This window comes from Quercus lobata, chromosome 2 (genome assembly GCF_001633185.2).
Source record: "Quercus lobata isolate SW786 chromosome 2, ValleyOak3.0 Primary Assembly, whole genome shotgun sequence".
In the NCBI taxonomy this organism is placed as follows: Eukaryota; Viridiplantae; Streptophyta; class Magnoliopsida; order Fagales; family Fagaceae; genus Quercus; species Quercus lobata.
The window spans coordinates 102,506,887-102,578,975 of NC_044905.1; the positions used below are offsets into that span (position 1 = coordinate 102,506,887).

General features: G+C 34.1%; 6 protein-coding genes and 1 pseudogene across 10 annotated transcripts in view; 2 read left to right on the forward strand and 5 right to left on the reverse strand.

Annotated features, from left to right (window-relative positions):
• Nucleotides 1-12,950: 12,950 nt before the first annotated feature.
• Nucleotides 12,951-14,333, reverse strand: LOC115974090 (annotated as a pseudogene).
• A 643-nt stretch (nucleotides 14,334-14,976) lies between these two features.
• LOC115974091 lies at nucleotides 14,977-15,633 on the forward strand. Its single transcript, XM_031094308.1, has one exon. The coding sequence runs from the start codon at nucleotides 14,977-14,979 to the stop codon at nucleotides 15,631-15,633; it is 657 nt and encodes a 218-aa protein (XP_030950168.1).
• An 8,953-nt stretch (nucleotides 15,634-24,586) lies between these two features.
• LOC115977614 (G-type lectin S-receptor-like serine/threonine-protein kinase At2g19130) lies at nucleotides 24,587-25,872 on the reverse strand. The gene has a single exon (XM_031099570.1). The coding sequence runs from the start codon at nucleotides 25,768-25,770 to the stop codon at nucleotides 24,811-24,813; it is 960 nt and encodes a 319-aa protein (XP_030955430.1). The 5' UTR covers nucleotides 25,771-25,872; the 3' UTR covers nucleotides 24,587-24,810.
• Nucleotides 25,873-26,332: 460 nt separating this feature from the next.
• Nucleotides 26,333-27,215, reverse strand: LOC115977616 (G-type lectin S-receptor-like serine/threonine-protein kinase At2g19130). Its single transcript, XM_031099571.1, has one exon. It carries the CDS (start codon nucleotides 27,198-27,200, stop codon nucleotides 26,358-26,360), a length of 843 nt encoding a protein of 280 aa, XP_030955431.1. The 5' UTR covers nucleotides 27,201-27,215; the 3' UTR covers nucleotides 26,333-26,357.
• Nucleotides 27,216-34,377: 7,162 nt separating this feature from the next.
• On the reverse strand, nucleotides 34,378-37,144 carry LOC115965001 (G-type lectin S-receptor-like serine/threonine-protein kinase At2g19130). Its single transcript, XM_031084216.1, has 2 exons — nucleotides 35,883-37,144; nucleotides 34,378-34,454 (listed from the first exon to the last, which is right to left on the reverse strand). Exon 1 carries the CDS (start codon nucleotides 36,988-36,990, stop codon nucleotides 35,893-35,895), a length of 1,098 nt encoding a protein of 365 aa, XP_030940076.1. The 5' UTR covers nucleotides 36,991-37,144; the 3' UTR covers nucleotides 34,378-34,454; nucleotides 35,883-35,892.
• A 9,953-nt stretch (nucleotides 37,145-47,097) lies between these two features.
• On the reverse strand, nucleotides 47,098-52,421 carry LOC115977617 (cytochrome c). The gene is made up of 3 exons (XM_031099572.1): nucleotides 52,095-52,421; nucleotides 50,719-50,852; nucleotides 47,098-47,472 (listed from the first exon to the last, which is right to left on the reverse strand). The coding sequence occupies exons 1-3, from the start codon at nucleotides 52,204-52,206 to the stop codon at nucleotides 47,380-47,382; spliced, it is 339 nt and encodes a 112-aa protein (XP_030955432.1). The 5' UTR covers nucleotides 52,207-52,421; the 3' UTR covers nucleotides 47,098-47,379.
• Nucleotides 52,422-60,052: 7,631 nt separating this feature from the next.
• LOC115977618 (non-lysosomal glucosylceramidase-like) overlaps nucleotides 60,053-72,089 on the forward strand; it is a 20,967-nt gene continuing 8,930 nt past the window's right edge. Inside the window, exons 1-8 of one of the 5 annotated variants that reach the window (XM_031099573.1) lie at nucleotides 65,074-65,261; nucleotides 65,866-65,916; nucleotides 66,388-66,439; nucleotides 68,451-68,530; nucleotides 70,357-70,461; nucleotides 70,827-70,883; nucleotides 70,973-71,043; nucleotides 71,499-71,598. In XM_031099573.1, coding sequence (XP_030955433.1) covers nucleotides 66,424-66,439; nucleotides 68,451-68,530; nucleotides 70,357-70,461; nucleotides 70,827-70,883; nucleotides 70,973-71,043; nucleotides 71,499-71,598 — 429 coding nt within the window. In that variant the 5' untranslated portion in view covers nucleotides 65,074-65,261; nucleotides 65,866-65,916; nucleotides 66,388-66,423. Of the gene's footprint in view, nucleotides 60,131-65,073; nucleotides 65,262-65,865; nucleotides 65,917-66,387; nucleotides 66,440-68,450; nucleotides 68,531-70,356; nucleotides 70,462-70,826; nucleotides 70,884-70,972; nucleotides 71,044-71,498; nucleotides 71,599-72,089 lie in introns of those variants that run through there. The other 4 variants (XM_031099574.1, XM_031099576.1, XM_031099575.1 and 1 more) reach the window with 4 other exon arrangements.

The window sequence follows — 72,089 nt, forward strand, 5'->3', positions numbered from 1 at the left end:
ATGTTGATCCAACCTCTGCTTTAAACACGAAACATGGAAGGATGAATGGAGTCTTGATTCAGGGGGTTGCATTGAAAAATACACATGCTTAATTACCCAATATACAACTCATTGGTCTCTTATACAACACCAGAACAACTGTCAATGACCTATCAGTCTCTAACTAACTCTAATTGACTTGCACATTCCTAACCAACTCTAATGTACCACTCTCATGTGGACACTTAGGCACGTATACTACTAACCCACTATTATAGCCTTTACGCTATCTAGACTAGTCATAGACTACTGCTGCATCATAGCCTCTGCATCACAGCACTGCATCATAGCTTATACATCATAGCTTCTGCATCACAGCACTGCATCACAACATTGCATCATAGCCTTTGTGTCACAGAACTGCATCATAGCCTCTGTATCAAATCACTGCATCATAGCCTCTGCATCACAGCCTCTATATCACAGACTACGACCATACAACCCATCATATTATACAACATACAAACTATGCCTAACAATACCCCTCCCCCCCAAATTAAAACATGTTGCCCACATTGTGAGGAAATTTTTCCTGCAGTTGGTACAAATTCTCCCCAGTAGCATTCTCAGTACCTTCCCTTTACCATTGAATTAAGACTTGAGTAACAGTCCTATGCCTTAACTAATGAGACCTCTCTTGCAAAACAGCAACAGATTCTGGTCTGATAATGCCCTCAGAATCCACGGGGGTAAGGAAGGAAGAGGTACCACATGTTGACCCAACCTCTGCTTTAAACATGGAAAATGGAAGGTGGAATGGAGTCTTGATTCAGGAGGTTGCATTGAAAAATACACTTGCTTGATTACCCACTATACAACTTATTGGTTTCTTATACAACACCAAAACAATTATCAAGGACCCATTAGTCTCTAACTAACTCTAACTGACTCGCACAGTCCTAACCAACTCTAATGTACAACTCTCATTTGGACACTTAGGCACATATACTACTAACACACTATCACAGCCTTTACACTATCGAGACTAGTCATAGATTACTGTTGCATCATAGCCTCTGCATCACTACACTACATCATAGCCTATGCATCACAGCATTGCATCTCAACATTGCATCATAGCCTCTGCATCACAGTACTGCATCATAGCCTCTGCATCACAGACTACAGCCATACAACCCATCATATTATACAACACACAAACTCTGCCTAACAATACCCCCCCTAAATAAAAACCCCTTGCCCATAAGGTGAGGAAATTGTTCCTGCAGCTGGTACAAATTCTTTTAAGTATCATTCTCTATACCTTCCCCTTGCCACATAATTGAGACTAGAGTAACAGTCCTATGCCTCATCTTATGAGACCTCACTTGCAAAACAGCAACAGGTTCTGGTCTGATAATGCTCTCAGAATCTATAGAGGGCAAGGAAGGAAGGAAGAGACACCACATGTTGATCCAACCTCTACTTTAAACATGAATTATAGAAGGTGGAATGGAGTCTTGTTTCAGGGGGTATCATTGAAAAATACATATGCTTGATTACCTATTATATAACTCATTGGTCTCTTATACAACACCAAAACAACAGTCAATGACCCATCAATCTCTAACTGACTTGCATAGTCCTAACCAATTCTGATGTACCACTTTCATATGGACACTTAGGCACGTATACTACTAACACACTATCACAGCCTCTACACTGTGCAGACTAGTCATAGACTACTACTGTATCATCGCCTCTACATCACAGCACTGCATCATAGCCTCTACATCACAACACTGCATCACAACCTCTGCATCATAGCACTACAACATAGCCTCTGCATCACAAAACTACATCACAGCATTGCATCACAGCCTCTGCATTACAGCCTCTGCAACACAAATTACTGCCATACAATCCATCATATTATACAACGTATAAACTCTGCATAACAATACCCCCCCCCCCCCAATTAAAACACCTAGACCACAAGGTGAGGAAATTATTGCTGCAACTGGTACAAATTCTCTAGAGTAGCATTCTCAGTACCATCTCTTGCCACTGAATTAAGACTTGAGTAACAGTCCTATGGCTCAAATGATGAGACCTCTCTAGCAAAAAAATAACAGGTTCTGGTCTGATAATGCCCTCAGAATCCACAGGGGGAAGGAAGAAAGAGGCATCGCACGTTGACCTAATCCTTGTTTTAAACATGAAACATGGAAGGTGGAATGAAGTCTTGATTTAATGGGTTGCATTGAAAAATACACTTGCTTGATTACCCACTATACAACTAATTGGTCTCTTATACAACACCAAAACAATTATCAATGACCCATCAGTCTCTAACAAACTCTAATTGACTCGCACAGTCCTAACTAACTTTAATGTACAACTCTCACATGGACACTTAGGGACGTATACTACTTACACACTATCACAGCCTTTACACTATCCAGACTAGTCATAGACTACTGCATCACAGCCTCTACATCATTGCACTGCATCATAGCCTCTACATCACAGCACTGCATCATAGCCAGTTCATCACAGCATTGCATCACAACCTCTGCATCAAAGCCTTTACATCACAAACTACTTTCATACAACCAATCATATTATACAACATACAAACTACACCTAACAATACCCCCCCCCCCAATTAAAACACCTTGCCTACAAGGTGAGGAAATTGTTGCTGCAGCTGGTACAAATTCTCCTAAGTAGCATTCTCAATTCCTTCCCCTTGCCACTGAATTAAGACTTGAGTAACGGTCCTATGCCTTAACTTATGAGACCTCTCTTGCAAAACAGCAACAGGTTCTGGACAGATAATACCCTTAGAGTCCATAAGGGGGTAAGGAAGGAAGAGGCACCACATGTTGACCCAACATCTACTTTAAACATGAAACATGGAAGATGGAATGGAGTAATGATTCAGGGGGTTGCATTGAAAAATACACTTGCTTGATTACCGACTATACAACTCGTTGGTCTCTTATACAACACCAAAACAACTGTCAATGACCCATCAGTATCTAACTAACTCTAACTGACTTGCACAGTCCTAACCAACTCTAATGTACCACTCTCGTTTTGACACTTAGGCACATATACTACTAACACACTATCATAACCTTTACATTATCCAGACTAGTCATAGACTACTACTGCATCGTAGCCTCTACATCACAGCACTGTATCATAGCCTCTGCATCAGAGCACTGCATCACAGCGTCTACATTAGAGCACTGCATCACAGCCTCTTCATCGCAACCTCTGCATCACAGCCTTTGCGTCACAGACTACTGCCATAGAACCCATTATATTATACAACATACAAACTATGCCTAACAATACCCCTCCCCCCCAATTAAAACACCTTACGCACAAGGGGAGGAAATTGTTGCTGTAGCTGGTACAAATTCACAGTACCTTCCCCTACAACTGAATTAGGACTTGTGTAATAGCCCTATGCCTCAACTGATGAGACCTCTCTTGCAAAACAACAATAGGTTTTGGTCTAATAATGCCCTTAGAATCCACGGGGGTAAGGAAGGAAGAGGCACCACATGTTGACCCAACCTCTGCTTTAAACATGAAACATGGAAGGTGGAATGGAGTCTTGATTCTGGGGGTTGCATTGAAAAATACACTTGCTTGATTACCCACTATACAACTCATTGGTCTCTTATACAATTCCAAAACAACTGTCAATGACCCATCAGTCTCTAACTAACTCTAACTGACTTGCACAATCCTAACCAACTCTAATGTACCACTCTCATATGGACACTTAGGCATGTATACTATTAACACACTATCATAGCCTTTACACCATCCAGACTAGTCGTAGACTACTGCTGCATCATAGCCTCTACATCACAGTACTGTAACATAGCATCTGCATCACAGTACTACATCACAACACTGCATCACAGCCTCTGCATCACAGACTACTGCCATACAACCCATCTTATTATACAACCTACAAACTATGCCTTACAATACCCCCCCTTAATTAAAACACCTTGCCGACAAGGTGAGGAAATTGTTGTTGTAGCTGGTACAAATTCTCCCAAGTAGCATTCTCAGTACCTTCCCATTGCCACTGAATTAAGACTTGAGTAACAGTTCTATGCCTCAACTGATAAGACCTCTCTTGCAAAACAACAAGAAGTTCTGGTCTGATAATGCCCTCAGAATCCACAGGGGGTAAGGAAGGAAGAGGCACCACATGTTGACCCAACCTCTACTTTAAACATGAAACATGGAAGGTGGAATGGAGTCTTGATTCAGGGGGTAAATCCAGTTTGTAAGAAACACTAGCAACCTTTTGCAATATCTGAAAAGGACTATAATATCTAGGTGATAACTTCCCCAAACGTTTATGCCTTAATGACATCTATTTGTTTGGCTGCAACTTGGGGTACACCCAATCACCCACTGCAAACTCCCTCATGGTCCTATGCTTATTAGCAACAACCTTCATTTTCTCTTGAGCGGCCACCAAGCTCTGCTTCAATAAGGAAATGAGCTGCTGTCTGGTTCTCAAATGCACCTCCATACTGTCTACCTTAGTAGTGCTAGGAATGTAGTCCAAGCGTCTTGGTGGAGCAAAACCATATAAGGTCTCAAAAGGTGTCATCTTAAGAGAGACATGAAAATTGGTATTGAACCAGAATTCAGCTAAGGGTAACCACTCCACCCAAGATTGTGGTCTGTCTGTAGCAAAAGCCCTTAGGTAATGCTCTAAACTTTTATTGACTACCTCAGTTTGGCCATCTATTTGGGGGTGATAAGCTGAAGACATGGCAAGCTGCACACCTTGTAGCCTCATCAACTCTTGCCGAAAGTGTGATGTAAATACAGGGTCCCTGTCACTCACAATTGTGGTAGGCATGCCATGCAATTTAAAGACATATTGCATATATAGTTGAGCTACTTGGCTACAGAATAAGGGTGTGACAAGGGCACAAAATGAATAAATTTAGTGAATCTGTCTACCACCACTAACACCACATCCTTCAACTGAGATTTATGGAGTCCTTCAACAAAATCCATACTCACATCCATCCAAGGCTTTTCTGGTATTGGTAGAGGTTGCAGGAGACTAGCTGGATTACAAGTTTCATACTTCAATCTTTGATAAGTGTCACACTCTCGGGCCAACTTCCTCACATCTGCCCTTAACCCAGGCCAATAAAAATCTCTTTTAACCCTATGCAAGGTCTTAAGAAATCCTGAGTGACCTCTTAATGGATTGTCATGAACCTGGTGCAGAACAACAGTCTTCCAAGCTTCACAAGTGCCTAGGTAGATCCTCCCTTTATACAATAACAAGCCATTCTGTAGAGAATAACCCTTAGGAGCAGCCTACCTTGAACTTAAGGCTTGTAGAATACCCTGCACCTGCTGATCCGTGGCATAGCTTGTTTTGAGATCAATCAACCAAGCTGGGGAAGGAAAGGAAAGCATACACAAAACTTCCTCTTGAGAGTCTAAATCATCCTTATAAGTAAGATTAGCATATTCAGCCTTACTAGATAGCACAGCAGCAGCCAAATCATCCTCAATTTCAACTTTTCTAGACAATGCATCAGCCACAAGGTTATCCTTACCTTTTTTATATTGAACCACAAATGCATATCCTAATAATTTGGCAAACCACTTCTGTTGAGTAGGAGTACCAATTTTCTGCTCTAATAGGTACTTAAGACTTTGTTGATCAGTTCTAACAATGAAGGGTCTACCAACCAAGTAAGCTCTCCACCTTTTGACAGCAGTAACTAGAGCTAATAACTCCCTTTCATAGGTAGACAGGGCCAAATTCCTACCTTTGAGGGCTTGGCTATGAAAGGCAATAGGCCTGCCTTGTTGCATCAAAACTGCTTCTAGCCCTTTGCCCGAGGCATCACACTCTATGAAAAATGGCTTATCAAAATTTGGAAGAGCTAGCATAGGAGCTTGAACCATGGCAACCTTCAATTTCTGGAAAGCTTGCTTAGCCTCCTCAGACGAAGAAAATGCATCCTTCTTCAATAGTGCAATTAAGGGAGCAGCAATCTGTCCATATCCCTTAACAAATTTTCTATAGTAACCTTTGAGCCCCAAAAACCATGTAGTAGTCTTCTTAGGCTTAGTGTGAACCCTAGCACTAGTGATGACATGCCCTAAGTTCTCCACTTCATTACAAGCAAATTTGCATTTGGACCTTTTAGCATACAATTTATTTAAGGCTAAAACCTCTAAAACAAATCTTAAATGGGTCACATGCTCAAATAAAGAAGTGCTATAAACCAAGATATCATAAAAAAAAAAAAAAAACTAAAACGAATTTTCTGAGATAAGGCTTAAAAACTTGGTTCATCAAGGATTGGAAGGTTGAGGGGGCATTGGTTAAGCCAAATGGCATTACCAAGAACTCATAATGTCCCTCATGTGTTTTGAAGGCTGTTTTAGGCACATCCTCCTCCTTCATCCTGATTTGATGGTATCCTTATCTTAAATCAAGCTTGGAAAAGACAGTTGTTGCATTCAACTCATCTAACAGCTCATCAATGACTGGAATTGGAAACTTATCCTTCATAGTGATGTTGTTCAATGCTCTATAGTCAATGCATATCCTCCAAGACCCATCTGTCTTCCTTACTAACAAGACAGGTGAAGCAAAAGGATTGGTGCTGTTTCTAATTGACCTAACAGACAACAATTCTCTCACAATCTTCTCAATTTCATTCTTTTGATAGAAAGGGTATTTATAGGGTCTCTGGCAAACTGGTTGAGAGCCCTCCATGAGAGTAATCTGGTGTTCATGACCCCTCACAGGTGGTAAACCAGTAGGAGTCTCAAAAACCTCTCCAAATTCCTGCAATAACAACTCCACTTCTACAGGTACACTATCTTCCAACACCACATCAGCTGCAGGAGTAATTTGAAGCAGTAAACCCTTCCTTACTGATCCCTTAAGCAACCGATTACATTCCATGAAGGAAGTGTTTGAAGAGGGACTTAAACCTTGCAACAAGACCTGTTGATCCTTATAGTGGAATTTCATAGTTAACAACTGAAAATTCTAGTGTATTACACCCAAGGTACTTAACCACTGAGTGCCTAACACATCATCACAACCTTCTAATGTCAAAACATGAAATTGAACACAAAATTCTACTCCTTCCACACACACTAGTACACTACTACAAAAACCTTGAGTTCTCACCACAGTACCATTAGCCACCTTAACTTCCAAAATTCTTGAAACATCAACCTTTAACTGTAAACTAGAGACCACTAATGCATCCACAAAATTATGGGTACGACCTGCGTCAACCAGTATCACTAACCCACTGCCATTAATCTTGCCTCTAACCTTCATAGTGCCTGGTGTAGGAGTCCCAGTTAAAGCATACAATGTAATTCCCACATCTTCTTCTTGTTCAATTTGTTTATTAAAATCACTGCCCACTTCCTCATCCACCTCAATAATTTGCACTTCAGATTGCAATCTTGGTATTATATCAATCCCCTCTAAAAGAAACAATTTAACATTTTTACACTTATGCCTAGGCATAGCACAACCCTTTCTTTCTCCTTTCATCCATTTGAGCAGGAGTAATTCTCTTAGCTGATATTTTTGGTTCACTGCATTACTCTTAGGTAAACCAAGAATTGAAGTGTTACCTGATTTTTGATGACTCTTTATGCTCTTCCTACTGCTCCACACATATTCTTCTTGAATCTTGGCTAATCCAAAAGCTTCATTCAAGGACTGAGGATTGAGCATTCTTACAGATAACCTTATTTCATCCCTTAAACCACTCAAGAAGCAGCTAAGCTTATGTAAAGGAGAAAGCCCTTTGACTCTGTTAGACACAGCTTCAAATTCTGCCTTATACAAGGCCACAGTTGAAGTTTGCCTCATCCTGGTCAGCACCTCCATAGGATCATCGTAGGAACTAGTTTCAAATCTCACATGCAAAGCTGGTACAAAGGATTCCCAATCTGAGAACACCCTTGCTTCTTCTGCTTTTTGAAACCAAATCAATGCCTCCAAATCCATGTGAAAGGAAGCTATCAATAGCTTTTCTGCAATTGGGGTTTGGTAATACCCAAAATACTGGTTGGCTTTGTAAACCTAATTAGCAGGATCAACCCTTGAGAATCGTGGAAAATCCAACTTCACAGACCTGGCAAGTGACAAGGTTGAAGAACTTGGAATTGAATTTGATTGCACATTTCTCTGAGGTGAATTCTAATTTTCATCTATGGAATTCAAACTCTGTAAAATCGCACAGATGTTTTGATTCATATCATTCAAGGTTTTGGTATGAATGTCTTGAATCTTTTGTATTTCTTGGATGTCCTTGTTATGGTGATCAGAGGTAGTACGGAGAGAAGCAATGGCTTTATTCACTGTATTCATAGCAACAACTCGTGTCACAGTCATGGTAGCATAGGAATGATGCTCTGATACCAATTGTTAGGATTGAATTTATGGATTTATCATGTAGCTGGATTCGAGGCCAACTAGGCCTCCAAAATTGATAAAAAGGAAAGGATAGAGAAAAGAAAAGGGAAAGGTTGCATTGAAAAATAAACTTGCTTGATTACCCAATATACAACTTATTGGTCTCTTATACAACACCAAAACAGCTGTTAATGACCAATAAGTCTCTAACTAACTCTAACTGACTTGCACAGTCCTAACCAACTTTAATGTACCACTCTCATATGGACACTTAGGCACATATACTACTAACACACCATCACAGCCTTTACACTATCCAGACTAGTCATAGACTACTGCTGCATCATAGTCTCTGCATCACAACACTACATCACATCCTCTGCATCACAGACTACTGCCATACAACCCATCATATTATACAACATACAAACTATGCCTAACAAACGTGCCTACCATGATCAGGGTCAACAATCACCTTTAATGTTCACCGGGTACATAGAGAAAATTCACAATAATTTTAGTACATTTTTAGATTAGCTTATCAATTTATCATTCTTATTATTATTATTTTCATGACTCTTGTGTAAGTTGATAGGTTAATTTAAAAAAGTTGTGAGTGGGTTCCAGTATCTAAGATTTGAATAAAAAATTTGGGATTCAATTCCATCTTACATCGAAAACTGATTGGTGTCTTAGTTTGATGATTATAGGTTGAAACTCTATATATTAAAAAAAAATTGTAAAATTATAATGATATATATGAGCATCATTACACAAAAAAAATTATTAAGTTAAACATTCTTAGCTTCAAAATACATACCTAAAAGATATTAAAAATAGAACAAATGAACACCCACCAAGGCAACAAAATATCAAGCCAAATAGAGCTTAGATTCAGTATTGGAATATATTATAACACTCATCCTACTCTTGTTTCCTTAAGCATGGATTTAGCAAAGAGTTCATTGATTAAGAAATTTAAAGTATGAGTGCAGTTTCTATTTTGTTTTTGTTTTTTATCACGTAGGGATCTACTATTTACCTCATCGATAGCTTTAATCAGTCGAGTTGTTATTTAGAATATTAATAGTATTTAAAGTATGAGCTAGGGCAAAGCGCTCATTCCTTCTTTAAAAGACTTTCTAGAAAATCTCTCATACTGTATCAATTGGTCATGATGTGTGAACTCTCGTCAGTTTAATGAATCAATTTTTTGTTTAGCTTAACTTGTTCCTTGCTTGGTTCTCTTGTGAGGAAGGAGCACAAATAAGCATTATAAAACCAAGATAAACAAATCCTACTTTAAAAGACACCTATGAACAAGTTTTGGAAAACAATGCAAAATTTTGTTTGTGTTTTGTGTTGACCAACTTGACTTTTCTTTTGCCCACATTTTTTAATGCTATCAAACACAGGAAAACTTAGACATCAATCTTCACAATACATTTTCTGCCCAAACAAATGTAATGCTATTTTTAAATCCATAACGGTTTGCTCCATATCTTGCTTATGTGAGCCATTATGGGTGTGGAAATTGTTTTCCCAATCAATTAAAAAAAAAAAAAAAAAAATTTAATTTCAAGTATTATGGTAAGGTTGTTTATGAAGGCTTTGTTGCTGGGGCGATGCACTTGGCTCATTAGTTACTAAGGACAGTGGAGTCTTTCTATCTTAAATTGCATTACATAAAAGGAACAATAACAGCATTAGATAAGGGATGGACAGGCATCATTTTCATTACAAAAGAGTGCACTCAAGATTTTAAGTGTCTGTAGTGTAATAACTAATAAGAATGGATTGATAACTTAATTTAGTCCCCTATTTGTTGTTGAACAAGCAGCAAAAGTATTTGTGTTTGTATCTCTTACAATTAAATTCCTCTTGTTTTTCTTTTCAAAAAAAAAAAAAAATCCTCTTCATTTTGTATTTTTTTTGGTAATATGAACATTCTTTCAATTCTATTGTAATGTTTTGAATATTAATATTAACATTCTGGAGCTAATGATATATCGAAGAGAATAAATTGAGCATGGTTTTGGGTGCCCTCAAAGCTTTAACTGTGTTATGATAAATTCTTTATTTAGTGAAAGTTGGGGTATAACATTGAAAATTTTGGGTTTGACCAAAGAGTTTGGTGAAAGATTGATTGCAAAGACGAGGCAAAATCATTTGCAGATTTCATGTAAAATAGAAGAAAGAATGGTATGTTAGAAATGGTCTAAAAAATCGATAATGAGCTGCTTAGTGATTGTTTGTATATTCTATTTATTTATTTTTATTTTTTTTAAGTTCCTCTTCAACCAGTTGTACTAAAATAACATTCACACGTTTTCTCGTGGTCTTTCAACAAATACACAACAAACAAATTGTCATAGGTAGAGACACTTGCATGCCCTGGGCCACATTTTAATTTTTTAATTTTTTTGGATACCAGATACAAAACAGAAGACAAAAACAGAGTCTCCAATGAAAAATAGCCTCCAAAAGAGAAACAAAGAAGCACACTTTATTGCTTTTGGCACCCATAATGGTCGAAATTACATTTATTTTTATGCACTTGGCTCCTTAGCTTCTAACAATTGTGGAATCCCTTTATTATAACTAGTAAGTTGCTCGTGCGATACACGGATAATATTGTAATGTTTTATGTAAGATAAGTTTGGAAAATGTTGTACATATATTATACCATAATTGTTATAGAACTTTTTGTTAGTAATGAGTTCATTATAAGAAGTAACAAAAGCTAAACAAAATAATGAAGAAAAGATGAAATTTAGAATTTAAAAAAAAAAAAAAACCTTAATGAACCAAATGCTAAAATCCTTGATTCATACATTATTGAAATTCATAGAAAAGAAAGCACACACAACATATAGATCATTATACAATCATCATTAAACCAAAACTCAAAAAAAAAAAAAAAAAAAAAAACCCCAAAACTCAATTTATTGTAGGAAAAAAGTCAATATGTATTTCTTTATTGAAATATCAAGAGACTTACTCGAGAAAGAAGCTTTGGAGTCTAAAGAATGTAGATTGAATAGTTGTGTTGTTTTTCCACTGCAAATTCAATTGCCATTGACTAAATCCCCTCCACCCTACCATTGCACACTCCTAGTGTGATGGTCACTTCATAAGTATTAATGTTTGTAGGGTATGGGAGGTAAGGGCTGAAGTTTAAGTTTCCAATAGAGAGATTTACACATATATATACATTTAAATTTGGCTAGAGTAGAATTTCTATCTTGTAAAAAAAAAAAAAAACCCTCCACCCTAAATGATAACTGCTTGATCCCTATAATCCAATTTATGATTTACAGTAGGTTTAGCTTTTGTTTATTTTGAAAATATCCCAGTATACTCAAGCCATATGCTAAAATTAAACAATCTTGAAAGGACAATGACAATGAGACTTTTGCACTACAATAAACAATTATCGACTTCTCAGTTCTAGATTTCAAGCATCTTTTGAAAATCGATATACACAATAACACAACCTATAAAAGAATTGTATCTTGTATCAAAAAAAAAAAAAAAAAAAAACACAGAATCTCACGATCTTAACCCTACCAATTGTAAGTGAAGAAATGAATTTTTGAAAGTAACAAAAGATAGCTTGAACTCATACGTGTCAAGGCCACTTAATGTGCGATGGATAGCCACTGGCTACAACAAAAGATCACAAAAGCAATAGGTTTCTTCCATTGGCCTGGTGTTTTAAAAAATTGTGAGTATGGAAACAAAATTTGAGAGTAGCAGTAGTTTAGGAAAATTAACTATTAAAGGTTTTTTTTTTTTTTTTTTTGAAGAGAAAGAAAGGGAATGGAGGCATATAGTCAAAGTTGAGAGGGGAAGGCAAAGCGTGAGAGAGAGGTTGGGGAGTTGGAGTCAAAGGTTTAGAAAATCCTACGTTAATCATTATTGCAGAGTTTTGATAATGTACATAATGTGAAAACAAAAAGGCAAAAACCAAAACATCATTTTGGAGGCAAGCTGTGATTAATGCATCTACACAATCATAAAGGCAGAAACTTTTTATATAACTAACGTAAAAACTTGCCGTACCCAAAATAAAAAAATACTAACAGAGGGAGACTTTGTTTATGAGATGTTTGTATGTAAATTCATCACCGTAAAATAATAAGGATTCCCATAGAATAAAATAAAATAATAATGATTATAGTAAATAAAAGATATGGATTTGTGTAATTTAGGCAACAGAAATGCTAGAAGAGTATCTATCCCGATCTCATTAGTTATTAGTATCCCTTTAAAAAAAAAAAAACTGAAACATTTGGTATACTAAAAGACATGAAGAAGAGAGAGAATTGTGGTGTAAACTCAGTCAATTAATGGGCGAATTGGATGATTGTAGAGAAACTTCATAGGAGGTGCCACTTGGCAAAAGCTTAGACCCTCACACAATGAGGTCTTTGCTTTTATATATAATATTGATTGATTTGCAATAGATAAAAGGAATGATAAGCTTTATTTTGACTACAAAAAGTGAACTGATGGTAAAAACAGAGTTGAGATAGTACCTTGTGCCCATCAATATGAACTTGAAGAAGTCTCAGTCTCTTGAGAAACAATTGCTACCATTGGATTTTCTGAAAGGCGTTGGAAATATAGAGGAATTTGAGGCACGTTCATTTGCATCACTCCTTCAAGAATTTGAATTACTTGGCCCATAGTTGGTTTATCCCTTGGATCATCTTGAATGCACCAACAAGCAACTTTACAAGCTCTAATTAGCTCTTCCATGTTGGCATTTCCCTCTAATTTGTGATCTAGTAGTGTCAAAGGGTCTTCCCCTTTGTTTATGGCAATTGCAACACGAGCTGGAAAGTATTACGTATCTCTTCATCATCACCATCTAGCATGTCCATATTTCTCCTACCAGATACTATCTCGAAAATAAGCTTCCCATAACTGAAAACATTAACTTTTGGAGTAACAGCTTCACTTGAAATTCATTTTGGTGCTAGATAGCCCCTAGTTCCCCTCATGGTGGTCAGCACACGACTGAAGTCCCGTCCAATTATTTTTACGAGACCAAAATCAGCCACTTTTGGATTATATTCAGCATCCAACAATATGTTCTCAGGTTTGATGTCAAAATGCATGATACAATCTCTGCAGTTATCATGAAGGTAAGCCAACCCTTTGGCAATCCCAATCGCAATTTGATATCTTGTCTTCCAATCCAAAATCTTGGATGCATTTTGGAACAAATGGGATTCTAGAGAACCTTTTGGCATGTAATCATAGACAAGAAATCTTTTGAAACTTCTACACAAAAACCATGAAGGCGAAGAAGATTGACATGTTGGATTGCTCCGAGTGTGCTAACTTCTGCATGGAATTGCTTCTCACCTTGCTCGAGACTTCTTATCTTCTTCACTGCAATAGTTGTTGAATTCGGCAACACCCCTTTAAAAACAGAACCAAAACTTCCCTCCCCAAGTTTTTGGGAGATTTTTTTTGTTGCTCTTCGTAAATCTTGATACTTGAACAGAATCAAAGAAAAACCTACTTCTTCCAGTACACCAACGTAATGTCCCCTCCAAATAATTGCCAATACAATGCCAATGAGAAGAATGAGCACAGCGAGAACTCCAACAACCCAAGTAGCCTTTTTCGATATCTTGGTTTTACTTCCCACCAGTTCAGATGCAGATATGCGAATATGAAAATCTCCACCTAACGCTTTATTAGAAGAAAGTTGTTGTAGAATTATACATGCTCTTTTGTAAATTAAACACCCATTATTATAAGAGTAAGCAACACAATAACAACTGCTCACATAGATTAATTTGCATTCTTCAACATTTTTGACTGCTGGATGAGATGATGCTTCTGGAAAGCGCATGTTGGGCATTATGAGGAACTTGTCATTTGAGTAATTTAAATGAATTCTTCTCTCACACCCTTCACTGTAGTCATCTAAGTCCCAATTTCTTGGATTTGTTGGTCTAAATCCTTTTGGGCAATCACAGAGACGTACATTCTGCTGACTGCAAATGCTATACTCCCCGCAGAAACCCACAATCTCACAACGTTGTTGAGGTGCCTTCCAAACCAAATTCCATTGGTGTAAATCCTCATCCCATACATAGAGAGTGTATTAAAATTGAAGAAGGTCAACACGGTGGAACAAGCAGAGTCAAGAAGAAAGAAGGAAAGACTAAAGGGGAGTCCACGTGTTAGAGAAACAAGAAGAAGCAAATAGAAGTGACAGATGTCAAATTGTAATTGGATGTATTGATAATTAGTTAGTTAGTTATTTTTGGAGGGAAAATTTGTTAGCCTCTATTAACCCCTGTTTTCGTGTATATAAAGCATAGGTGATAATTATTTTGTAACTGCTTTCATTTTTTCAATCAAAGAGTAAATTCAGTTTTCAATCTCTCTCTTTTACTTTGTTTCTAATATAGTATCAGAGCAAGTTTTCTGAGTCCTTTTTCATTTTTCTCAGTTCCCAAACAGAATTTAGTGTTTGTTTTACCTTTTCTTTCTCATCTATGGCTTCCGATTCCACAACCAACACTCAATCTCAAACTGCGCATTCAGTACTTCCTTCAAGTGCAACGATAGTAGATGAATATGCAAATAATCCTTTCTTTCTTCCTACGAATGAAAATCCAGGTCTCATGCTCATATCGCAACCATTCACTGGTCCAGAAAATTACATGAGTTGGGCGCGATCTGTGTTCTTGGCTCTAAGTTCCAGAAACAAGTTTGGTTTTGTGGATGGATCGATTGCTGAGCCTGATTCATCTTCTTCATTGTATAATTCTTGGAGTAGATGCAATACCACAGTGCTTTCTTGGTTAACGAATTCACTTAGTCTGGATTTGAAGGCTAGTGTTATGTATATCAACAATGCCAGAGATTTGTGGATTGATCTCAAAGATAGGCTATCTAAGGGTAACACTCCATGGTTGTTTGAGCTTGGGAAGGAAATTGCACATCTTGCACAAGGATCACTTTCAATAAGTTCTTACTTTACGAAATTCAAGACCTTGTGGGATGAGTATGCTAATTACCAGCCTTTTACAATCTGTACATGTGCTTGTACTTGTGGTTCTAAGTCTTCTCAACTTGATGCTCATCATAAGGAGCATGTTTTTAGGTTTTTGATGGGATTGAATGATGGTTATGGCCATGTTATAAGATAGATTTTACTGATTGAACCTTTGCCCTCTCTTAGCAAAGTGTGCTCTCTGATCTTGCAAGAAGAGAAGAGGAGAAACATTGGTCAAAGTTTCAACATGATTCAGTTAAGTGATGCTGCTGCTATTTATGTGAATAATAGTAGAGTTTTTCTTGGTCATCAAGGACAAAAGAATGGAGGTAAAGGGGGTAATGGCAAGAAAGATAGGCCTGTATGCACTTATTGTTGCTTCATTGGACACATACCTGATAAATGCTATAAGCTCCATGGTTACCCTCCTGGTTACAAGCCAAAAGGAGGTAACAAGGCCATGGCAAATCAAGTTGCTTCAATGCAAACCACAGGAAGTTGTGGATTTGATCCAAATGTGCATTTTGGTTTACTGTCTAGTGGTGTGCATTCTGGTTTTTTGCCTGGAGTAGCTTTGCAAGGTGCTGGTGTTCAATCAGATTTGGCTTCACAGAACCATGTTGGTCACTTTGGTGGAGGTTCTTTTGTGAAAGTTAGTCCACAGTTATCATTGGCATAGGCTCAATGTAAGCAATTTCTGAATTTTCTGAAGTGTCATATGGCTACTGGATCAGACAATGATGCTTAGACTGGTCACCAAGCTGCTTCTGTTATGACTTCTTACCCTTCCATTCCACATACTTTACCTTCCACATCATCCTCTCCTTCTACTTCATTAAAATTTTCAGGTAATTCCTTCTGGATTCCACCTAATCTTTCCCATTCTATCTTTGCTGCTCAAGTAGTTGATAGGCAAGCATATAAATCCAATACTTGGATCATTGATATAGGAGCAACAGACCACATGGTTCATTCTGTTGCTCAATTGACTTCAATTACCTCAATAGTCCATACTTTTTTCTATTTGCCTAATGGGGAACAAGTCTTAGTTACACACATAGGCACAATGCATATTTCTTTTACTTTAATTTCAACTGATGTCTTGTGTGTGCCCTCTTTTACATTCAACTTGATTTCTATTAGCAAACTCACAAAATCACTTTGCTGTTGCCTCATTTTCCTTGGTGATTGTTGTTTTATTCAGGACCTTGCTCAATGGAGCACGATTGGTCTGGGTAAAGCACACAATGGCCTATTTCTACTGCAAGATTCAGGTTGTAGATCTTTTGCATTTGTACTTGCTGCTGCTGTTACTTCTGGTTCTTCATCAGATTTATGGCATAGTAGATTAGGACACCCTTCTCATTCTAAACTTCAATTGTTGAAGCAACTTGTACATGATGTTAATATCAATAAAACTGCTTCTTGTTGTGATATTTGTCATTTTTCAAAATAGAATAAACTTCCTTTAACAGCTAGCACTCATGTTTCAACTCATCCTTTTGATTTACTTCATTGTGATCTTTGGGGTCCATTTGCTACAAAGACTGTTGATGGTTTTAGATTTTTCTTAACAATTGTGGATGATTTTACTAGATGCACTTGGGTATATTTGCTCAAACATAAGTCTGAAACACAAGTGAATCTTCCACAATTTGTTTCTATGGTGTCTACTCAGTTTAATTGCAAAGTCAAAACTATAAGGAATGATAATGGAACTGAATTCTATCTTAAGGATTTCTTTCAATCAAATGGAATTTTGCATCAGTTGACTTGTGTTGATACCCCTCAACAAAATGCTGTTGTTGAGAGAAAACACCAACACATTCTCAATGTTGCAAGAGCTTTAAGGTTCCAATCACAACTTCCTTTATGTTTTTGGGGAGATTGCATTCTAACTACTGTTTACCTTATTAATAGACTTCCTTCCAAGTCTTTAGGTAACAAAAGTCCTTATGAGCTTCTTTTTAAATCATCACCATCTTATAATCATCTCAAATTTTTTGGTTGCTTATGTTTCATTTCAACTTTACCTCATAATAGAGACAAATTTGCACCTAGAGCTAGGAAGTGTGTGTTTTTAGGCTATCCCCAAGGCATTAAGGGCTATAAGGTACTTGATCTCACTTCCAATTCTGTTCACATATCCAGAAACATTATTTTCTATGAGCATATTTTCCCTAATGCTCTTTCCTCACAACCTTCCCTTTCTTATTTAGATGATTTCATTTTTCCTCATTGTATTTCAGAATCATCTCAATCTGTTGATACTATTCATCTTCCTTCCTCTATTTCAATTGACATTCCTTCGACCACTGATGTGGATCCTAGCACCCTTCTTGTTGCAACATTTGATGCAGCACTTGATGCACCTAGCACCCTACCTGCTGCATCATCTAGTGCAGCAGCTGATTTTGCAGAACCTCTTGTTGGCATTCCTTCATTGACTTCTAATCCTAGTTCCTTCCCTACTGTTTCACCACTTACCTCACCTTCAACTTCCAATCCTACTCTCAGAAGGTCCATTAGATCACATAAACCACCTCCTTACCTATCTTAGTATGCTTGCAAGTCTGTCAGTACTAAGCCCCACTCTGGTCTGCCATATGATGTTTCAGCCTATTTGGACTATTCTCACCTTGGGCCTACCTTTAAGTCTTTTGTTATGGCAGTTAATTCCACTCCTTTAGAACCTGCCTCTTTCCATCAGGTAGTGCAATATCCTGAATGGAGGGCTGCCATGGATAAGGAAATAGAGGCTTTAGAGGTCACTAACACTTGGAGTTTGGTGCCTTTACCTCCTGGTAAGAGCCCTATAGGTTGTAAATGGGTTTATAGGGTTAAATATCTCCCTGATGGCTCTATTGAAAGATATAAGGCTAGGCTGGTTGCTAAGGGTTTCACACAAAATTTTGGCTTGGACTATTCTGCGACTTTTTCACTAGTGGCCAAGTCTGTGTTAGTCAGGATTGTACTCACTTTGGCTGCTGTGAAAGGGTGGTTTCTTCACCAAATGGATGTTAACAATGCATTGTTGCATGGTGATTTGAATGAAGATGTGTACATGTGTCTGCCACCTGGTTTTCATAGCAAGGGGGCCAATGTTGTATGCAAATTAAACAAAAGTCTTTATGGTCTTAAACAGGCTTCAAGACAATGGTTTGACAAATTTTCCAAAACCATTCTTCAAATGGGATTTGTTCAATCCAAATCTGATTACTCACTGTTTACTCACAATTAAGGGACTTCTTTTACAGTGCTTTTGGTGTATGTTGATGACATTTTACTTACTGGAAACAATCCTAATTGTGTCAACAGCTTGAAGAAGTTACTAGATGATAGAATTGGCTTAAAAGACCTTGGTTCTTTGAGGTATTTTTTAGGTCTTGAGGTGGCAAGGACTGATGCAGGCATCAGCTTGACACAAAGAGAGTATGCACTTGAAATTTTGAAGGATACTGTTTTTCTTGGATCAAAGCCAGTTAAATTTCCTATGGAGCAGAATCTAAGGCTTTCTAAATTTGAAGGGAAGTTGTTAGCATACCCTGGAATGTACAGGAGGTTAATTGGGAGACTACTATACTTAACTTTGACACGGCCTGACATTACTTATGCTGTGCATAGGTTGAGTTAGTTTGTCTCAAAACCTAGAGAGCCTCACTTACTTGCTGCTCATAGAATCCTTCAGTATATTAAAGGATCCCCGGGTAAGGGACTTTTCTTCTCAAGCACCTATGATTTACACATTAAGTCCTTTTGCGATGCTAATTGGGCTGGATGCCCTAATACAAGGAGGTCACTGACAGGATATGTAGTGTATTTAGGAGAGTGTTTGATAGCATGGAGATCAAAGAAACAAGGGGTAGTTTCAAGATCATTGGCAGAGGCTGAGAATAGGGCAATGGCCAGTGTAGCATGTGAAATAATCTGGGTACTTCAATTACTTAAGGATTTAAAAATTGAGCACCCCAAACCAACTATGCTCTTCTGTGATAATCAAGCAGCCTTGTATATAGCTGCTAATCCAGTCTTCCATGAGAGGACTAAACATATTGAGGTAGCCCCTGTTTTCGTGTATATAAAGCATAGGTGATAATTATTTTGTAACTGCTTTCATTTTTTCAATCAAAGAGTAAATTCAGTTTTCAATCTCTCTTTTACTCTGTTTCTTATAGAGTGAGATCCCTGATGTTATTCAAAACAATTCTTGCGAATTTATAAGGGGAAACAACATAGTATATAAAATAGCTTCCATTCTTATTGGAAACATATGATACATTTATGTATTGGTTGGCCAATTCTTTCCTAGACAGATACCCACCATATTTAGTATTATAATTAGGACGATATTCCGAATTATATAGTACCAAGTGACCCGTTCCATTTTTTTCTACTTCTAATTCAGCAGAGAACCAGCATTAGATGACCGTAGAAAATTAGTTTATGTTTCATTAGTAAGTGTATTGAAACCAAGCAACAGCTTGGCCCCTGGCAGCCACGTATTAAGTGCTTCCTCAAAAGTCTGCCACAGTACAATATCATCTAATTTATTTCTTAGGATAAAATTTCCGTTGTCAAGAAGCACCCCTATGGTAGAATTAGAATAAGAGTCATAAGGCCCAAGATAATCACTTCTAAATCCTTTTTTTTATTGCCAGTAGTCCATCCTTAGAAAGTTCTAGTGCCATAGAGCCTGGCTCCAAGCCTAAGTATGTTGAATCTTCTTCCCAAACCACTGTAAACTCTGCTATCATTTTATACCATATGCCTAAGTTATAGTGATGAGACTTACCAGGGCTGAAGAAACCCATTTGAAAAATTCCATCTTTGGAAGTAAGGGTCTGATTCCGTGCCAGAGATTGACCTGGGTAAATTGTATCAGATGCATCGGCTAGATGGGCTTTGAGTACTGACGTGATGAGGAAGAGTATAGCAAAATGAGACCACCATGAAAACTTGATTGTGGTACAGATTTCCTGATTTTGGCTTCTTCTTTGCGCCATATTGTTATTGCAGATTATACTATAACGAATATCAAGTGAGATCTTTCTGTTTTCTTCTTCTCTTTAATTTTATTTAAGTCGCTTTTTTTAGTTCTGGACTTTTTAAAGTCCAGAAAATCAAAGTCGTTTTAATGGTCCAAGAACATTGTCAAAGTTGTTGCTTTTTGACCTATGTAATTAGAAGAAAGGGAAAATTGTTAGATATTTTGGAGTGGGTAAATTGTGCTCAATTTTTTCACATTTATTGATAAAGATAATTTTGTAATATTGGAACTTACTCATGACAAGGCGTAGGGCGACGTTCCAAACCAACTCGTCAGTCTTGCATCTATCAACACGTGACAAACATAAGTCTACAAAGCTGACGGAATTAACTTAGGATGGAGCCAATGATGAAGGGATGAGCGAGACTGACGGTTTTGACGTAACCCTAACTTGATCTCCACACATATGTATAAGGAAATTTCTTGTGCCCATGCCCAGTTTGGTCAAAAAGACTCTAGAAAAGGATTCCGAAAAATACACTTATAAGGACTCCTATAAAGAAAAGACTTCTAAACCAAGGAAAAAGATGTCAATCTTTTATTATTATAAAAGCCTCAATACCCTCACTGACCAAGATATGCATAATTCATCTCAGCTCTGATACTCTAGAGTTGTGAGAAGTTTTAACTTGATCTTCAAAGGGTATTTGACCGGTATCACACCGTTGCCCTCTATGAGGTCTTCTCTCTTTGTGTTGTGCAGGTGTTGTTTCGAGCACGTGAGGATTGTGTGGCTTACTGTTGATTCTTCGGCATCATCATTTATTATAAATTTTACTATAAATTTAATAAGTAAACCTGATCATAAATATAAGAGGAAAGAACACTATTTTTCATGATCCAAAAATACCTTTTACTCCGAAGACATGAAGTTTCTATACATGTTTACAATTTCGAAGTTAAATATTATTACACGGTTTACCAAAAAAAAAATATTATTACACGTAATACATATACTCCCAAAAATATTTGTATGGTCATTATTGCTTTTTTTAACATGTACAATTTGTATGGTCATTAGAGAGGCACGTGTCACTCCCGTTGAACCAATTTTACGTCATTTGAATAATCTTTTCTACATTTTCTTTGAAAAAAAAACAGAAAAAAATCTCCTCTTTCTTTATCTTATTTTATTTTCTTGGCTGAATAATATTATAGACCAGAACAAAATGAATAATTACATAGTTTGTAAACAAGAAAAGGACCAAAACAGCCCAATTATGTGTCATGGAATTAAACACATCTTAGCACAAAAACAAAACAACAGACAACATAAATTCCCAATCGGCAAGTAATGAAGAAAATAATAAGATCATTTAGGAAAAGAAAAAGAAAAAAAGACCAAGTAGTAAATTGATTGAACAAAGTTTGTAAAATGGTGGAAGGGAAGGGATGTTTTATAGGATGGAGCAATGGGCACGAGTTCTAACATCCAGCAAATTGATTATTGTTATCAGCCTCGGAAACTGTAAGTAACGCGCCCTAATTGTTATTTTATTTGAAAGAACAATAGATGTATATAGAATAGCATATAATATTTAGACCAGTAAACAATCAAATCAGAATAAGTTATTCGTCTTACTTTGAAATTTTTGCTGCTAAACTCTTGATTTTAATAACAATTTTTGATCTAGTCGAAAACACATAGGACCATTGCAATCATTTAGACTATGAGTATATTTGATAGACAAAACATAAATTGGGGCAATGCACCAATCTTGTTTCATGGCTTTTGAAGTAGGCATTGAAAGTTCTTGGCAGACATATTTAACTAAAAGGGCAATGTTTAGATACAGTATTTTAGGTACTGTTCATAGGTATCTCTTTTAAAATTCTCCCACATGTCCAGTTTCTTAATAATGCAAATGGCAAGTTAACAATCCGTATCTTTCTTTTTCCCCCTGTTGAAACCCAACCTGCTGGCAGGAAAGAAACAAGAAAACCTCAAATCCCATTGAGGAAAATGCCTATAAAAAAAAACCCTTAACGGATTCTTTTTTTTATTATAAAAAAAGCCATAACAATACTTTAAATAATCTTAAATGACAACAATTCAAATCAAAGGGTAGAGCAGAAGTCCATTTTTTTAAGAGGAAGAGCAGCATTCATTTTACAATATTATTACAAAAAATTAGACATAAATAACCACAACAAATATGAATTAAAGTGTTCAAAAGTAATTACCAAAAGATAAATTTAGTTCATTTCAAAAAAATTAATCTAGAAGAAATGATATTTATCATTGTTGTATGCTTTGAGAAAGGAATGTGTCATCGTTGCATACATTCTCCAGTTTGAGGATCCAACTTTTATAAACACAAAATCATAGATAAAGTAAATTCCCATTTGACAAGAGAAGATCATTCAAAAAGACCAAGTCGTATAATTGTTTAGACCACAAGGACAAACTTAGCCACTCAACTGTAAAATGGTGCAAGGGAAGGGCTTTTTGATAGGATGGAGCAATAGATATGAGTTCTACATTCAGCGGTTTGATAGTTGTATAATTTTTCTTAAATATTTTAGAATTTTTCATACATGCAATGCCTTGAATTTGAAATTGATGCTTTAATTTGCATAATTTTAGTATTTGCTTGTCTTTATTATTGTTTGGAATGTGATGAGTGTTAGCATTTTTTTCCCATTTTTTGCTTACAGTTATTTTTTTGTTTGTTTGTTATTATTTGAATTTTCATTCAATCTTTTGGCCGTAAATAGCTTGAAGATAGCTTTGGTAAAGTAAATTGTAAATTTCACATAGAAATAAAAGACAGTCATAGCTTTGGTGAAGTGTTTCTATATTGTTCTGGTACCAGTCTTGCTTCTTCTCATGCGTGGGCAACAGACAGCAACGGCCTAATATGGTGAATTCCACACGGGTCATTATATGGGCAAAGAAATTTTTATTCCCAATCAATTGCAAGAAATTTTAGAGGCATCAGGATTAGGAAACGGTTCTCCATTTAAAAAATAAATGGAGGGAATTCTAATTCTACTTGTTATCATGGGCTAAATTAGAAAACTGTAGGCAACAGAGAGGAAGTAACAAGAAGATTAATGAATATGTTGACAATGAATACAGTCTTGCTGTGAAACATTTATTTGAATTTCTGTGTTATAATGATGTGTCAACTCTGTCAAGCTTCTTCTCAAAAAAAAAAAAAAACCCTTTGTCGAACACTGTATTAATGCTTTCTGAACCAGTGCTCCTCAAGTCATGAGAACAAACCTCAGCATTTGATACAATAATCTAGCAACAATTGTTAGGCAACAAAAGCCACTAAAAATCATGTATTTATCTTCCTTCAATAAAGTGGCATTTGCTCTAGTGTTTGCTGAAAAGCTCGGCATCATATTTAAATTGGAGGATAATATGATAGAGAGGTTTCGAACAATTAAAATAAATCCAACCCCATTTCCACTTTGGTTGAGCTGGATATTAATACCCAAGTCCAACCATAAGGGATTGAATTTTGTGGCTCCTATCTAGGCAGTTGGCACCAGATGTAGGGGGGCCTAACTTCTTCAAAAAATGAGGCTGTGCATGATAAAGAAACTGTTAAGAACAGAGATATAGGGATTAAGAGAAAGAAAATTACTTCGAGGGAACCAACCTCCTGAGTTTAGAGAAGAAGAAGATAAGAGAAGTTGAGACAGGTTCAGCTAATTTTCTGGATAATTCCTCATTGATCATGTTGGTAGCTTATATACAACTGAATCCCATTTCCCGCCTAAGCTAACCAACTAACTAACTAACTGAATTCAACTGAACTAACTAACTGAATAAAGCTCAGCAGCAACTACTCAATTACTAAACTACCCTGCTAGCAATACTAACATACAATTCTCATATGACTGTATCAGTACATACAACATATAGCTACATACGACAGATAGCTAGTGAAATAGCCGCAAAGCCTAACAGCAACTAAGGGTTGTACGGTTCAATGGTATTAAGACAATTGAATTATTGGAGTTATGATCTAAAGAAATTAAGGCTATTCAGCCACAAAACCAGTCAGCAGCAGATTGGCATTTTATGATTCCATTTGAGGCTTAACAAGAAACATGGCAAGGAAAAGAAAGTAACAAATACACATCAAACAAGTTGTCACACAGAAGTGCATATTGGTAGGCACACCTACATGCACTTGACTCCTTAACTACTAACAAATGGAGTCTTTTTTATCTTAATTTGCGTTACATAAATGTGGGAAAGCATTTTTTCACTGCAAAAGAGTTCACAAATGATAAAGACAAAGTTGAGACATAGTTTGTTTTACATTAATATGAACTCGAAGAAGTCTGAGTCGCATGGTCAACAATGGCATCCGTTGGATTTTCTAACAGGCGTTGGAAATAAAGAGGTACCTGAGGCATGTCCACTTGCATAACTCCTTCAAGAATTTTAATTACCTGGCCCATAGTTGGTCTATCCCTTGGATTGTCTTGAATGCAGCAACAAGCAACTTTACAAGCTCTAGTTAGCTCTACCATGTTGGCAATGCCCTCTAATTTGTCATCTACTAGTGTCAGAAGGTCTTCTCCTTTGTTTATTGCAATTGCAACACGAGCTGGAAAGTAGTTACATATCTCATCATCTAGCATGTTTATATTTCTCCTACCGGATAGTATCTCAAAAAGAAGCTTCCCATAACTGAAAACATCAACTTTTGGAGTAACAGCTTCACCTGAAATCCATTTTGGTGCTAGATAGGCCCTAGTTCCCCTCATGGTTGTCAAAACTCGACTGAAGTCACGACCAATTATCTTTGCAAGCCCAAAATCAGCCACTTTTGTATTATATTCTTCATCCAACAATATGTTCTCAGGTTTGATGTCAAAATGTATGATACAATCTCTACAATTCTCATGAAGGTAGGCCAACCCTTTAGCAATCCCAATGGCAATATGATATCTTGTCTTCCAATCCAATATCCTGGAAACCTTTTGGAACAAATGAGATTCTGGAGAACCTTTCGGCATGAAATCATAGACAAGAAATCTTTTTGAAACTTCTACACAAAAACCACGTAGGCGAAGAAGGTTGACATGCTGGATTGCTCCAATAGTACTAATTTCTGCATGAAATTGTTTATCACCTTGCTCTAGACTTCTTATTTTCTTCACTGCAATAGCTCTTGAATTTGGCAATGCCCCTTTAAAAACAGAACCAAAACCGCCCTCCCCAAGTTTTTGGGAGAAGTTCTTTGTTGCTCTTCTCAAATCTCGATACTTAAACATAATTAAAGAAAATTCCACTTCCTTGAGTGCACCAGTGGAATGCCTCCAAATAATTGACAATACAATGCCAATGAGAAGGATGAGCACAATGAGAACTCCAACAATCCAAGCAACCTTTTTTGATATCTTGATTTACTTCCCATTGGCTCAGATGTTGAAATGCGAACATGAAAATCTCCACCTAACTTATCATCAGGAGAGAGTTGTTATAGATTTCTAAGCGTTCCGTGGTAAATTAAACACCCATTGTTATAAGAGTAAGCGAAACAATGACAATCGCTTAAGCAATTTAATTTGCATTCATCAACATTTTTGGTGACTGGATATTCTGCTGCTTCTACAAAGCGCATATTGGGCATCGTGAGGAACTTGTTATCTGAGCATTCTAAAGGCTTGCTTCTCTGACACCCTCCTGTGTCCTCAAATAAGTCCCACTTTCTTGGATCTTCTGGTCTAAATCCTTTGGGGCAATCACAAAGAGGTAAATTCCGCTCATTACAGATACCATTGTCCCCGCAGACGCCCAAAATCTCACAACGTTGCGAAGGTGTCTTCCGAACTGAATTCCATTGGCGTAAATCATTGTCCTATACATAGAGATTGAGCTCTCCGATGACATTCAAAACAAATCTTGTGAATTTATAAGGAGGAACGACAGAATATATAAAATATCTTTCATAATTATTGGAAACATAGGACACGTTTACGTATTGGTTGGTCAATTCTTTTGTAGACAGATACCTGCCATACTTATACAGATGGCCATCAGGAAGAATAGTATAATATAATATCAAGTAACCCATTCCATCTTTTTCTACTTCTAATTCAGCAGAGAACTGCCCTTTAGCTAGAAACGGAATACGATAATGAAAACTATCATCACTTTCATTGGTAATTGTATTGACAGCAGGCACCTTGGCCCCTGGCAGCCATGTACCGGTTGTAAACTCAGGCTCAAAAGTCTGCAACAATACAGTATTATAAAATTTACTTTTTAAAATAAAATTTCCATTGTCAAGTAGCACCCCTCTCCCAATGGTATAATTAGAATAAACCAAGCCACTATGAAGAAAAAAATCTTCACCTCCTTTTTCTGTTACCAACAAGTCACCACCCTCAGAAAGTTGTAGTGTTGGGTTCGAGAATACATGATTAGCTTCCCAAACCACCGTAAACTCTGATATAATTTTATACCATATGCCTAGAAGAAAGAAGCGAGACTTACCAGGTTTGAGGAAACCCATTTCAAAAATTCCACTTCTGGAAATAAGGGTCTGGTTCCATGCCAGAGACTGACCTGGGTACATGCTATCAGATGCAGTGGCTTGATGGGCTTTAATTGACATGATGAGGAGGAGTACAGCAAAATGAGACCATGACTTCTTGGTTGGAGTGTAGATTTCCTGCTTTTGGCTTCTGCTTAGCCCCATTTTGCAATTGTAGATCTTGGTATGTGAGAGTTGTAGTTTTTTTTTTTTTTTGATAGAGCAAAATCATATCGAGTGTCAAGTGAGAGTTTTATCTTCTTTCCTCTTTTTTTTTTTCGGGAGAAGAAAGATAATAAAAGTCTAATTAATTTAATGGACAATGTTTATCATAGATTTTAGTTACCCTTAAATTAATCTTGCTACATCAGCACATACGTAGGCTTCGATTACATTAGGCGCTTGACCAAACCAAACTGTTGACACCTCCAAGTCTTTGGTCCTGTTCTCTATATGTGGGAAAAAAACATTAAATTTTGTAGGGAAAGGAGACCCGCAAAAGCTGTGCTTTAATTTTATTGGGCAAGGTTTCTATTTAGTGACCAGTATTCACTGGACACGTTGGATACGAGACACGTGTCTAAAGTTGGTCACTGGACACGTTAGACACGACACGTGTCCAACGTGTTCAGTGACCATTGATCTTTGGACAGAAGCTGAGTCCAATTTTATTTAAGCTATTTTTTTCAATTCTGGGCTTTTTCTAGTCAACCGATGACATGTAACTGCAAATGGTGGAAGGAAAGGGCTGTTGTATAGAACGGAGCAACGGGCAATGGGCATGAGTTCTAACGTTCGGCATTTTGATAGTTGTATAATTTTTCCTATATATTTTAAAATCTATATATTACTAAAAGTTGAAGCGTAGCGTTTAATGCTGCTGCTCTTACGTTGCGCCACATCAACTGCCACGTCATTTTTTTTTTTTTTCTTTTTTAAAATATAATTTGTACTACAATTTTAAAATTGTTTTTACAATTTTTAGCCCTATAAATGCAGTCTACTACTTATTTATTTACTTCCACTATCACTCTATAACAAATCTGTATAATTAATCCAACCCACCTCTTATTTATTTAGTTTCACTGTCAAGTCCAACTCAAAACCTTTTCAGTTCAGTTTTAGAGTTTTGTGTGAGCCATTTCCAAAAAAAAAAAAAAAAAACAACGTTGAAGTCTTTCAAGCTTTAGTTTTTTTTTTTTTTTTTTTTTTTTTTCCAATTTTCTTATAATTATTTTTAACATTTATTTTTTTAATATCTACATTTCTCTAACATTTCTCTCTTCCTTACCATTTTATCTCCCCACTGCTTCTTCAATCTTTCTTCCTTCCTTAACTTTTCATCTCCTCACTATCTTCTACATTAATATCATTATTTCTCTTTCCCTTCATCTTCCTTTATTTTTGTCTCTTTTTATTTACACCCTCTTACTATAAATTTGTTACTATCTCTTCTATTTTATGCAGAGTTTTCCCTCACAAAAAAAAAAAAAAAAAAAAAGTTTCCCTCTCTCTCTCTCTAAATTTTTGGTGGATTTTTATTTTTTATTTTTCTTGCATCTCTACTTTAGGTTGATAATTTTTTATATTCTTTAAAACTCTATTTTGGGTTAATACGATTTAGTTTTGTTTTTTAAATTGTGATTTAGTTTTGTTTTTTAAATTGTTGTTGTTGTTGTTTTTTTATTTTTTATTCTCTTTGATTGTTAAATGTTATCCTATTGTGTTCTAAAGAATTAAATATAGCATATAAAAATATAATATTATTCTATTACATAGCATGATTTTGATAATTTGATATTTATTCTGTTACATAGCATGATTTTTCATAGTGCTCAATTTAAATGTTAAATTATGAGACTTTACTAATTTTTGTTTATTTTCTAATCCTTTGTGGTGGACAAAGTACTCTTAATAGCTGTATTAGAAGTACTCTATAATGCCATTTATTTAAAGAAAATTAAAGGTTAGCCAAACGAAAATAATCAGATAGGTGACAAATTTTAACTTTTGCAATTTTATTTTTATTTTTATTATTTTATAACAATGCATGTATAGAAATTTAATTATTAGATTTTGATAATAATTGTTTATTTGATAATATGTTTTGGGCAGCCGAAATTATAATTTCTACAAAAAAAATAACCTTAATAGATTATCAAAAACAAAATTTTATCCTAATATTGGTTCAATTAATCATTGTTAAATTTTATTAATTTTTTTTAGTTTACATTTTTTTTGGTGTTTTGGATTGTTCTTATATTATATTTATGATTGTTCCTATAATAAATAAAAATATAATTACGAAATATATTACTCATTATTAGATTAGTTTAAATTATAAAAAAAATTTAATAAAACCATCATAAAAATAATTATTACGCGTAATATGCGGGTTCGAGGCTAGTTTTTCATAATTGCCAATACAATGCCAGTGAGAAGAATGAGCACAGCGAGAACTCCAACAACCCAGGCAGCCTTTTTCGATATCTTGGTTTTACTTCCCACTAGCTCAGATGCAGATATGCGTATATGAAAATCTCCACCTAACTCTTAGAATTATATGTGCTGTTTCGTAAATTAAACACTCATTATTATAAGAGTAAGCAACACAATAACAAAGGCTCACGCAGTTTAATTTGCATTCTCCAACATGTTTTACTGCAGGATGATATGATGCTTCCGGAAAGCGCATGTTGGGTATTGTGAGAAACTTGTCATCTGAGCAATTTAAAGGAATCCGTGTCTCACACCCTTCACTGGAGTCATATAAGTCCCAATTTCTTGGATTTGTTGGTCTAAATCCTTTTGGGCAATCACAAAGAGGTACATTCAACATTTTTCCTGATTGCTGCTGATTGCAGATCCAATAATGATGGATCATCTTTTTGCTGTTGGTGAAGATATGTTCATGGGACGAATAGTTGGTATTTCCAGCCTTACTGAATCTTTTCTTGGTGTTCAATAAATAAATTTCTGGGGATCTAGTAAGCTGGCTAGGCAGCTTCGGTTATAATAGGATGGGGAATGGTATATAGTGGAAATTGGTCTTTCTCTCACTGGAAGAATTCCACCTTTCCCATATACAAATTGATTGAAGCTTGTACAAAACGTTTTCTTGTAAGTGACTATTTTTAAGAAAACATTTTTAAGGAAAACTGATTTATTTTCCTTATTTTTTCTTATAAATGACTTATTTTTTAGAAAACTTTTTGGGGGTAAAATTGATTCTTTTTTTGTTTAGAGATATTTTTTTTTTGGGTGACATCCATTCCATCACCTCTTTCAAGCATTTCAGGTTTATTTACACCAAACAAATCTCATGCCTATGCTAGTCTTTCTTCAGACGAACCTTCTCCTTCTCAGCTCAAAACAACTCACGTTGTATAACAACACTCTTTGATCTTCAAACTACAATATAGGCCATTTGCGGAGGACCATTGTAGAGATTTCTTCAGCCCAAAACTGCTCTCCTCATACTTGTATCATATGTGACCACAATAATGGGCCCACCATGATCAGGGTCGGGAATCACCATAAATTCAAATTCAATAAAGCAAACCACAATAACGTGCCTACCATGATCAGGGGTCAACAATCAGTAATGTTCACCGGGTACATAACAAAAATTCACAATAATTTTAATACATTTTAAATTAGTCTTTCAATTTATCATTATTATTATTTTCATGACTCTTGTGTAAGTTGATAGATTAATTTAAGAATGTTGTAAGTCGGTTCCAGTTAGCTTAATTAGTAAAGTATTTGAGAGTTGAATAAGAAATCTGAGATTCAATTATATTTTACACCAAAAATTGTTTAGTATCTTGGTCTGATGGTTATAGGTTGAAACTCTATATATTAAAAAAAATATATTGTAAAATTATAACCAATATAAGCATCATTACACAAAAAAATCATTAAGTTAAACATTCTTAGCTTCAAAATACATACCTAAAAGATATTAAAAATAGAACAAATGAACACCCACCAAGGCAACAAAATATCAAACCAAATAGAGCCGAGATTCAGTAATATATTAGAGCACTCATCCTACTCTTGTTTCCTTGAGCATGGATTTAGCAAAGAGTTCATTGATTAAGGAGTTTAAAGTATGAGTGCAGTTTCTACTTTGTTTTTTGTTTTTTTGTTTTTTGTTTTTATCAAGTAGGGATCTTCTATTTAGCTCATCGATAGCTTTAATCAGTCAAGTTGTTATTCAGAATATTAATAGTATTTAGAGTATGAGCTAGGACAGAGCACTTATTCCTTCTTTGAAAGACTTTCCAGAAAATCTCTCATACAATATCAATTGGTCATAGTGTGTGAACTAAGATAAACAAATCCTACTTTAAAAGATACATATGAACAAGCTTTGAAAAACAACGCAAAATTTAATTTGTTTGTGTTTTATGTTTACCAACTTAACTTTTTCTTTGCCCACATTTTTTAATGCTATCAAACACGGGAAAGCTTAGACATCAATCTTCACAATACATTTTTTGCCCTAACAAATGCAATGCTATTTTTACATCCATAATGGTTTGCTCCATATCTAGCTCATGTAAGCCATTATGGGTGTGGAAATTGTTTTGCCAATCATTAAAAAAAAAAAAAAAAAAAATTCAAGTATTATGGTAAGGTTGTTTATGAAGGCTTCTTTGTTGCAGGGGTGATGCACTTGGCTCCTTAGTTACTAAGGACAGTGAAGTCTTTCTATATGAAGTCTTTCTATCTTAAATTGCGTTACATAAAAGGAACAGTAAAAGCATTAGATAACGGATGGACAAACATCATTTTCATTACAAGAGAGTGCACTCAAGATTTTAAGTGTCTGTAGTGTAATAACAAACTAGTCCCAGACCCATGCAATGCGTGAGAATATATAATTATTTTGTAGTTGTGATATAATGTATAATTTGTTCTTTTAATTTTGTTGAAGATAGTTTGCCCTCCTTAAAAATTAAAAAATTTCTAAAACTATCTTCCATCTCTCTATCTCTACAAATATATAATTCTATTATTTTTGGTTTTATTTGATTGATATTTATCCATTTTGTGGGTGGTTCATATTTTTCTAAATTATATTATAGTGCGTTATGTTTTCCTAATTTTTTTTTTCTTTAAGAACTAAACTTTTTAAGTTTCAAATATAAATTTCAAATTTCTCATTCTCTTAAAGGTTATTATCATGATAAACAAAACTCAACACAAAAATACACTTGATATTACTCAAATAACCAATAAACAGATTCAAATACATAGCCAAGATTGTGTTTTGATATAAATTCAAATTCTTACTTTCAAAATGACTAAATATTAACTCAAAAAAAAAAAAAAAAAATCAAAACTTTAAGAAGGAGAGAGAAATAGAGATGACTTGTGATAGGGAACTCAATTCAATTCAATTGGTCTTCTTCATATTTTATCCAAATTCAATTTCTTCAAATAGCCAAGCATACATCTTGGCATTTCTTAGATCCAATTGGTCATCGTGGATTTTGAGGCTTTGTCCAAACTTAGATAATCTTTCACCCTGACATTTTTTTGGTAGTCTATTGCTACCTTATCTAGTTTTTTACATGTCCTTTGATTTGATTTTCTTTCCATTGAATCGAATTTTGCAATTTTGCAAAGCCTTCCAGCAAAGGCATCCCATAATAATATCTAAATTTGTTACAATACAAAACCACAAAAAAAAAGAATAGCATATCTTGTATTAAGTTATGCATCTACATTCATGTTACGACTAATATGCACATACAACAAAACTGATTTATGCTACTCATATACAAAGAGAATACTTTATCCATAATAGTGAATACATCACATAAATGCACATAAGAGGTATCCATTAGTGGAAAAAACTCATCCATCTACAATTTATTGGAAAAATGAATATACAATTCTATCTAAGACACCACTTTCTAAACATTGGTTAATTAACGACCACATAAACTATAGTAGTCAAAATTCACTGCAATTCTTTTACTCTATTCTTCACCATGGCTTTGAGGTTTTTTTGGTTGGTTTATGGGAACCAATGTTGTTGACATTTGAGATCTTCAATGGCACATCACCAACAAAATTAATCGGAAAACCTGAAGAATATGGGGGGGGGGGGGGAAACTCACTTTAGAGAGACATCCTAAATTCACAGAAGTATATTATATATATATATATATATATATAATTAGTAGTTTTTTTTTTTTTTTTTTTTGGAATTCTAATAGGGTGGCAATTGAACGGTTTTCATAGTTGCCTGATTAGGGAGAAGGAGAGTCATAGAGTTGAAGGGAGTTTGAATTTATCAGATTGAGTTTGACGGAATAATAAATGGAAAGTTGAAAAGTTAAGAAATTTTAATTGAGAGCCAGAGAGAGATGGTGGTTGAATGAAAATGACAATAGATTTGGCTTGATGGAGTCATAAATGGGAAGTTGAAAAATGGTAATGTTAATTGAGAGAGAGAGAGAGAGAGAGAGAGAGAGAGAGAGAGAGAGAGAGAGAGAGAGAGAGAGATTGATGCTCACGAATTAGGTTTGATGGAGTATTTTTTATTATTATTATTTTTATGTGATGGAGTGATAATTGGGAAAATATTAATTTGCAAAAGGAAGGAAAAAAGAAAGAAAAGAAAAAGAAAAAAAGCATTGTTGGTCAGTAAGTTTACCAAATATCTATATAATACAGCTCGGTTTACATTGATCGTATATTCCAACACAAAGAGCTACATTTTAGATGTCATGTTTTCCTTCCCATATATCAATATATTTTTGTCATGATCATGATAGAAATATTGCAACAAAGCCACTCATTGTTCCAATAATAAAAAACCTCGCATCAAAATTTAAGCTCTCAAGGTTTTGCATTAAGTTGGATGCTCCAATATGGTCCAGAATAACATAAACTCCTACCATTGAACATTTAGTTTGCTATTCTTTTATATCACATAACAAATCATTGCACAAAAGAATAATGAAAAACATCAATCTCTATAAAATTTTAAGTAGGATGGTCCAATATGATCCAGAATAATATCAACTCTTGCCATTAAACATTTAGTTAGTTGTTCTTTTGTTTATCACCTAATAATGAAAAACATCAATCTCTACAAACAATAAGGAAAACTAAGGTTTTAATATTAAAGAAAATACATTTTCCACTTGTTTATTCCTTCACCCTTTTAACAAAGTCCTTTGTCTTGTAATTGATGCACACATTAGCTCCAAGATCCTTGCAAACAACTAATTTTTCATCATTCCTTGCCAATCACAATCTAAAACTATATGAATACTTGGAAACCAAACTTATGCATTAGAAGAAAAGTGATATTGGACCTGCCATAACAAACACTTGCTCCACAGTATTTAGTTATCCAAATTGAAATGTACCAATACCGCTTGAGCCCCCATGAACCTGAAATTTTAATATTCATCAGTTTTGCATTGGAGATACCATGTTGCAACAAACAAAAAAGATAGAAATTATCATTTCAACCTTGTATCGTGCATAAATTATCAAACCATTGGTAAATTGGACCAAAAATTACACTAAATAATCATAAAGGCTCAGAAATTAACAAAAAAAAAATCTACCAAAAAATTGAGAGAGAGAGAGAGAGAGAACCTTTTTTTTTTAAGAGGAAACTATGCATAAAATGGAAGAAAAAATAACAAATTTATAATAAGAGAGTGAGAATAAGAAGAGACAAAATAAAGGAAGATAAAATGAAAGAGTAAGAGTGAAATTAAGGTAGAGGGTAGTGGAGAGATGAAAAGGTAAGAAACAAAAAAAAAAGGTTTGAGAAATTGTAAATATTAAAATAAATGAGTGAATGAGTAATGTTAAAAAAATTATAGGAAAATTGAAAATAAAAAAAGATAATGATGTAAACGCTGATGTAGCTCAATTAGAGCGTAGCAACAATAAATGCTACACTTCAGATTTTAGATATATATAGATAAGAATGGATTAATAACTTAATTTAGTCCCCTATTTGGTGTTGAACAAGCAGCAAGAGTATTTGTGTGTGTATCTCTTACAATTAAATTCCTCTTTATTTTTCTTCTCAAAAAAAAAAAAAAATTCCTCTTTATTTTGTATTTTTTTTGGGTAATATGAACATCCTTTCAATTCTATTGTAATGTTTTGAATATTAATATTCTGGAGCTAATGTACTATCAAAAAGAATAAATTGAGCATAGTTTTGGGAGCTCTTAAAGCTTTTACTGTTTTATGATAAATTCTTTATTTAGTGAACGTTGGGATATAACATTGAAAATTTTAGGTTTGACCAAAGAGTTTGGTGAAAGATTGATTGCAAAGATGAGGCAAAATCATTTGCAGATTTGATGGAAAATAGAAGAAAGAATGGTATGTTAAAAATGGTCTAAAAAATCGACAATGAGCTAGTGACTATATTTTTTATATTCTATTTAAAAAAACTTTTAAGTTCCTTTTCAAACAATTATACTAAAATATCATTCACAAGTTTTCTCATGGTCTTTCAACAAATACACAACAAACAAATTGTCACAGGCAGAGGCACCTACATGCACTTGGCCACATTTTTTTAAAAAATATTTTTTTTTGGATACCAGGTACAAAACAAAGACAAAAAACTGTCTCCAATGAAAAATAGCCTCCAAAAGAGAAACAAAGAAGCACACTTTATTGCTTTTGGCACCAATGATGGTCGTAATCACATTTGTTTTTATGCGCTTGGCTCCTTAGCTTCTAACAACAGTGACCTTTTATCATAGTTTGCAGTAGATTAAAGGAACGATTAGCATTATTTTGACTACAAAGAGTGCACTGATTGTAAAGACAAAGTTAAGACAGTACCTTGTGCCCATCAATATGAACTTGAAGAAGTCTCAATCTCTTGAGAAACAATCGCTACCATTGGATTTTCTGAAAGGCGTTGGAAATATAGAGGAATTTGAGGCACGTCCACTTGCATCACTCCTTCAAGAATTTGAACTGCTTGGCCCATAGTTGGTCTATCCCTTGGATCATCTTGAATGCACCAACAAGCAACTTTACAGGCTCTAGTTAGCTCTTCCATGATGGCATTTCCCTCTAATTTGTGATCTAGTAGTGTCAGAAGGTCTCCCCCTTTGTTTATCGCAATTGCAACACGAGCTGGAAAGTAGTTACGTATCTCTTCATCATCACCATCTAGCATGTCCATATTTCTCCTACCAGATACTATCTCAAAAAGAAGCTTCCCATAACTGAAAACATCAACTTTTGGAGTAACAGCTTCACCTGAAATCCATTCTGGTGCTAGATAGCCCCTAGTTCCCCTTATGGTGGTCAACACACGACTGAAGTCCCGTCCAATTATTTTTGCAAGACCAAAATCAGCCACTTTTGGATTATATTCAGCATCCAACAATATGTTCTCAGGTTTAATGTCAAAATGCATGATACAGTCTATGCAGTTATCATGAAGGTAAGCCAACCCTTTGGCAATCCCAATCGCAATTTGATATCTTGTCTTCCAATCCAAAATCTTTGGAGTGTTCTGGAACAAATGGGATTCTAGAGAACCTTTTGGCATGTAATCATAGACAAGAAATCTTTTTGAAGCTTCTACACAAAAACCACGAAGGCGAAGAAGATTAACATGCTGGATTGCTCCAAGTGTGCTAACTTCTGCACGGAATTGCTTCTCACCTTGATCTAGACTTCTTATTTTCTTCACTGCGATAGTTGTTGAATTTGGTAATGTCCCTTTGAAAACAGAACCAAAACCACCCTCCCCAAGTTTTTGGGAGAACTTTCTTGTTGCTCTTTGTAAATCTCGATACTTGAACAAAATCAAAGAAATATGTACTTCTTCCAGTACAACAGTGGAATGTCTGCTCCGAATAATTGCCAATCCAATGGAAATGAGAAGAATGAGTACATCGAGAATTCCAACAATCCAAGCTGCTTTTTTCAACATATTGGTTTTACTTCCCACTAGCTCAGATGCTGAAATGCGAATATGAAAATCTCCACCTAACTCATTACAAGAAGAAGGTTGTAGATATATAGGTGTTCCTTTGAAAATTGAACACCCATTATTATAAGAGTAAGCAACACAATGACAGCTACTTAAACAGTTTAATTTGCATTCTTCAACATTTTTTACTGCTGGAAGATGTGATATTTCTGGAAAGAGCACGTTGTGCATTGTGAGGAACTTGTCATCTGAGCATTGTAGAGGAGTTATTCTCTCACACCCTCCTTCATAGTCATATAAGTCCCAATTTCTTGAATATCTTGGTCTAAAACATTTCGGGCAATTACAAAGAGATCCATTCTGCTGATTGCAGATGCCATACTCCCCGCAGAAACCCGCAATCTCACAACGTTGCTGAGGTGCCTTCCAAACCAAACTCCATCGGTGTAAATCCTCATCCCATACATAGAGAATTAGCTCCCCGATGCTATTCAAAACAAATCTTGCGAATGTGTAAGGAGAAACAACATAATATATAAAATAGCTTTCATTCATATTGGAAACATATGATGTATTTATGTATTGCTTGGTCAATTCCTTCCAAGACAGATTCCCTCCATATTTATAACTATCAGTTATCATTTCATTGGGACTCCAATAACATAGTACGTACCAAGTGACCCGTTCCATTTTTTTCTAATTCTAAATCTGCAGAGAACCACCGAGTAGGTGACAGTAACATATTAGTTTCTGTACTAATCGTATTGAAACCAAACCACAGCTTGGCCCCTGGCAGCCACGTATCAGTTGCTTCCTCAAAAGTCTGCCACAATACAATATCATCTAATTTATTTCTTAGGATAAAATTTCCGTTTTCAAGAAGCACCCCTACCACTATGGTAGAATTAGAATAAGAAACAAGATAATCACCTCCAACTCCTTTCTGTGTTACCCGTAGTCCATCTTTATAAAGTTCTAGTGCCATAGAGGCTGGGTCCGAGTCTGAGTATATTATATTTTTTTCCCAAACTACTGTAAACTCTGCTATCATTTTATCCCATATGCCTAGTTTATAGTGAAGAGGCTTACCCGGTTTGAAGAAACCCATTTCAAAAATTCCACTGTTGGAAGTAAGGGTCTGGTTCCATGCAAGAGATTGGCCTAGGTAAATTGTATCAGATGCAGTGGCGAGATGGGCTTTGAGTACTGACATGATGAGGAGGAGTATAGCAAAATGAGACCATGACACCTTGCTTGTGGTGGCACAGGTTTCCTGCTTTTGGCTTCTTCTTTGCGCCATATTGCTATTGCAGATCTTTTTTTCTTTTTTGGTAGAAAGATTTGATCAAGCACCGGTTACAAAAGTTGGTCTCTAGAAGTACCTCCTTTTTTTTTCTTTTTTCAAAAGATCCTATATATAGGAATTAGTTACAAAAGGAGGACCGTTGAAATATTAAATTTTCAACAAAAAAAGAAAATGGTTACTTAAAAAAAAAAAAAGTCCAAGCAAGATTTATCAAAGAATATAAATTTTGGACAAGTTCATGGGGCCAAAAAAAAAAATGCCCTCCAAAATTAAAAAAGTTAATTTAAAAAAAAAAAAGAAATAGTGCAAAAAAAAGAAATAATATAAGGATGATATAAAAAGAAAAAAAAAGAAAAAAAAAAGAGGAAAAAATAATATTAAATAAACCCCACACTCACATGCATCGCATGACAAAGGAGGTGGGGTTGTTTATGGCAGCCTAAACTTACTGCCATAATATCATATCTTTATAAATATACTAGGCTCATCGATCACACGTGTTTTGCTCGTACTTCCTTTATGGGTGTCCTCATCTTTGCATGCACTTTTATCAAATAGGTGTCCTCCCCTTATGGGTGTTTTTCCATCTTTATCTAAGCTCATCATGTTGTTAAAATTTATGGATAAATATTATATTAACACTTATAAATCTTAAGTAGTAGGTTGTTATTGACGGTTACTGGTAAACAAAAAAGTAATTTAAGTATTGGGTTCATATTACATGCAATAAAACTAATCACCTAGGTTAGGATTTTGTTTGTGAAAATATTGTGGAAGTAACAATCTCAAATTTTTGTACATAAACAATGTGGTTTACCTCTTAAGTTTAATAATAATTTTTTGATAAACCCTCTTAAGTTTAATAATTGGGTTAGGTAACTTTACCCAAATGAAATTTCATCCAGCCAATAGGAATTCATGCAATGAGCCATCACACCAATAAGGGAGTGTCACCCCACACATTATTTTCTCTGTTATGATCTTTTTTGCTGTATCTTTATGAGAAATACTATGTAGAAAAAAAATATTTGACAACATTTTTTATAATAACTGAATTGTGAAATTTATATTGGTTCTCATCTGAACTTGCTACTGGTATTACTTTTTTATTTACTACTAAAATTTTGCCAAGTCTTACCCCATTCAAATGGAAAGAAAGCTTCAAAATATTACGATTGTGGTTTGTGACTGAGTATCTTGGATTGTCCATGCTAATATGAAAACTTGACTTTGGTCTCTCTCTTTCTTTTCTTTTTTTTTCTTTGATGAAAGCGGTACCTTTACAAAAATCCAAAATGAAAACATAAATTGCTTAAAAGTAGGGAGTCTTTTGGCTGAATATGGTATAAAATGATGTTTATTTGTGATATGGGTTCTGTTCAAATTTATTTAGAAAATGAGAAGTGATATAAATTTCGTTAATGCCATTTCCAAAATTCTGAGAAAAAAAGGTAAGAGAAAGGAGAGAGACATGATGTGATAGAGAAAAAAAAAAGAATTGTGGCAATATCATTGCTGAAATTAGGAGAGAGAAAAAAATTGCAATTGTGACAATTCAGTTGCCGAAATATGAGAGGAACAGTAAATGGAGGAACTTGGAATTTCGGCAACCATGTTGCTGAAATTTAGAAAATTTTGGGGCCACAAGGAGAGAGAATTAGTGGCGAGAGGTGAGAAAATTTGGTTAAAAATTGGTTGTGATTGTTTTTGTCAGGAACATAACCTCTCAAATTGGATTAGCTAAGTTAAGTATCAACCACTTGGCTATGCTAAGCTTTGTTGTTTGTAATGAAAGCTAATAGTAATATTTATTCCAAATGTTGATAGTAGCTACAGAAATGTTAATCCTTCGATAGCCTATTTACTACATCCATGAAGGAATTTGAAAATGAAAAAAAAAAAAAAAATATATATATATATATATATAAGCGTCAATTTACTAATGGCAATTAAATTTCTTTTTATATGTATTTTCAAATATAAATAAATTAAAAAAAAAAAAAAAAAAAAAAAAAGAAGAAGAAGAAGAGAGTTTTGAAGTCTTTGATATGAAATTAACAATCACTGAAAAATTAAAATCAAGCATTGCCTCTCTCACTCCAGAATTTTTTCTTTACGAATTTCCTAACATCATTGCCTACACTTGGTAATAATTTCATTTGAATTTCTAGAAGCTCTACTGAAATACTCCATTGCAAGTTGCAACTTTCTTTCTTTTTTGGGTTTTGTCATCTTCTCTCCTTTTGTCTTTTTCTTCCTTCTCTTTACGTTCGGCTTCTTCTTCTTTTTTCTTCTTTTTTTTCTTTTTTTTTTTTTGGTTCATCCTTTTGTTACGTCTTTTCCATCTGCAAATTCAACTAACCAAGTTCATCAACTTATCTGCAGAAAAGTTACTTCTCAAATCTCAATCACACAGTACTCTGCAATTTATTCATTACTACTCCCACCGACACAATTTTTTAGAAGGAAAAAAAAATGCTTTAGCCATGGAAATTTCTAACCGGTTCTTTTTAAGCTAGAGTCTAGCTTGTTGTTTAGGAAATCATCAACATGCTGTGACAGCACAAAGGTACCCTAGATTGACCTCCTGTGAGAAATTAGCAGATGGAGACATTTGACATTTCATCCGCGAATATGTACGTGTCTTAGTTTTATTTGCAATATGTTCACAAATAATTGTATGTCAACACCTTCCATACTTAATAAATAAATTTGACACTTCAGTCATAAGCCATCAGTCAATTAGCGAGCGAGTTTTCGGTTTATGAGTCTTATTAGTACTTCTTACAAATATTAGGTCCTTTTGTAGGTGTTAGTGTTATAAGTCTTGTCAATCATCCTTCATTTTGATAAGAGTAGGAGCCGAAGTCTTTGCAATTAATTCCTTTTTTTGTTGGGTTAAATTTTGCAAGTGCTTCAATCTTCAGTGCAAATTTCGCTTTGACAAGCCATGGATGATGTTGAGCTATTTGAAGATTATGGAAAATGTAATGTTCTTAAAATTTATTAACTTGTGTTTTAACTGAAATTTAATATATCTTGTTAGTGCATTAGTTGGAATTTAATATATATTGTTGTTCTAAAATGTTTTGAAGCTTTTTTGGAAGCGAAGTTAGCTTCACCTTCAGCAACATCACCTTCACCATCAAGTACTGTTACAAATCTTGACTGATCTTGTTAGTGAGTATTGTTTTTCTTGATCTGGTTGGTTGTTTTGATCTTAGTTATGTTGAATGGGATATGAGTATATTTTAGAAATTTGACTTCTATTAAATGACTTGTTTATTATTGATTTTTCTCCCTTGGTGTTGTAGGTGGAAAATATTGGAGCAACTTTCACTTGGAGTTTGGAAATGGTAGCTCTTTTGTAATTACTTTAGCTTGTAATTTTGATGTTCAATGATCTGGAGATGTCTAAAAATTTCTTCTTTGTTTGTGTTTGTGGGTTGGCCCTTTATGTGTTATTTGGTTTACTTCAAGATATTCTTTTCTGTTTTTTTGTTTTTTCCCTAAAAGTTCATCTTAATATGTCTGGCAATTCTGCTACTGCCACAGACTTGAATAGGTGAATCTTCAATCTTTTCTCTTTTAATTATATTCTTGTTTTGATCAAAACATTGGGAGCCCAGATGGTTATTTTGATGGGAGCAACAGTGTTGATAGCAGGTTTCTGTACTAGTTATTAGGAAATATTGGCTGAATAAGGATGTGTATGTGTTGAGAGTTTTGGCTGCAAGTTTCTAAACCTGCAGACTCTCTATGCTTGAATTGTATCTACCAATATTCCTTGAAATTTCCGTTGCCCAATTGTAGATATGCAGGTTTTGGTTCTTTGGGCTTAGATAGTAAAATTATTCTTTGGGCTTATTTGATTTTGGTATGGAAAATTGGGCTTATAATTATTTCCTTGGAGTTTTGTCAGGCCTGGTATAATTTGAACAATTCCAATTGCATCAGTCCTCCATTTAAAAAAAAAATTTATTAAAAAAAAAAGTGTCCAACCCGAGACCCGAAAAATTGACCTGGTTACAGACTCGGTTTTTCGGGTCGAGTCGGGTTGGGTTTAAGGCAGTTAAACCCGATTTCTATCGGGTCGGGTTTCGGGTCACAATAAACCCGACCCAACTCGACCCAATATTAGTCCTAGCAAGAAGGCTTAAAAGAACATTATTTTATCTCTTTTGTTGAGTTTCGTGGCAAAGAGAAAGAGAGAGGAAGAGATAAAGAAATTAATAAAATAATGAATAGTGTTTGGCTAATGGAAAAAAATAAGAATATTGATACAAGGTGTGTTGTGAAATTATGTATTAAAATAGATAAAATAAGTTTTTAAGGTGTTAAATGCTAAAGTGGATGCTAAATAGGGATTGACATCGAACACAAAAATATTAGACTCACTTTATCAGTTGCAACATCATGATTAAGAATGATGGGTTATACGCATGTCATTTTACATAGTCTGAGTATTCACTATCCCGATGTTGAATTATTGAGAATGATGGATTAATGCTGTCAAAGTTTTGGCTAACTTGTACAATTGTGTGTAATCGATGAAAAATGATAGGTTGCACAAGTTAGTAGTAAGCATAAAATATTTACCATTTGCAATCTCAACAAATTCTAAAATTGGGTGTAAGACTAGTTGTGAACTGTAACTCTAAATTTAATTCGTTTACTCAGTCAAATTGGTTCTTCTGCATATCAAATTTCCAATGTTCCTTTTTATTTTATTTTATATTATATAATATTCTTTAACTGCACATAATAATGATATGCCTAGGAAATATATGGCTTACTAGAGAATAAAGTGGGCTTCATGAATACCTTTACTTTTACCCTTTTCTAATTTTATAGCCATTTATTTTGTTCTACTCTTCTGTCCATATCATCAGGAAATTCAAGACTCAAGTGCAATTATCACTTTTGACTTTTACCCTTTCTATCAATTGATATTGACAAGCTCTCCCTTTTGTTCATATCATCAAGACTTGACGCACAATGTGGACAACCAACAAACAATGAGTGATCATATCATCAAGACATGCCATATGCACTCATTGATGGCTATACAAAGACCCATGACTCGGTCATTGTTAATAAACAGAGAAGAAATTATTTACCAAACAAAAAAACAAAATGGAGTACTATGTTGTGGGTTCGCAGTGGTGGAATTTATAGCTTCTAGAGTAGTTTGGTAGACATTGGAAGAGTTGGATGATGAGGAATTGTGACCCAACATCATGAACCACATGAACTTGCTCATTTCACATTTAGAGGTTAGAACTGAATAAGCCCCTAAAAGATATTCTTGATTGATTGGGACTTTCCACCAAAGCAAGTCCATCAATTCGATTTTATCAAATTCTGCAAAGAGAGAGAGAGAGAAAGATAGAATTCGATTGATTGCAAAGATTTTGTTTTTTCCATTGTGGTACAACAAATATTGGATTATATTGCCTGCAATGCGTTAAGGTGCAATCCCTACAATATGAGCTAGTTGGTCTAATGAGGGCTTGCCACCTCAATCAAAAATTCAACTCAACTATTCCTCACCTCATTGGTCATTACCAACAAAATTCTCTCTCTCTCTCTCTCTCTCTCTGGGGCAATTTAGCTTCAAGATTCAAGCCAATGCGATTCAAATATTACAGGGACTCATTAACTTTCTTTCTTAAATTTATTTTTTTATTTACAAGAAGGTTGTACCCAATGGCCCACTAGCTTTTACCGTTTGAAAGAGGTGATTGGTAGGTAAGAGCCATGTCCCAAATTTTAATTAGAGCATGATTCTCAGGCTTAAACTTGTAGGTCTAAAATACTTTCATAAAAAATGTTTGCCATTTTTTATTATTAATAATGTAAGAAAATAAATAAATAAATAAAAAGGTAGTAGAAACTAGAAATACATAGTCTTTGGAGAGAGAAATAGTATAATTCTTAAACTGAAACATGGATTTAAAAAAAATAATAATAATTGTGGGGCCTAAAATTTGGAATCCCGGCCCACTTCACATTAAGGGCCCAAAGCCCAAGCCGAGGAGCCCTACTGCCGAGGAGGTATGATGAGAACCCCTTAATGGCCCAAGAATGTAGCCGAGGACAACCTCACTCTCAACGCCTCACAAAGCGCCTGAAGAAAAGGACAAACTCAGTACAAGATCAGTACAAGCGAGAAAGCTGTCAACACCATAACGTGGAGCCCAGCACCTGACAAGCCCATACCTCATACCATGCTATCCAGCTTTTCCCAACCACTCTGACGTGAGGATTGATAGGACGAGTAATTACCCCAAACAAGGAGAAACTGACACGTAGATGAAGAAGGGGAATTGAATACTAGTATAAAATGGAAAAGAGAGCTAAAAAAAGAGGGGCCCCCGGGAAAAAGAAGGAGAAAAAGGAAGGAGAATGGTGAGAAGATACTGCTCCTCGGATTAATTCCGAGGAGTCAGGCCTTTCAAACCACATCCATGTAAGGCTTAGCTATACAGGCCAAATCCACCTTCGTATGGGCTTCCATGAAAATCCTGACTAAACTGCTGCCCAACGACCAAGGTCCAGCCTTTCTATCCCACTCTCTACAAATCATATTGTTCGGGCCCTTTACATACGAGCCCAATGTCATCCTTGGGCCGTTAAAAATCGTGTCCCTACAATAATAATTAACATTCTCCTATATATTTATATTTATGTCTATTCTATAGTGAAAATTAGGATCTCTTTGTGTTCACTTTCTTTCCAGGCTGTTGAAAACAAGAATATTAAAAATGAAAATATTTCATAAAGGGACAACAACTCCTAATCTTTTATGCCTATGTGTTCATTCTTATCATTATCTATCTTCTATCCCCCTTTCCTTTGTGAATTATTTTGTAAATTCTCACTTAATTTAGAAGCTTTAATGCAAATGAATATGTAATAACAACAGATTAATATGTTAAGTATAATTTTTATATTAAAGTTTTCCTCCTCTAACCTAGGGTTTCTCCTTGAAGCCAAGGGTTTTGTAGGATTCGAGTCTTGGTAAGTACAAGCCTATATGGTTTTACATCTCACTTTAGTCTCAAGAATGTTATCTGACTTCGTGTTTAAGGGCTATGTGTCTAGGAAGTAGGAATGCCTCAAAGAGGACTTTACCAAAGTGTAATTGCGTAAAATAAATTCAACAAATGTGATGACAATACATAGAATGTGAAATCAAGTTGTCTTAACTAGGTTAATCATGACTATATTGCAATTCTATTCTTTTGTTTTTAATTATTATTTATAAACGAGTTTTAAGTTTTAACACTAAGGGAAGGGGAAAGGAAATATTCAATTTCAAACTAGTGACCTTCACTTCAGGAGGCATGGTTCCCAGCCAATAGTTCTATTCCTTGGGATTGATAAATTGCATCTCATCCATCTTGCAATTGTTGCAGACAGCACACCTTATTAATCAGCAATCCATGATTCCAAATAGTACCTTTCAAGCATTAAAAAAAACACTAATGGAAGCAAAAAGAAATGATCAAGTTCTCTTCTATGTCTTTTTAAAGTTTTGTTCTGATTGGTTGGGCTTACTCAGGCTCCAGTTTTCTCGAACTTGTGACTAAAATAAAGACTAAAGACTAGCATCACTGGTCAGTCCATTAAAATAATCAAGCTACTTATTTGGACCTAAACTAACCAATCACAGGCCATGTGAATTTGATCACTACAAAGCTAGAGTGATGGGCCTTAGAGGTTATAACTCAAAAAGCCCATAAAAGATATTCTCGAGACTTTTTAAACAAAAGGATATATGGCAGACTTGCACCAGGGCAAGTCCATCAATTTTATTTTGTCAAATTTTGCAGAAGAGATTCATATTCGATTGGTAACAAAAAAATTCGTGTTGTTCTTTTCATGAATTCTAGGGATCTTGGATTGTTTGAACTTTCATTAATTCCTTCTTGTTCTTTTCTTTGTTGTGTGAATAGCGAAAATTCTCTTCATTATTGTTTATTTATTTATTTATTTTCTTATATACACCCGGAGTACCTAGTAACACCCCTTGTTTAGTTAATTACTTTTTTTTTTGGATAAATTCCATTCACATCTCTGAGGTTTGGGTTAATACCAACCAAAATTAGGACTTTTCAAAACTAACCAATTTGGTCCCTAAAACCAATTTAGTCCTTAAAATAGTTGAGAAAAAATAACAAACTGTTTAGGGACTAAGTTTTAAGAACCAAATTGATTAGTTTTGAAAAGTTTTGAACCTGATTGGCTTTAACTCAAACCTAGGAGGATATATTAGTGGAATTTACCATTTTTTTTTTTTTTTTATATGAGGGTTTAGTGAATTACTTAGTTATTAGTTATTAGAGAGAGAGAAAACCGCACACAAGCTTATCATCTATCAATTTTTTTTTTTTTGGGTAAACTTATCTATCATATTGGTATATAGCAAGCGGCACATATTGCCCAGCAAAATTCAAGCGTGTGTGGGGAAAACCCCACCAAACTTAATATTCATATAAAAATGTGCTAAAGCAGGATCAAAGTAAGCACACATATTGCCCTTTTTTTTATTACTATTAGTATTATAAATGAGTTTATAACCTAAGGGCAGGGGAAAGGAGATATTCAAACTACTGACCTTAACAGCATGGTCCCCGTCCCCATCTAATAGTTCTATTCTTTGGGGTTGAAAAATTGCACCTCATCCATCTTGCAATCCAAATAGAACCTTTCAAGCTTTTAAAAAAATTAAAAATAATAATAATAATAATAATTAAAAATTAAAAAAAAAAATTAAAAAAAAAACACTAAGGAAGCCAAAAGAAATGATTTCAAAGATAGAATGCCAAACAGCGGTATATATATCAGAGCCCCCCCAAAAAAAGCATCTATATTTGGTGAAATGCCATATGAGAAGGGTCTTGCACAAAATTGTTCGAGTTTTAGCCTATTCTCCAAGAGAAATACACTAAACCCCTGATGGTTTTATTTAAAATAGACACTGTTTTCTACTATTTCAATGAAAAATTTTCAAATTCGCTCCATCAGCCAAACTCTTCAACTTCTGACAAAATATTAGTCTAACCTAACTAAAAGGATCACGCAGTTGATTCCTTCAGATAAGAAATGAGGTCTGCACGATCTTGTGGCTTCTTCAAACCAGGGAAAACCATCTTCGTTCCAGGAATGTACTGCACAAAGAAAATATCATAAGTGGTCAAGTACTCATTTTCATTTATATATTTGTTTTTTTTTTAATAACTAATAAAGATTCATTCAAAAGAGAATAAAATGGGTGTAACCCTAGTACACAGTTAATCATCTACTTCTGTATTGTCCGGTGGTTGAAAAGTTGTGATCCCTAGTGTTCTCTTTATTCAGAGTACAGTGCATGATATGTCAGATAGATTATGAGCTGTTTGAAAGGCAAGTTCAGTTGACACAATGGTCATAATATTTGGATTGCTGTTCTGATGCGGGGATTTTAAGGGGCTGCTGTTTAGACTTAGAATTGATTAAGGGAAATGAGAGTTGCTTAGAACAAGGAACAAGGAGTGACAAAACCTTCTTAAGAGAAATCCATCTCTTGAAAATAGCACTAGGCTAATCTGTGTAAATGTATTCAAAAACTGATCACAGCGTAACTACAATCTGGTACTTATACTAGTTGCTTGGCATTGGCAGCCTTCTAGATGCTTGACAAGGGTCTAGATCCTATTGGCCAATGCTTAAGTAATCTCTAACTAACTAACTAATTGGTTACAAATGCAACTACTTGAAATGCCCTGCATCAGGACTCTCCCTCTTAAGAAGCACTTGATCTCAAGTGCTCTTGGTTGCCACAAGATTTGTATGAAGTTCTAGCCTTCTAGGATGATACAGTTGCCTTGTATAAAGAGTTTTGCTGCTTTGGCAGCACACCAAAGGCTGCCGCTTCTGTGCAGTGAAGTCCCACAGAGCTGAATCAACCTTCATCTTGACTGTTGGCTTGGGGTTTACTTTTCGCGCTTTGATTGCAAACAGTAGGGCTGCACCATCTTATACAAAATGTGTGCACTACACATTCTACCATGGATGGTTTTTGCCAATCATGTTGACATGGTCTTCCACTTGGAAGTAAGAGATGACAAACATTCATGGTCTTCCCATCACAAAGAACACAATCTTGAAAGCTATTGATTGATAAGAACCCTAAGCACCCTCTTAAAACTCTAACTTCACCTCCTTCCTCCTCTATATTAGCATCTACTTCTTTCACAAATCAAACATACACAGGTTCTTGAATGCATTCCTCCACTTTAGCACAGGAAGCAGGTTGTCTTTGATGTTGGTGACCTAGTATGGATGTTCATTTCTAAAGAAAGGAGGCCAGAAGGGCAGTACTCCAATCTCAGACCAAGAAAGATTGGGTGCAAAATCTTGAAGAGGATCAACCCCAATGCTTATGAAGTAGACTTACCTGCACACATGGCAATGTCAAATACCTTCAATGTGCAGCATCTGTCAGCCTATCATGATCCTAGGGTAGCCAAGAACACTTGAGGCCAAGTGTTTCTTAAGAAGGGGAGTCTGATGCAGGAACATCAAACAACTATTTCTCATTGCAACTTTGGTACAGGGCAGCAGCAGCTAAACAACAGCCATTACAAGCTGTAGCAGCTGAGACAGCCATGTCAGCAGTGCAGTATTCTATCCTAGTGTAGTCAAACATTTCCAGCAGCCAGCTAGGATTGAGATTAGATGGATATCTAAGTTCCTAATGCATTTCCAAGTCAGGTAGAAGCAACTGGAGAGAATATGAGAGCTGGAGTTTTCTGCTGTGACATTTAGTTAGAGATTCCAGATTCAGTTAGACCTGTGTCCAAACAGCAGGCTTAAGGCTGTTATTCCACCTGTACTCAGTTAATGGATTTACTGATTAACCAATCAGATTTAGCCATATCTCTAAATGATCTTAGCTGTTAGTATCAATCAGTTGTATAAATAGCCTTGTATTTTTTTTTTTTAATAAGTAACGAAAATTTTATTAAAAAACGGAAAACAGCCAACCTGAGTACATTGGGAATGTACTATGGGGGCATAAATCAATAACCAAGATTACAACGATCAAGTAAAACAGGAAGGGAAGAACAAGAAAAATGACAAAAGAACACACTCCAATCAAGGAGAGTGTGTAAAAAAAAAGACTTAATCTCTAACATAGAGCCTTGTACTTGTAAAACAGTTAGTAGATTTTGGTAAATGAAATAAGCTTGATAGCTTCTCTAGGAACTATGTGTTCTTGCAGAGGTGCTTATCCACCTGTATGTTACTCTAATCAACTCAAATCACTTACGTGCTCAATAAATAATCAATAACCCATCATTATTTCCCTACATCATGTTCCATTGTAACTTGTGGGGACTACTTGGAAGGGATCTTAACTCTCTCTCTCTTGATAGTTGTATCATGTATGATTAAATGCATGCATTTATAGTTCTTTCTCTTCAAAATACATTATTTTTTTCATAGATTGTATGAATTTCTCATTATACTAATTTACAGGACCATCTTGTACACTCCCAAGTGTAATGAATTTTCTTGTTTTTGGAGATAAAAAGTTCTATTACTTTATAAAAAAAGACCCTAGCACCGAAAGATACACAAAAAAAACTGTGAAAAAGAAACATAAAAAAAAAGCTGAGATTCAAAATACAAAGATCTAAAAATTGAAGTAGATAAAGCACAGAAACCTTGAAAACCCTTATCTCATATAATAGAGATCTCAGAAATAAAGATCTTACTCTCATCATTAAGAATCAAATTCTCCCAAAAGTTATAGCATTCCCCTCCCACAAAACACTCCTCATAAGACATAATAGCAAGCCATTTCATCAATTTTAGTTCACATATCAAACATAATCAAATCAGCAACAATTCATGAGCAATAAAATCCCTGGAGACCCCAATTTCCAGTAGAAGTTTATCACCAAAAGGTAGAAACAAAAATGTTAGGGGTTAATACACTACAATAATGCATTACCTCCTGAAAACATAATTATGAAAGAACTATCCAAACACTGCTCTAAATTTCATAATATTAAACCGTCAAACCACATAAAATAGATCTTATTCAGAAATATATACATTTCACATTAACAGAGGATGTGCACCACCCCCATGTTAAACCCACTTGAACTCATGAAGTATAACCATTACTTATTGGGATAAGAATATTGTGAAACAGTTAAACTCTACTAAATACTTAAAACACTGTATGAAATACAGCAATGCAATTGCTGACATAATAGCAAGACACACCATGCATTTTATATGCAACACCATTTTGAGCCATGACCAAATAGCAGAATCAAGTGTGACAAGTATATAGCATATGTTCTTTTATTAAAAACATTTTTCAAGCAATGCGATCAATGCAAAACTTGAATCATACATACCTTCTTTGGGTTAAGCAAGTAGTCATACAACGTATTCTCTCCCCAATTCACAGCCATATTCTTATTTGCAGCAGAATAGGAGTACCCAGGAGTTGTGCCAGACTGCCTTCCGAAAAGACCATTTAGATTAGGTCCTGCACAAGTATTGCTCAAATGATTATTGTCTTGAAACAAAGAACAAGAGAATTTGCACTGTAGCTACATATCACTTTCATGTACAAAATTATAGGCACATTGCAATGAAATATCAAAGTATTCATGAGACCAAATGACAATTGCCAAAGAAACCAATGAGCTCTGACTAGAATGCCATTTCCTCCTCCCACAATAAAGTTTGGAGCGTGAGGTCATTGGCTGAAACACATAACAGCCTTAGAAAATTAGAATAGGGCAATACACAAAGAAACCAATGAGATCTGTCTCAAATGGTATTTCCTCCTCCCACAAGAATGGTTGGAGCATGAGGTCATGGGCTGAAAACCTAGTGGGTGCATGCATAACTTACCAATCCAATGATATTCTGAAAATCCAACATTTCCCTTGCATAGCCAGCAATACAATATATACTTCCACGGCATAAATTCCACCCAAATCATCAACCAAAACTTTGCATCACAATTGGAACATTTTATAATGGATTTCCATTACTTCATCACAATTTGGTGTTTCCACGAATGAATCCATAAAATTTGTTATTCTTGACAATTCAAATTATAACTCCTAGTCACTTCACTAAACTATTCTATCCAATTATTTATATACTATAAGAAATCAACGGTTTCTAAACCACTACTAGTCAATGACCCAAAAATTTGTTCTTTAAAAAAAAAATCCTTTCTTTCTCCGCAAACAAACAAAGGTAACCCCACAAAACCCAACACTACAGGAATAATTTTTAACAGTAATATAACAAATGACATCAAGTTCTCAAGAAATTGCACACACACATACACATTCACCAGATTTCGGAAACTCTCAACAAAACATAAACATACATATATATAGCATACTTTTATTTTGTATGTACCATTCCTAGCCAATTTTAACCGTTAATCTATTCTATGTTAATCATATATATAACTTTTAACATGTTAACTATTGAATGCACAGTGAAAAAGTGTGAATATCATAGAATTCTCCACACATTCATATATATATGACATACCCAATAAAAATCGATGCCAAAGAGAAAGGATTGAGCGAAAAAGGTTAACACAAAAACTAAATTCAGATAAAATTTACACACACACACACACACATAAAGAAATTCCATAAAAAAAGTTGCAGAATCATAAGGTCAAATCAGAGAGAAACTGAAACTTAGATCTCACAGAGCAAACACTCAGAAATGCTAAGAGAGAGAGAAAGAGAGGGACCTTGTTTGTGACCAGCGCCTTTGTCGACGGTGTGGCATTGAGCGCACTTGGTCTTGAAGATTTTCTCGCCGGCCTTGGGATTTCCCGGTGGTGCTTCTGCGAAGCTCGCCATTTTTTTGTTCTCAGATTTTGATTGCTCTCTGATACAAAAGGGTTATTAGGGTTTTTGGTTTTTAATTTTCAATAAGCTGATTTAAGCAGGTCTCTGAGCTCCAACTACTATGGGGTTTTGGATTCCCATTTGACGTATCTACCCTTCGTTTTCTCGTTTAATTACTCAGTCCCCACTCGTCCACAAGCACACTTAGAGGTATTCATCAAACCGCATCCAAACCGACCAAAACCGTCCGCAAAATAAAATAATCGTACAGTGGGAATGTAGTTTTATGATAAGAAAACTGCACCGCAATGCATCCATATATATTTATTTATTTATTTTATATTATGTATATATATATTAATAATTTAATATTGTATGAAGTAAATGGTCAATCTAGTGTTAGTGCATTCCGATTTTATGTTAAAAAGATTTCATTTTAGTTATATACAAAATCAAAAGTTCGAAATATCATTCACTTTTCCATCTCACACTTTCAATATCACAAAATTAAAAGTTCAAAAGTTATATATATATATATAGAGAGAGAGAGAGAGAGAGAGAGACATACACACACTACTATTTAAAGAGCTTCTTCTGTTTGGAATCCTCAAGTTACATGCCTAAAATACCCTCAAATTCATTTGTTTCTAAGGCTTAAATACTAATATAAAATTCAAAATACTAATTAGTTTACGAATAGTTGTTTCAAATTGTAGTGGGAATACTAATATATTTCTCTATCCAAACGGAAAAGTAATATATTTGTTTCACAAATCTTATAAACCGAACTATAGGAGTAATAGTAATAAACAAATTTAATAAAAAGGAATATACTTTCTTACTTACCAAGAGTATGTTTACTTAGTATAAAAAAAAAATGTAACATATAAAAGGTGTGTATAATATGCCAAAAGTCTTTTAGTTTAGTGGTTTTGCCTTTCTCTTCTATAAGAACAACTAAGGTTTAAATCCCCAACTTATAATAACAACTGAATTATCTAAAAGAAAATGTGTAATAGTTAGGACATAGGTAGGAGCATTATAGCTTGTCTCTCCTCGTGCATTTGTGTGAGGACTAAGGAGAGAAGTGTTCACTTGTGATTTTGGTGACAACTTAATTAGGAGAATGAGACAATGAGTAACAATTACCATTTCAATGGAGACTTATGAGTATTGCTAAAAACACAATCAAAATCACTAAGCATCATTATCATGATTAGTTTTAATCTTTTTTTTTAACTCAAATTAAGATTTTAATTCAACAATCTAAGATACACCAGCCAACAATTGGAAGTTTAGAGCAGTTATTAGTTTTTGTGTTATGTTGATTTTTATTGTTGTTGTTATTTTGTTTATGTTTATGTGTATTGTTATTGGTATCACTATGCCCCCTGAAAGTACTCATTAGTGATATATATCATTGAAAACAAAAAATCTAACCATAAAAAAAATCCTTATCTCAACAAAAATATTTTGGTTAGCTAGATTTTTCCAAGTGTAAGTAGAAGAAAAGAATTCAACTTAATTCCAAGAAAGGTAATAAAAATAAAATAAAATAAAAATTGCAAGGGTGGGAGTTTATGAGGGGGGGCAGTTATGAAGATGCATTAGTCTCATTAATATTACTAATAGGATGGCTTCCCAGAGTCATTACCCACCTCTTGGCAACCTTCATATCAAGGAAACTGAAAAAGGTGAAGCATGCAGATTCCAAGGTATTTGATCAATCCTTTTGGAAGGCCTCAAATCAAAAGGAACTAGTCCCATTGGGATGGAAATTGAATTTGAGATTGTTAGCGGGTGTAGGGTGTCAATAGATGATGATAGCTAGTGCATCAAGGTCTATCAGCAATTATCCTAAATCAAAGCATTTTTGTTAGAACCCTAATAAAAGGCTTAGAATCCCTAAGTGCCTCCATAATCATATATGCGTAAACTGCCATTTTCGAAAAGGGACGTGAGAAGTTTATTATGGCGTTTACATACCAATTACCATCTATGCATGTTCTTTTTTCCAAAAATAATCCTGAAGCATGCCAAAAGGGCGTGGAAGCAATCCTATTAAAAACACTACGTTATGCTGCTTACATCAGATTGTTACTTCTTGTAATTACGATTTTGCTAATGAGTGCCAAATTTTCAAAAGTCAGTTTTATTTTGGATGGAATGTGTCTTCTATTGTTCTTAGCTTTTGTCATAATTCCATTGGTTTATCAACAAATAATTCTTTTTAATAGTGTGCTAATTTTTAAGAAGTCATTTTTTTATTTGCCTAGAGTTTTAAACATGTAGTTTTGTTTCTCCACAAAATTGTTCTTTTCTTTTAACTTTGAATTTGAGAAAAAAAAAAAAGGGTCGGTTTTGTGTGTGTGTTGTGGATCGAATCATGGAAGATGGATGGGAGTTATTCTATCCAATTTTTTTTTTATTTTTTATTTTTTATTTTTTATTTTTATAGATAAACCTTTGCAATAGTTGTTACAATTGTATAAATTTTCTACTTAAAAAAATAGAGATAATAACCATATGAGTTTTCTCTTAAAATATTTGAATTTAACTTTCTAATATTTTGTGAAAGAAAAAAAATAAATTGAATTTGATGGTTGAAAAAATGGAGAATGTTAGCAGATTAAATTGTACATGGTACTTATTTCTCAAATACAAATGCACTTATGCTGATATCAACTAGTCCATTCAATTTGCCATTGCCAAGCACATTACCATTTCAAGTACAAATTATTAAAGATGAAAACGCATAAAGAGGGAATAATTAATTATCCATATATTCCGATACACATCTTGCCAGCCTGTAATTATTGGTAAAAATAATTAAATAATGAACACTTGAGATTAAGGATATTGCTTTAAAACCAAAATCACAATCAAGAAGTATCATCATCGTCATCATTACCATCATTAGTTTAGATATTATGTTGATGTTTATTGTTATATTATTTATGTTTATTTGTATTGTTATGTTAATTGAGAAATTAAATGAGGGTATTTAACCTTTTTGAGTATCTGACTATTATTATTAATAATAACTAGTTACTAACATGCACAATGCTCAGGAAAGTTTTATCAAATATGGTAAAACAAATTTTATCTTACCAAAATTAAAAACAGTATACTCTTTCTCAAGAATGCAAAAGGTAAGGTAAGGAAAATTTTCATTTCTTAGGCTATGTTTGGCTTGATGTAAAATGTTCTCTAAATGTAAAAAATTTTCAGGTGAAAATATTTTTTGGAAAGGAATATATTTTTAGTTGTTTGGTTGTGTTTTGGAAAATATGCCGGAAAATGGTTTCTAGTGTTTGGTTTTCATGTAAAATAAAAGTGTAAAACAATTTTCTAGTCCACCCAAAACAAACATAGCCTTAATAACAACTATTTATAACACTTTGTACATCATAAAAAAACATACTAGAAATTAAAAATTATTCTTTTAGTTTTAAACTAACTTTCTCAAACTCATTTTTTTCTTCCTACAATCTAAAACACTGAAAACATATCTCAAAAATTAATAAAACTCAACAGAATTGCGATTCAAAACAAAAGTGCAAAAATATTTACTTCAACACCTCTCATGTGACATTAAGACAAAAGTTTAAATAAGTGATGAGAAGAAAAAATTGGGGAAAAAGACTTTAGTATGCTTCGATATCCTTATTTTCTTTTTTTTTTTCTCATTAAGAAGGTACCATCATTAAACAACAGGAAAATAAAATTTGGAAATATTGTTGTCCACAAAATTGCAAGAATGCATAATTAAATTTAGAATTTGTAGTAAGGCTTTCAAGCCACACAATAGAAGTAGGTGGCCGATCTTAAGTAAAAGTGTTGGTTACAGCCTTATCATGAGATTGAATGGTCTTGCTACTGATGGACGAGTATTAGTCATACATGATGCTATTGTTGGACTTCTCTTAAGGTTATTTGATGCTATTATTATAGATGTGGTTTGGTTGTTTGGATGACCACTATGGACGAATTAAACTTAGATTGATCCCCATCAGATACCATAGTTAATCCTAATTTTTACATATACACAAAAATTATACTCTTCTCTCTTGAAGTTTGGGGAAATGATATTTTACCCCAAACTCGAAGGGAAAAATAATTTTCCTTCAATTAATATCCGATTGACCAAACTTTATTAAATTAATATTTAAAATATTGTGTATTAACATGCCCTCTGCTTAAGGGCATGTTTTCAAAATTATCTTACTTCATAATTAAATTCATTGTTTTAAAATTTTAATTATTAAAGTGTATTTAAAAATATTATGTTTGATTTTACTTAGTATTTTTTTTCTTTTTTCAATGGGTTATGGAAAGATTTGCCATTACAAGTGTTTTGGTACTTGATAAATTTTACATTTTTATTCTAAATTTATCAATTTTTTTTTTTACTAACTATTGTTAAACTTTTGTACATAAATTTTTTTTAAAATTTAGAATAATTCATTACTAATATAAACTTGTCATTGTTGATTATCATGCCTTATCGTAGTCAACCTATATTAAAATGACTTTTTGTGTTAAAAAATTCCATATAAACTAATAAATTTTTAATGTAGATTTAAGGTTATCCAGATAGTAACCTTCTTGAAATGTTTAATAAGAAAATCCAACATGCGTCTCTATATATATTATGTCGAGGCCTTCCAAAAAGAAAAATGAAATTTGCAAAGATTTATATTCAATGTATTACCAAGGTCTAATAAATAAAAAGTATTACCAAGGTTTTTAAATCATAATCGATTTAGTAATTAATTATGATTTTTTTTTGAAACAATTATAATTAAAGTATGAATATATATATATTTATATATATATTATTTTTGTTGAGAATCAAAACACGAATAAATATTAAATTTTTATAACATGGTAAAATTAAGTAAAGAAAAAACATTTAAACATCCTTAAAATATATTTTTACAAATTTTTGATACGTCAAGTAAAAGAAAATAAGAAAAATAACATGGTACTAAATAAATTTTATATCATACCCCACGAATCACACCCTTCTTTCTTTTTTATTCTTTTTTTTTATCCCTCAGCCTTTCGTTTTACTTCAAGACTTCAAACATCATAGCGCATGTGGGGCTATGATTACCACAATACCACATGAATAAACAGATTTGGTTTATTTTACTTTTGTTTTTGGCAAAAATACTTCTTTTTTGTGTGTGTGTGGAGAAAAGACGATAAGCAAAAATACATTTTGATACCTCTTAATTTGTGTTTTCTGTCTAGTCCCCAAGTTCAAAATGGTCAATTTACACCATTGACTATGAGTGTAGAGGCAGTAGAGCCAATACATATAATTACATACACACTATTGTTGATGAAAAATTCCTCCAATATAAAAGTAAAAAAACAAAATAATTACCCTTATATGCAGACAACGGCGATAAACAAAATTGTTTGAACCTCCAATCCCCTTACTAAATAGGAATTTTTGAAAAGTGTTATTTTTTGGAACTTGAAAGATTTAACTTTGTCTTAAAAATTCCTTTAAAAATTTGTCTTCTTCCATTCCTTTTGACATTAAAATTTTCTAAAATATATCATTGTTCAAAAAGTTTTTTCTTGAAAAATATCTCATTTTTCTATGTTTAATAGTAACTTTTATCTCAAAAGAAAAAAAAAAAGCAACTTTAAAATGAGTTGAAAACTATTTTTTGACTTTATTTATTCAACTTAGGGTAAGATAGTCATTTTTTTAGAAAATTTTACGGAAAAACAACTTTATCTTATGTTAAGCTATATAAGGAAAGTCAAGAGATAAATTTAATTTAAACCATTTTTTTTTTCTGATATTACTAAACATAGAAAAACGCAAAAAATTATCTTCAGATCAGGTTTTCCATTAAAACAAATGAAAATTAACAAAAAAGTTATAAATTCACCTCCCAATTGGTTTGGAAGAATATCATCTATCCTATTATGTGTAAATTTATAAACTCATCTACATACCCCATTGTAATTATCGAATAAAAAAAAAATCCATATGTATTATTTTAAATAAGTCACATTACTCATTAAATAGGTCATTAACTAAAATTATACATGAATGATTTTTGAAAGGGAAAAAAAAAAAAAAAAAAAAACTAACACTTTAATTTCACAACATGTAAGTTTGTAGGTGATAGTTTCATATAAAAAGAATCAGTAATGTTATATCCATAATATTTTCATAACAAATTTTATGTGGAAAATTATAACTGATAGACAGAAAAAGTAATTTAAGTGGTATATTCAAATTAGAACCAATAACAACTTACTATATTTAATTTTTTACGAAAATATAGTAAAAATGTTGTGTACATAATCTTTCTAAGAAAAGTAATGAACAAAAAAATCATCAATTTCAGTTTTTTTTTTTTTTTAATTATTATTATGACTGGATTTTTTTGTTTTTAACCCGTAAATTAGAAACACACCAAGTAATCCATTTCAGTTAGTAGTGAAATTTGGTGTGTTTCTAATTTACGGGTTAAAAACAAAAAAAATCTAGTCATAAAAAAAACGCAAGGAATAAGAAGAGAGGAAAAAAAAAAAAAGGTAACCGTAAAAATCTATCATTGTACAAAAAAATGGTCAAAATCTGACTTTTATTAGGGATGACAATTTATATCCGACCCGTGGATACCCGGTCCAGTCCGACCTTAATGGGCCGAATTTTACCCGGTCCAATAAATTTTAGGGTCGGGTATGGGTTTTAAAAAAAAACCCGAAGTGGGTCCGGGTCGGGTTCGGGTTTTGGCAAAAACCCAGACCCGGACCCAACCCGTTTATATATATAAAAGTTAAAAATACTAAAATACCCCCGTATATATATATATATATATATATATAAGTTAAAAAAAAAAAACCCTAACCCCATATTCCCATTTCACACAATCACTCTGAGCCGCCTGCCTACTCTTTTTCTCCTCTCCCACTCTCACTTGGTCAGTCCCTCTTCATCACACCCAACCTTCGATCTGTCGCCGTTGGCCTAAACATCTGTCATCGTCGGCCTGATTAGCCTGAAGCCCTTCATCGCCGGCCATCACTTGCACCTCCAGCCACCTCGCTTCCTCTATTTGTCTCCACCGGACCACCTCGTTCTCTATCTTTTTTTTTTTTTTTTTTTTTTTTTTTTTTTTTTTTCTGGGTTCATTTCGTCTCAATCATGTGAGTTGTTTGTGATTGTGTTAGGATTTTTGTTTGTGTTTGTGATTTTGAAAGGGAAAACATAAATCTGAAATTTTTGTGTTTGTGTTTGTGTTTGTGATTTTAAATGGGAAAAATCATAAATCTGAATTTGTGTTTGTGTTTGTGATTTTGAATGGGAAAATTATAAATTTGAAATTTTTGGGTTTGTGTTTGTGTCAAGATTTGTGTTTGTTTTTGTGATTTTGAAAGGGAAAATCATAAATCTTTGGTCATTGTTCATCCATGATTTCCTGGTGGTTCTTTTTATTTTTCAATTTTTCAATTTTCATCCTTTGATTTCTTTGATTTTCTCTACCTAAGTATACTCCTGCTAGTATAAAAAAAAATAATTTATGTTTGCCCAAAATCAAGGCTTGAATCTGGGCAAACACATTCTCAAAAAATCTGGGCAAACATTTTTTATTTAATTTTTGGGCCACGGTATGGCATGGCTACGGGGCCCGCGGGTACCCGATGGGCCGGGTTTGGGTTAAGAAAAAAATCCGTTTAATAAACGGCCGGGTTTGAGTTTTTGGGACAGACCTGTGGGTCAGGTCCGGGTATGAAAAAACTCGGCCCAAACCTGACCCGTTGCCATTCCTAACTTTTATATAAGATTTTCGGACCAAGCCAACACATCCGATTCAGATTCAACAACTATTCGTCGAACTCATTCTTTCTCTGCACAACCAGTTCTTAGTTTCATCAGTCTGACAATTAAACTTCTCAGGTTAGAGATCTTATGGTTCATCTAACTGATTTTTCTATAAACTATCTATACTATTATTATTTAAGGGGCTACACCTGTTTAGACCTGATTTTTTTTTTTTCCAAAATACCCTTATTTCCCTAGGTTTAAGTAGAGACAAAAATAAAGAATAATTTCGTAAAACTATGTTTTTTACTTCTCACTAAAACATTGCCAACAAAATAGGACCACTTTTTTTTTTTTTTTTTGTGATAAATAGGACCACTTCATGGTTAAACGTTTTCAATTTTTTTTTAATAGAATTTGTTTTCCTTACTCCATGATCTCACGTTTGTTTGTTTGTTTGTTTGTTTTTTTTTTCTTATTTATTTCAAAAAATAAAAAAACTCCTATTAAAAAACTATTACTATAACTTCCCATCCATCTCTTTAAATTTAGCAAATTATCAACATATACCTCTCCTTCTCTTTATCTTTGGTTACCACTTTTTTTTTTTTTTTTTTTTTTTTTTGTGGTAAATATTACCACTCTATTGGTTAAACGTTTTCAATTTTTTTTTAAGAATTTGTTTTCCTTACTCCATGATTTCACGTTTTTTTTTTTTTTTTTTTTTTTTTTTTTTTTTTTTTCAAATATCTTCTTATTTATTTGTAATTTAAAGAAAAAAAAAACACTCCTATTAACACTATATTACTATAACTTCCCATCCATCTCCTTAAATTTAGCAAATTATTAACATATACCTCTCCTTCTCTTTATCTTCGGTTACTTTTTTTTTTAAGGGAATTATGTATGGTTAGTTGGTTACTTTAAAGAAAAGAAGCAAACTCTCCTAACAAAATCAAGCAGGTTTTATTATAAAAAAATTAAAAAATAAATAAGCACATCTTTTCATTTAAAAAAAAAAATCAAACAAACGTGAGATCATGGAGTAAAAGAAGAGGATGGCTACCGCATTACCGAAAAAAGTATGGAGAAAGAAAAGTGAAGTAAAAGGAGTTTTAATCAGATTTGATGGTTGGCAGAAAAATAAAGCACGTTTTGTTATTTTTAAAAAAAAAAATCAAGCATTTGTTTTTTTTTTTTTAATCTCAAACAAAAAGAATCAAATTTAAAACAAAGTGATAAACTTCAAACTAAACAGTTTTTAACAATTTCCATCATGCACACCTTTTACTAACTCATGTTCAAATAATTTACATAACTAACAAGCACCAACACTTCTCCTTGCTATAAAAACAACACAAACTTCTCCTCCCTCAAACCATTTCCAACAACACAAAGCAGATGCTGATGGTGAATCCTTATCAACATCTCCCTTTGTTTACATTTATTTACTTTTATCTCTATTTTTACTTAAAAATTTTTGTTTTTTCAATAGGAATCAACAAAATCGTATTAGGATTTTCATACTGGTAGACTGAGCCTTGGCGTCTTCATCCACTCCATCAATGACTTAGTAGCCGACGACGTTAGAGAGAAGAAGCACTAACATGTTCATGCAAACCTTTCTTCCACACTTCAAAGTGGAGAAGAATCCTTCCCATCAAAAAGTAATAGTTTTCCTTCATAAATTTCAAGCCTAAAATAGGCATTCTTAATAAATACTAGCCTCTGAGCACGCGCGTGCTCAGAGGCTCTTCTATTTTTTTGGTAAGTATTAATTTAGAACATTTATTATACTTTGAAATTACTACATTTTCCAATCACAAAAAAAACCTAGGGGTGTGATGAGTATTATGTGTGGTGAAATAATTTTTCATCACACCCCTAGGTTTTTTTTGTGATTGGAAAATGTAGTAATCCCAAAGTATAATAAATACTCTAAATTAACCATTGAGGCATAAAAGAGTAGACACGTTTTACATCACAAGGGGAGGAGAAGGTCTGCCTTACTTGATTTTGATGTCATGAGCTTTGGTGCTCGAGCAGATGGCCAAACTGATGACATTCGGGTTCATTCTTATTTCTCTCTCACTCCTTCAAACAAACAATTATACTATACTAGCTTGCTAATTCAGAATTCTTGGTGTTGCTAAAATTTTTTTTGACCAGTTCATTACTTTTTCTCCCATCTTTAACATTTTAAATGGAATTAGTTTTTTTTTGGGTGGGGGGGGGGGAGGTGATCAATACATGTAGGGTTGTCCATGGGTCGGGCGGGTTGGGTTTTTGCCCAACCCGCAACCGACCTGTAGAAGTTCAGGTGGGCTATTTTTCAACCCGCAACCGACCCGTTCCAGTAATGGATTTGTCGGTTCGGGTCATCAGATGGAGGTCATTAGTTTTGAGTGAACCCGATATTCACCGGTGTCCAGCGAAATGCGGCAAGATTACGCTAGATCCGGTGAGATCTTGCCAGATCCATCCAAGATCTGGTGAGATCTCATCGGATTCGGTGAGATTTCTGCCAAATCTTGATGAGAAATCACCGGTCTGGCCAGATTTGGTGTTTATTGTGTTAGAAATCGACGGATTTAAGTGAAAAAGTGGTCGGAATCTGGAAAAAAGCCAGATTTTATGGTCTTCGAGCGGGTCGGGTTTCATAGTTTTTAGAGGAAAAGATCCAAAACTAACCCGCCGGCATCGAGTTTTTGGAGTCAACACCCGAGTCCGACCGCCAAAGCAATTGGATCGGGTGGTTCCGGGTCGGGCCCGGGCAAGTGGGGCGGGTGGCAAGTTGATCTGGACAGCCCTAAATGCATGTATAATAGTACCAAAGTAACCAAACTCCTTCAAGGTCCATAGGACAACTTAGTAAAGTTAGTGGAGTTCAAAAGCACTCTTACAGTCCACAGGGATCCCTATGAGTTATGATTTAAAAGACAAATTTCAGCTTCTAAGATTTTCATCACTATATAAGTTACAGATTTTGCCTTTACTTCAAGTAGATCCTTTTTTTTTTTTTTTGCTAAGTTATTTCCTATAGACTCTTTATAGAAAATCTCTAGGGGTGTAATTAAAAAATTATTTCACCTAAAAACGTAAAATGCTCATCACACCCCTAGACTTTTTTGTAATTGGAAAAAGTAGTAATATCAAATTATAATTGATTCAAGTTATTAACATTTACAAAAAATTAAATAAATAAATAAATAAAAGCCTCTGAGCACGTGCGTGATGATTATAGTTTTATAGTTAGCAGATGAGTTTGTTGAAAGATGGCTCTCTTAGCTTTCACCATCAACAAGAATGAAAAACAAAGTGGAAAGATACTCAATGATATCTGAAAGTGAGAATTGAGAAATGTAGTAGTAGCATATAAATGGGAAACAAGATTTGGATCATGGCGCATTGATAATGTGAACTTTGTTTGTAAATGTAACTTTAGCAAATTTTACTGCTTTTGAGTTTTAGGTCTTCTGTTACAGAAAGTTTGGCTTCAAAACTTGCCTCCTATAGTAGGAGATGGTGTATACATATGTATTGAAAGTTTAAAATATTATGACAAAATTTATAATATTCTACTTTGAAAAAAAAATACACATTTATTGTTTTTAAATTTCCCTCACAATCTTTTACAAATGTTCTGCAATAGTTCTTTTCAAGGCTTTGAAGATCCCAAAAATAATATTCATATGCTAATAATATTATTAGCATATGCATATTATTTCTTAAGTTTTGATTTCATCAATTTTGTTAAATAATTTTAAAAAAAGTTGGAACTATATCCTAAGTTTTGATTTCATCAATTTTGTTAAATAATTTTTAAAAAAAGTTGGAACTATATCCTAAGTTTTGATTTCATTAATTTTGTTAAAGAATTTTTTAAAAGTTAGAACTACTCTCTAAATTAAAAAATGATTAGCCTCTGAGCATGCGCGTGAGTGTGTACTCAGAGGCTCTTTTATTTTTTGGGTAAAATGAACATGTGCTCAAATGCTCTTTTATTTTTGCTCAGATGCTCTTTTATTTTTTGGGTAAAATAAGCGCGTGCTCAAAGGCTCTTTTATTTTTTGGGTAAAATTTAATAATTTGCATCCATTATAATTTAAGATTATTACATTTTCTAATCACAAAAAAATCTAGGGGTGCAACGAAAAAAATATATCACCCACAATTGCATAATACTCATCACACCTTTAGGTTTTTTTTTTGTGATTAGAAAATGTAATAATCCCAAATTATAATAAATGAAAATTATTAAATTTGACCCAAAAAATAAAAGAGCCTCTAAGCATGAGCTCATTTTACCCAAAAAATAAAAGAGCCTTTGAGCACGCGCTCACACGCTTGCTCAGAGGCTAGTTACTTATGATTTATGTGTTGCATTGGATGATGTTAAATCTTTGCTTGTCTTAAGTTTGTTGGATTAATCATTTGGTTTGACCCACTTCATTTTTCACAATTAAAAATTGACGTGAAAATTCGACATGCATATATGTATGTATGTGTTATTGTGGGTATTTGTGTGTCTGAAAGTATGCATTTTTGTACATGTGTGTGTCTATGGTGATTTGGTGAGGTGTCATGAAGTTTCTGTGATGCAAATTAATTAGATGAATTTTGCTGGGAAATGGGTTATGGAAAAAATAGACATGCATATATATATATATATATGTATGTATGTGTTAGTGTTTGTGGGTATTTATGTGTCTGAAAGTATGCATTTTTGTACATGTGTGTGTTATGGTGATTTGGTGAGTTGTCATGAAGTTTCTATGATGCAAATTAATCAGATGAATTTTGCTGGGAAATGGGTCATGGAAAAAATCGACATGCATATATATATGTATGTATGTGTTACTGTTTGTGGGTTTTTGTGTGTCTAAAAATGTGCATTTTTGTTTATGTTTGTATGATGATTGGTGAGTTGTCATGAAGTTTCTATGATTCAAAATAATCAGATGAAATTTTGTTTGGAAATAGTTTATGGATAATTTATGAAGTGAGATATTTTTGGGACCACACATGCCCCACCTACCCATTCACTACCCACCACTCATCTCACACTACCATTTCATCACTTGGCCGGCCATCCTTCTTCTTATTTTCTTTTCTTTCTTTTCTTTTCTCTCATACACTCCTCTTTGCTCTTATATCCTCTCACCGGTACTTCCACACCACCACCACCACCATTTCCACCATCATTTTCCGGCAAGATCACCGGAAAATTTTTGGAACCTATAAACACCTTCACACCCTTTTTAAGGTAAAAATTTCTAATCTTTTTTGTGGGTTTTACACTTTTGCTTGAGGTTATTTTTATCTAAACTTTAATAATGATACTCATGTGATTTATGAGTATTGAAAGTGGTATTTATGTGTTGGTATGTATGGGTTTTGTATTGGTGGAATTATTTGATGAGTGGGTATATGGTTTGTACTAATGATGACTACTTAAGGTTTATGTATGGTGGAAAATTAAGGGGTTTTGAGTTATAACATGTGATGGTTGGTAAATCTAATTTTTCCATTGCCATTGGGTTTATTTGGAGTTAGTTGAAGTTCTAACTTTCTTGTCTTGGAGGATAATTTGATTTTGCTTTCATAGGTCTCTTAATAATGTAGTGTAAATTTTATGGAAGCTAGTCATAATGTTGGAGATGATATTAAATGGATTAACCTTATAAATTGGAGTTTATGCCCTTGTGAATCAATTTGTTGAGAAACTTTGGGAGTGGAATATATTATTATCGATGAGGTTAAATACTAGGCTTGCCTAATTAAGTGCTCATTTGGCAATTCCTAAATTGTAGTTAGATACAATTTCAAGCTCTATGCTTATTGTGATAGGTTTACTTGATATTGTTTAGGTTCTAGCTAATCTCCTTGGAGCTTGGAGAATTAGGCTTTGTGGTTGCGAGGTAAGTAACTTTTTAATGGGATTTTTGCAAAATAAACATGTTGCATAAATGTTGTTTGGGTTAGACACGCTTTTGGAAACTACCTATGGAAATTATATTTTCCTAAAAACTATTGTGTCGTAACCTTAATATATGTATGATTATATATGAAAATGCATCATATTTGGTATTGCATTTGAGGAAATGCATGAATTTGTCGATATGGAAAAATGAGCATATTTTATTTAACCTTTGATAAGAAAATCTTGGATTTTATGGTATATTAGAAAATTTAAAGATGCTTGTCTTGTTATGTGGGAAATTAATAGAAAATCTATTGACAAGAATGAAGTTAAAAACCTTACGAACTTTGTAGAAGTTAGATTATTTAAGGTTTTTCTGAAACTACCTGGATATAAACTATGTGTTTCAAAGTAATGTAACCTATGAGTTTTATGTGGTTTTAACACCATGCCATGTGTGATTTTTCAGTGATCACCCGATTTGGTTTCCGAAATCTTTGTGACAATGGAATCAAATCTAGGTTAGTGCCTTTTCACTTTGGATGACACATTCTTTCTTGTCATGAGGGGAAGAGGTTCCTGCTATTTATGGGGCCAAAAGACCACATGTAAAAGAATCCTATTTGACGTGCTCTTTGTGCTGCCCATGGGGGGAGAGAAAAATCTTGAGGGTATGGGTGAGGCTGCTGTCCATGGGGTTAAGAGTCTGTATATCAGAGAGGACAATATCATGCCAGTTGTGAATGAGTGGATCCCCTGACCGGTCTATGTGGTAGTGTGGTATATTTGTGATAATTTACCTTGTGTTAGATATTATGGCTTTGAAAATTATATTGTTGGTGCTCACAAATTATGGTATATAGTTTCAAGATATTTACTTTGAGAAACTTTGTGTTTTATTATTAAATTATTCTTGTCATATCATATTATTATTGAAAATGAAACTTGCATTTCCCCCACCCTCATTAATTATGTTACTTACTGGGTTTTATCTCATTCCATTATTTTATAAACCTTTCAAAGTAGACAACAATCTTTTGAGATAGCTTTTTGGTGGCTAACAGTAGTTAAACTAACTACTAATGGAGGCTGAACTTTTGTAATGGAGATATTAGATGATGTACATCTTAGAATAGGCTTGACTCATTCTTTTGTTTATTATAGTGGTTGTGACTTTATTTCTACTGATGGGACAAACTAATGATATGTAATTATTTATTCAGACTTTCATTCTTTTGTGACCAATGGTCATTGTATTTATTGCATAGAGCTTTGACATACCTTGGGAGTATATTTAATGAAATTATTATGATAACTCTTGATGTTGGTACTTGATATGATTTTATTTGGATTGAATTGTCAAAATGAATAAAATCTACAAGTACTTTGAGACGTCTTTCTCATACTTTGGACCCTTTGGGGTTTGGGGCGTGACAGTGACCGTAGGTGATTGGTGAGTAATGAAGTTTCTATGATACAAAGTAATCAGATGAATTTTGCTATGAAATGGGTTATGATTCTTATGAATATGTAGAGAGAGAGAGAGAGAGAGAGAGATGTGGTATGAATTTCACAGAAGTTGGAAGTTTTGATGTAGTTGCGAGAGATCTGGTATGAATTTCACAGAAGTTGGAAGTTTTGATGTAGTTGCGACATTATTTTGGTGAATTGAAGGCCTAAAAAAATTGTAACCACTATACAAAGCTCTCACTTTTGTGGGATCTGTGAAAGGTGATTGTAGGCTGTTAAAATGTAATTGGTAATTGAAAAGTGGCTCCCTAAGTGTCAAAGAAAGAAGCAACTGAAACCTAGGTGTCAACAAATGAAGAATCCAGTAGTAGCAAAATTGAACAAGCATGCAAGTGGACACCTCATGGACAAGGGTCAATTAAAGAGAAATGAAGCAAACTTCTATAGTATTCTTGAAGCTTGTAGTCATCCTAAACTCCTAACTCATCTATATATAGATGTGAGTTGTAAAATGATGTAAGTAATTACATCCGGAAAAAGTTGTGCTGCAATACTCTGTTTTTCCTTCCTATCTAGCATAACAGTAACATCTCTACAAAAGTAAAACACTAAATTCTACTCCTAAAAAACAATACTTGCACCCAACATAGGTTGCCTTACGGTCAACGTTAAAAAAAAAAAAAAAAAAGGTTTTAACACTTATTGTATTGATATATGCATTCATGGGAACATGTTATTGAGCAACAGAATTGGAATTTATAACCTTTCACTTTTTTGTGTAAATATGTTGCTAATGTGATTTCCAGTGCTGGAACATGTTATTGAGCAACAGAATTGGAATTTATAACCTTTCACTTTTTTGTGTAAATATGTTGCTAATGTGATTTCCAGTGCTGCGCATTCAGTATACTTAAATGATGTTGAGCAAAACTTCAATTGAGCTCTATTTATGATGGGAAGTGCGCTGTACAAAATCAAACTAGTTCACATGAATTATAATGATAGTTTTAAGTTTATATAAAATGCAAATGGCCTAATGTGGTTGTTCTTTGTTTAATACAGGAAAGATGTTTGAGGGGAAGGTGTTGGGAAATGATCTCGTTGAAGAAGAGAGGGAACTTTCTAAGTCTTCAACTAATAAGGTACTTGGTTATATACTGAGACAGCTTCTCCCTTTTACTTTATAAGGACTACAATGGAACTTTCTCTATATGTTTGAAAGGTTTAAATGGTGTATACTGTTCTTGAAAAGGTGAAGTGATTTCTGTTTATAGTTGTCAAGCTTTTTAATTAGCTTTTCTGTCTAGTTTCTAAACTGCTGCAACATTTAGATGTGTTGTACTCTGCGGTAGAAATTCCTTTCTTGTCTTTCTGCCTTTGGTTGTAAGCTAATGAGTATAGCTTATTCTATATTAGTAATGATGCTAGTTATGTTTATAGAGAGAGAAAACAGCAAACCTTAGGTATTTTTTCTGTCATTTTGATTATTTATTACTTATTTAACTTTATTATCTGCTATCTATAATTCAGTAAGTTTTCAGAACAAATGAGTATAGAATTACCCCTAGGCGTGAATACTGTTAAGTAAACAACACTGAAATATACAGGTGGTAGCACATACGTTTATTAACTTAACATAAAATTTTAACAACATTACAAGAGGCCAGATAATTAATCCCATCTTTTTTGTTGGCAGAGATATGGTTTATCCCATATTTGGCCAATTGTTGAATGATTTTTTTGCATACAATGTTTATGTTTACGTTTTCTTTTGATTGGCAAATTACACATGCACCCGATGGGTCTTGAAGTTGAGGTAGAGCTCATTGTATTTACTTTTTGCTGCTCCTCTATCCTTTCATCTTCACCTCTCTCTCTCTCTCTCTCTCTCTTGTTTTGGAGGGGAGGATGCTATAAATCATCTTCACATCAGTGGAAATAACTACATCAACCCTGAAATTTAGGCTTTTAAATATGTGAGTAGCAAGTCATGTCTAAATCAAGTGCTTGGGCATCTACTCCATTGAATGAAGGGATGGGCCATTATAAATAGCAGTAGTAGATACAACGACAAAAGTGTATTTTACTTGGATTTTTCTGTGCAGATTACCATCTCTATCTTTAGTCAGCTTCATAGGGTTCTGGTTTGTCATATGCAATTTTATCCAGAAAATTTCGGCATTTTGGACATCAAAGATGTTTGTTGTCTCTGAAAGAGTTGCAAAGGTTCTCTTTAAATCTGTTTAAACCATACTATGGAGGTTTTGTTTATTTAGAAATCTTTCATAAGTCACCTTGAAAAGGTTTTTTTTATAAGAATTATAGTCTCCAAGCCGCAAATCCTTCTGAGGGATCATAGGTCTGTTCCAATTAAATCAGCTGCAAAATCTAACTGCTATGGGTTATGTTCTAGAGACGTATGTAAAGACATTGTAGCAACAGGTAATGCGTTTGTGGATGTAATTGGCATGATAGGTGAGCTTTGCCATAAAGTTATCATTTTCTAAGTTGATCTCTGAAATTTTTTAGCATAATCATTGATGCAGTAGATGACTCCACAGTTTTGAAACCCAGAGCATTCAAAGAACTGGAAAAGGGAGAGGTTTAAGGTTTTTAAGGTCGGATTGGGGTTCAACCGGGGTCAAACCATGACAAAATAAAAATTATTAATTCAATTTCATAGAATTAATATAATAGTTTGTGACATAAAGACACATTCGAGTTCCCACGGGTGCATTTTATCAACTTTTTCCAAAACACACTCCCCTAAACTGGTTGAAAAAACCTGCTTGACCTCTGGTCCAGTTATAAAAACTATGTATGACACAACTACTTTTAAGATTACAGAAAGTAGTCAAGTATTCTTTTTCAATATTTTGTGATATGACTCTAATTGACAATTGTTTTGAGCTCGATGTTTCAAACCCTTTATTGCTTGTCTAATATTTTTTTCTTTTGCTTGTCTAAGGTTGACCCTGGTAAACCTGCATTACTGACCTGGCAGCGAAAGTTAAACAGTGAGGGAAGTGCCCTTTCTGAGTTCACTCTAAGTTTGAAAGAGAGAGTTCAGATGGTATGCTTACAGATTTAGATTTAATACCTTTTCTCTTTGGACCCTTAAAATCCTTTGCTTCTCTTATTTTATATAATCAAGCATATAAATGTGTTAATTGCTTTTTGGAAAGGCCTAAGGACATATACACACACAAACACATACATGCAGATCTGTACATACAATACACACGCACACATATATGTTGTGTGTGTATCTGCTTATGGTTTCCTTCAAAGATATTTTTAACTTGATTATATTTCTGCATCCTTACCATGGTCTTGCTGATGCATCAGAATCACATGACAAATTCACGAACGTTAGGACCTTAGCCCCTTTATAAAAGTATCATGGGTGCCAACTATATTGTTTGTTATATTTGGTAGGCTCCAATATTATTTCGGCTGTGGCGCCATGTCCGAGAAGAGGCTGCTAAAGGAAATGTAACTTTCTTTCTTTTTACCTATCCAGCTTGTATTGGTGCATTGGTTATGGTAAGGGATCCTAGAGCATCTTTCTGTTCTCTTTGCAGGGGGTTGCAATCAATCTATTTGCTAAACGCCTTGTAACTTCTTGTCATGGTATTCCCTTAGGTGGTATAGGGTATGTGTTCAATCTTAATCACTCATGATAGATGTTTATTACTATATAATGTAACATAAAAGCCATACATATTATACATTCTTTAATACATATACTAGACATTTGTGTTTCTAGTAGAAGATATTTATTATTGAACATTATATAACTTTATGTGAAGAAAATGCCAATGAGCTCTAGCTCAAATGGCACCTTCTCCCCTTGTAAAAGTAAGTTAGTAAGTTTGAGGGTGAGGTTATGGGTTTAAGAGCCACCAGGTGCATTTGTAGTTGACCAATTAAAAAGAAGTTTATGTGAAAAAAAATGTGAAGCTGAGAATATTTCCTCACATTGTTTGGCATTATCTTTACTAATTATAACCAGCTGAAAACTTTCGGATCTTACCCAAATTATTGTATATTGCCTCTTTTTAGTGAGTTTTAGAACATAATCATCTCTTGTAAAAATATAATGTTCAGCTCAGGAAGCATAGGAAGGAGTTACAGAGGTGAGTTTCAGCGATGGCAACTATTCCCTAAAATATGTGAAGAGAAACCAGTTTTAGCAAATCAATTTTCGGTAAGTTCAATGAATATATTGTTCAATGAATATATTGTTGAAGTATTTTATCATTGATATGTTGAAGGAGATATTATAAATATTCCTTTATCTAGGGCTATGTTTTTTCGAGTGTTAGAGACCTTGTGTAGCTGTCAAAATGCAATGCCGTATCTGTCTTCCCAATTAAACTAAAGGGGTGATATGTTGAGGCATTCCTTGGCCCTATCTGGTCCATTTATTCTAAAACAGCTATTATCATAATGCTTTTGAGGACAGATTCAACTGTTTTAATCTTTTTTGAACTTTTAAAAAATAGGTTTAAAGTTTTACTTTGTTCAAAGTAGAGTGATTTATGCAGCAGTGAGAAAGAGTAAGTTGATTTAAGTTGAGGGAACAAAAAGAGATAGAGGAAAACAAAAAATAACATTACTAGAAGTAGTAAAATAGGACACATAAATTAAGGAAGTAACAAAGAGTATGACACCGGATAGAATAGAATGGTAGTAAAG

Bases quoted from the DNA above. Each gene is read 5' to 3' on its own strand.
- LOC115974091 (XM_031094308.1), top strand. From the start codon at position 14,977: ATGGCTTCCGATTCCACAACCAACACTCAATCTCAAACTGCGCATTCA.
- LOC115977614 (XM_031099570.1), bottom strand. From the start codon at position 25,770: ATGTTTAAGTATCGAGATTTGAGAAGAGCAACAAAGAACTTCTCCCAA.
- LOC115977616 (XM_031099571.1), bottom strand. From the start codon at position 27,200: ATGGGGCTAAGCAGAAGCCAAAAGCAGGAAATCTACACTCCAACCAAG.
- LOC115965001 (XM_031084216.1), bottom strand. From the start codon at position 36,990: ATGTTGAAAAAAGCAGCTTGGATTGTTGGAATTCTCGATGTACTCATT.
- LOC115977617 (XM_031099572.1), bottom strand. From the start codon at position 52,206: ATGGCGAGCTTCGCAGAAGCACCACCGGGAAATCCCAAGGCCGGCGAG. The intron at 50,853-52,094 runs GTCCCTCTCTTT...ATACTTGTGCAG, and splicing joins AGGCGCTGGTCACAAACAAG to GACCTAATCTAAATGGTCTT. The intron at 47,473-50,718 runs GTATGTATGATT...TTCTTTGTGCAG, and splicing joins ACTTGCTTAACCCAAAGAAG to TACATTCCTGGAACGAAGAT.